Here is a 71614-nt window from a genome sequence, read left to right on the forward strand (position 1 = left end):
CCGGCTGCCGCGACAGCACTGATGCCACGCTCGTATGAACGCAGGCCTGCAGCAGCCCCCCCCCCCCCCCCGACGGGGCGTGCCCAGACTGTTGCCGGAGGGTTCTCCCTCTCCTCGGGACGTCCCCGGACTGTCTCCGCCCGCCGCCCCTCCGACGAGGCGTCCCCAGACTGTTGCCGGAGGGTTCTCCCTCTCCTCGGGACGTCCCCGGACTGTCTCCGCCCGCCGCCCCTCCGACGAGGCGTCCCCAGACTGTTGCCGGAGGGTTCTCCCTCTCCTCGGGACGTCCCCGGACTGTCTCCGCCCGCCGCCCCTCCGACGAGGCGTCCCCAGACTGTTGCCCGGCGTGCGGCTGTGATCGCAGCCGTCTGCGTTCCCAGGCTGGTGAACGAGGGCACGACGCTGCAGTTCGTGCACCGGACCGAGGTGGAAGACGTGCCAACGGCCATCTGCCCGTATCAGGGCCGTGCGCTCATCAGCGTCGGCAAACTGCTGCGCATCTACGACCTGGGCAAGAAAAAGATGCTCAGAAAGTGCGAAAACAAGGTAACGGCTTCGACGGCGCCGCGGCAGTGAAAAGCTGTCCGTTGTGGTATGATGTTCGCACCGTGTTTCACCTGAGGTACCCACCGCTGATTAAGATCTCGCGCTGACTCGGTCGTGACCGCCCCGTCCACAGCACCCCAGAGACCCAGCTGACGGCCCCCCTGCTCCGCCGCAGAGCATCCCGAACCACATCGTCAGCATCCAGGCGCTGGGTCAGCGCGTGTACGTGGCGGACGTGCAGGAGTCCGTGTTTTTCGTGCGCTACAAGCGCCAGGAAAACCAGCTGATCCTGTTCGCCGACGACACGAACCACCGCTGGGTGACGGCCACCTGTCTGCTCGACTACGACACGGTGGCGGCGGCGGACAAGTTCGGGAACGTGGCCGTGGTGAGGGAGCGCGCCCCGTCTCGTGCAGCGCGCCGCGCGGCGGCCATTACAGGGTCGTGGGGCAGCTTAGCGCGTTCACGGTCCAGCTGGGTCCAGGGGGATTTGGACGCCCGAGTAAATTGCAGCTGGCGGTGTTGAGTTTTGTCTGTTGTCCTGTATGACTTCATTGGTATGCGTGGCCCACCTGACGCCCCGATACCGCCCGCCAGCTGCGTCTGCCCACCGGCACCAACGACGACGTGGACGAGGACCCGACAGGCAACAAGGCGCTGTGGGACCGCGGTCTGCTGGGCGGTGCCTCGCAAAAGGCCGACGTCCTCTGCCAGTTCCACATCGGCGAGACGGTGCTCTCGCTGCAGGTGAGTGCCCGCCGCTGCCGGCGCCGCCGCCGCCGCCGCCGCCGCTGTGTCGGCTGCCGCGCGTCATGTCCGCCACCTTCGTGTTCCGTCTGCCTCGTCCGGCCGGCTGACTCGCGCTCTGTCGACGCCGGCAGAGGGCGACGCTGATCCCGGGCGGCAGCGAGTCTCTCGTGTACACCACCATCTCAGGCACGATCGGCGTACTGGTGCCGTTCACTTCGCACGAGGACATGGACTTCTTCCAGCACCTGGAGATGCACATGCGCTCGGAGAACGCGCCGCTGTGCGGCCGCGACCACCTCTCATTCCGCAGCTACTACTTCCCCGTCAAGGTGAGCCGCGGCCGGGGCACGCCGTGGGGGAATGGGAGGGGAGAGGGTAGTTAAATGCGAGAGGCTAGTTAAATGCAGTATAATTGGTAAGGGTTCCCAGTAATTCTTGCTGTCACTTGTTGTGCATCCGGCTCAAGGATATTTACACTGACGGTCAGATGTACGCCGCAATTTAGTTGTGTGCATGAGGCAACTGCAAATAAGATGGTGACACTTTAAGTTCAAAAAAGGTTTTTGATAGACCGAATGAATCCCTAAAATACTCCTTTCATTAGCATGCTCAGTTCATCCGCGTCCAGCATGCTACGGCGGCGCGCATGATGGCTCTTCGTAAGGGTGACATTTGTTGAAGTGCGTCCATAGTTCTGGTGTGTAGGAGATACTAATTTCATATGCCACTGGTAAGTCATAATCCAATTATTCAACAACATGTTGGACCTTAACTGCCATCTCTGCTTCCAGAACGTGCTGGACGGCGACATGTGCGAACAGTACAACACAATCGACATGGCCAAGCAGAAGTCGATCGCCGAAGACCTGGACCGCACCTCGAGCGAAGTGTCCAAGAAGCTTGAGGACATCCGGACCCGCTACGCTTTCTAAGTGGCGGCGTCTGTCCCGTCGATGGTGTCCGGGGTGTTTGTGGCGGCAGATATCCCAGCTTGCGGTGGTCGAGGATGTGCTGGCTTTTCGTGCGGAGCGCGCGTACATGTCTGGCTGCTGGCGTTGCTGCCGTCCAGTGAGGACGCGTTGCAACGCTGCACTTCGCCGTCGCGCTGCCAGCAAGCGGTGATCCGACCGAGCAAACGTGTCACAGTCTTATAGAGGCCGCGCGTGTCTCTGTCATGTATCATATTTCACGAAACGCGTAATAATGATGTCATGTACCATTGCCTGGATTTGTTGTCGACCCGAAGGGACAGACCTCACCGGCGGCGCTGCGAAGGGTTGGCCAATCCAGAAATCATCTCGTCAGGTATGTCATTGTTTTCTTCTTATTCCTCCATTCACTTTCCCAGGATTTCCATGTGAAAGCAACGTAGTGCGGATTTGTCCTCACCTCCGCTTGAATGCCACTTCCTTTTTCGGAAACGAGAGATCCAGTTATGTTCAGCTATTCTTTACTCTAGTATCTGGGGGTATCGCCCAGCAGAGCCCGTGGAAGGCGACGCTGCAGTTTGTGCACCAGATGAAGCTGATCGAGCAGTATCCTGGCGGTCATTCGCCCATGCCACGGCCGATCCCCTCCTGCCAGACCGCTGCGCGACCACTCGCAGAAGATGCCCACGAAATGCAAGAGCTTTGTCTCCATATCGGTCTAAACAGGTGATTACGACTGATGGTACGACGTGCTTGTCATTCGGTCTTTGGGTGTAGCTGTACTGTGATTTATAATGGCATGTAATTATGGCACCATATGAGCTAGTTACTGTCGTGTGGTGCGGTATGATGTTCGCACCGTGTTTCACCTGAGGTACCCACCACTGATTAAGGCCTCGCGCTGACCTGTAACTGCCTGCCCCCGTCTGCGGTGTTCTTGTAACCCCAACTGAAGGGGCCGACCTTTACTCTGCCGCAGTGTTGTGATGTACACCATCAGCATCCAGGACGCGCACGTGAGCATCCTGAACGTCAAGCGAAAACTCACGAAATGCAAGAGCTTTGTCTTCATATTGATCTAAACAGGTAATTACGACTGATGGTACGACGTGCTTGTCATTTGGTCTTTGGGTGCAGCTGTACCGTGATTATGGCACCATATGGGCTAGTTATTGTGTGCAGTACGGTATGATGTTCGCACCGTGTTTCACCTGAGGTACCCACCACTGATTAAGACCTCGCGCTGACATGTAACTGCCTGCCCCTGTCTGCGGTGTCCTTGTAACCCCAACTGAAGGGCCGACCTTTACTCTGCCGCAGTGTTGTGATGTACACCATCAGCATCCAGGACGAGCACGTGGTCATCCCGAACGTCAAGCGAGAGCAAGAAGAATCCGCGGAATAACGTGAAATGCTGGACAATGAAACAAAGTGCATTCTCAAGGAACTGGAGAATCCCAGAGCCTGAAATTCGCAACATGCTTCATATAGGTAAGTCTGACCCCCCAAATGTCCGCGTGGTCACTCACTCCCAGTACGAGTCGACCTGGTCACCTTTCTGAGCACGTCATTTGAGGCTGCTCACCAGAGTTGTGCAGTACGGTATGATGTTCGCACCGTGTTTCACCTGAGGTACCCACCACTGATTAAGATCTCGCGCTGACCTGTAACTGGCCGCCCCCGTCTGCAATGCCCTTGTAACCCCAACTGAAGGAGCCGATCCTTACTCTGCTGCAGTGCTGTGATGTACATCATCAGCATCCAGGACGCGCACGTGATCTTCCTGAACGTCAAGCGAAATCAACAATCCGTGGAATAATGGAAAACGCGGCACGGTGGTGTGCTATATCAAGAAGCTGGAGAACACCAGAGCCTGAAATTCGCGGCGCGCCGTCTGTAGGTAGGTCCGACTCCCCAAATGTCTGGCGATCAATTACTCACGCCATTCGGGACTGCTTCTCTCGGATTGTGACGTATGACATGATGTTCGCACCGTGTTTCACCTGAGGTACCCACCACTGATTAATGCTTCGCGCTGACCCGCCAGTAACTGCCCCATTGGCACCTCCTCTGGAACTCAACTGACCGCATCCACCCCTGCCCTGCCGCAGGGCATGCAACTGCAGAACCATGTCGCCGCCATCCAGGACGGTCATGGACTACCGAAGTTTCCAACATCGAGCGACACCTTCCAGACACCTGGAAATATGCATGCTCGCTTCACACCTTACGTGGAGCTCCTCTATCCTTAATACGGTCTGATGCTTGGTACTTGATACTGATTCCTATCTGTGCGAGTGCGGTGTTGGTTGGCCCGCGGCGCGTGCATCGTGGCATGGCGCTATTACCTCACCTTAAGCCCCGAGAGTGTTGAGACGATGTAATGGCGCCGAGCGTCGTGTACTGAGTGCGGCTGGGGCGATTGCTGTAAATGCATATTAAAGATTGCAGCCATGCGGTGCAAGTATATTTCAAAAATACAATAAATGTCTGCTGTAGTTCGGCATTCTCTGCCATGAATAACGGCTGATGAGACCAATAGACCATGGCCGACCATCAACGCGAGAGAACGGTCGCGCTGACCAGCAGCCCCGGCGCGCGCTACGTCGCGCAACGTGTGGCGATCCGGTTGACGACGGCCTCCCCGAGCGTGCCGACGGTCAGCTCGTGATCGGTGACATTTGCGTTGATTGGCAGCCCCGGTGCGCCCTACGTCGCACAGCGTGTGGCGATCCGGTTGACGACGGCCTCCTCGAGCGTGCCGACGGCCAGCTCGTGGTCGGTGACGCCGTACAGCTGGGCGACGGCGGCCGGGTCGGCCAGCGCCCCCAGCTGGTCGGGATGGACAGCTGTGCCATCCAGAGCCTCGTGCAAGGGCGCCAGCCTGGCCGCGTCCTCCACGGCCACAGCGGCCACCGTCGCGTCGTCGGCCGCCGCGCCCACGACCGAAACGCCTCAGATATCTGGTGGCAATGGTGCGATGTGATAATGGGGACTCGCTGCAGCTACGGCAGTGGGCTGGCGAATGAGCCGTTTAAGTTTGAATGAAAAATACAATTTTAGCATTTGCACACGGGTCCGCTCAGGGTGGCCGGTTCAGTGCAAGTTTTCAGGGTGGGGATTGATTGCTGAAATCAAAATTGATCACTAGGATGCATTAGCGTACTGCAGGCAGAGAAAATGCAAAAACCAACCTGTTTTCCTGGGGACAGAGAGAATATTATCTCTGAGTTGACATTCCTTGTTTTCAGTGAGCCATCTGCCTGGTTGTGCAGGGCTATGTTGGCTGCCACCAGAAGTTGAAATGAAGAAACTATCTGTAAATTTACATTTTTATGAAACATCTCTTTGATCGGCACATTGTACGGCATGTCCCGCACACCACCAGGGATGCAGGCAACTGCAGTTGTAACAACAGGGTTACAGGCTACTGGTGATGCAGTTCTATTTCACATTTCCATTGTCCTTAATGGCCTCATTAATATGCGCACAGGTGGCCGGTTGGATGCACCACTTGAGCGGGGTCAATTTGACCCCTCTGAGATTTCAAAGACCATATTGATAAGGACACCAAATTCACAGGGTGGGTTCGCCTGTCCGTGAACTCATTAGTGTCAAGGTTTGACATTCCTAGATTACTACCTTGAGGTTGAATGGGGTCAACCAATGTCAAACTTCAAATTGGTGTCTGAAGTGCCCCTTGACTTCATGCGAGTGCTGTGAAGCCAGATACATGTTCTAGGCAAAAGGTCAATGGTGTTCAATGAAGGTCAGTGACCTTGTTTGACCTTAATAACATCAAGGTGCCTCAACACCTTCTACATTGCTCCTATTTTGTCGCCTGAATAAGCAATGTGAACTATGCTAAGCAGCATGTTGCCAGAGACAAAATGTTGACCCACATCATTTAAGGTCAGTGACCTATTTTGACCTTAAAAAGTTCATGGAACATGTCTATTGCAGTCCTTGCCATTCACAAATTTGAAATGAGCACTGTAACTACCCCATAAATAAAGCTCTCAAGTAAAAAAGAACAGCAGTTTTGACCTTCATTCAGCCTTTGTACTTGACACCAAGTAAATGGAATTGGTTGTAATCCTAAATTTAATTGGTTTATTGCCTAAGAACCTTTCTCACATATGCCTGGCTTTGTCTGACACTGTTGTCACATCACATTGAGTGATTCCCTAGAAATGCCCTATGCTGCTAGCCATGGCCTGCCCTTGGTTTGCCATAGGTCATTAACCTCACAAGGTGCATCTCCTTTTTACATCGAAAGATGTCTTTCAGTCAGCAGCTACGTTAAGTTTGGTGCTGTTATCCTGCACTGTTCAGAAATCATTCTGAAAACACCCTCAGAGGGAGAAAGGAATTTGATTCCCCACCCAGCCCATTAATATAAACTATATACTTCTGAGTTATTATGAGGGTCATCAGCTACCCATGCTGCCTTAGTTCAGAGGACAGGAAGTTTTAATGGGCCACTTCTGAATTAGACATCACTGTAGCATGCCAGTGATACAGAATGCACAACCACTGACAATGTGAAGTAAAAATATAGCTATGTAGCTAGATACAAAAACACAAAGGTAGCAGCAAGTATAGTTAATCTACAAAGCTTGGGCCTAAACATAAGCACAGCTAAACCTAAATAAAGAAATGTGATTAAACCTACAGATGGATAAAGGTTCAGCTACACATACATCTAGCTACAGGTCATCAATGAACAAGATGGGGTGATATCTATGAGGACTGACAATCTTGGAACAACTAGCTAAAAATCCTCCTTTATGTAGCTAATGACAGATTTTCATACTAAGCAAGGCTCAACTGCTGATAGCACACTTACTTTCTTTTGAATGGATTAACAACTTAACCATTTCAAATTCCTACAGATTTATGATAAGAAAAAGCAGTCAATGTTACCCTTATTGTTATATATTAAACCATGTGAAAAAGGGTAAATTGGTGCAACACCAGACAATTATCTTGCATGCATGGCGAGCAAGTGCAAACGACTGAGTCGACTTTGTTCCCAGGAAAAATTAGACACATGCCCACACGTTTAAACTCTCATCAGAGCATACGTGTTTAGCAAAAACTACCACGTACTGACGTAACTTTACTCAAACGTGTTGTGCTGCCTTGGAGAAATCGCGGCCCCGAACCACGGATACGTACCTTTTTTGCCGAAACCAACGCCACGTTTAAGCTCCCATTCATAAGCAAAGGCCGAAGTTCTTTGACATTCCTCACATCTTTATAAACAACAATGTAAACGGAAAATGACTTGTCCCCCACACCCAGTACGTGATGCTCCATGGGGGCCGCCATTATATCCGTCAAGAAGTGCATTTGCAGGAAAACAACAAACAATTTGTACCATTTGATGACGTCATATACAATACTAAGGCCATATTTACATATAACTGACGTCAATGACTATGCTTGTTTGCCCTCAAGAAGATAAAAATACTTTTTGTATCAACTTTATGAGTGATTAGCAAAGATTTGGCTAATCATGTTTATAACGCCATGATTTTCTGGCTTTTCTGGTGCACACAACACACCGGTGACTTGCTTCGTTTCCACGACAACACCGAGTCGATTGCTCGGACTGCGGAGAGTGGGAAGGGGCGTTGGGGGCCTTCGGTTGGGGTGCGGACGGCTTGGTACCGTGCGGTTGGATGCAATTAGTAGCGGCGCATTTGTTGTGATCCAATTAGGTGTTGTGAGCACTGTAACGCGCCGCACCAGGAGCTTTCACTAGCCCAAGCCCTCGTTCGTGATGGCCGAAAAGGAGCAGACGAAGGCTACTGAACAGAACTCATCAAACTCCGTTCCGAACCTAAAAATGTACAGGAACTTGCGACTTATGTAAGCAAGACGTGCTTCTCACGTTTTTCTATCAGATGTTGTGATGCATATAAGAAACGCCATTCAGTTTCCAGAAAGGCCTGTGTCTAGAAATTCTGCCGAACTTGGCCGAGGGCTGATTTTAGTGTAAGAGTGCTCTGGACTCACCTCACTGATGGCATGTGTCATGTGCTGGGGAAGGATTCTTGCAGACTGGCATGTCCATACGTTGGAACCTATTTTGCATGCTAAGGGCATAATTTGCAAAGTCATTGCAATGTTCAGGGATTGCTCCTTAAATAAGGAGAAATTGAGACTGCATGATTAGTGGTGCAACTCCTTATATCCATGCACCAAGTTGTACATTTGGCTGGTTGCCTTGATACACACATTTTGAAATTGATATCTTCTCACCAGGCAGTTATATCAGGAAGAGTGATGGGATGCCACCACCAAATCTTGGCATTGGAAAAAGTGGTTTCAAAAAGTCAAAAAGGATTAAATTCTGTCCTGATGGCTCAATTGGTTGGAGTGCCTGCCTTCCAATCCACCCACCCCTGGCAGGGTGGGTTTGAGTCGCCTTAGGCGCTTGCCATTTGGCCTTGACAAGCATGGCCTGTGGCATGGAAGGGGTTGTGCTAAAGGTCAGTTGATGTCCCGCAGGACAGACCATGCCAAGCATTGCGGCACATAAAACTTTTGCCACTAAATTCTGCCGTTGCCTGGACTTGTGGAATCAAATGGTAGTGGTGAGGCTCACACAACAAGCACTGATTGGCCTTAGCTCTGATCCCAGAAATCCATCCATTCAAAAGGGTTCAGGTCAAATCTTAAGAAAAAGTAAAGAAAAAAGTCAAATGGTAAAAATTCTAAAGGGCAGCAAGCCAAGTGACAAAAAGTGAAATGTTATGCCAGAATGCTGAAAAGTCAAAAGATTAAAGTCAAGCATAAAGGTCTGTTAAATATAAAACATCATAGGGACAAAAATCAGGAGGGGCTTTGCCAAAAGACTTTCCCAATAATAGGCTTCAAGTCAGAATGAACCAGGTGCCAGGAGCCCTGAAGCAAATAAGGTTAAAAACCTGTTGATTATTTGGGATATTTTCCACCCTAATCCAGGGAACCCCATAATCTGTTGACAGCCAGGAGGCTCATGCATCTCATTCATGTTTGGGCTTGGCCTCCTCTACATGTCAGCATGGCCCTTTGTATGCTTGCAGGGACCCTTTTGTTGTAGGCATAGTCAGTGATTACGCAGGAGCGAGGGAGCAAGGGGCAGTAACCCACCCACATAACTGAGCTGGTAGACCTAAATTGTCATTTCTGGCCCTTTCTGCACCAAGAGGCTTTTTTGTCTGAAGGGCCTGAAACCACCTGTAAAGTTTTTCTGTAGCTAAAAATCCATGGCACCACTGGTATGAGGAATGTTCTGTTATGGCCATGGTTTTCTATAGTTTAAGGGATTTAAGTGGATAAGCTAAAATATATACCATCGCGAAAAGTCATCATGAGCTAAGACACCTATCCAGGGATGTGGTTTCCTATTCAGTTGGGGGAGCTGAGCCGCCCCCCCCCCCCCCTCCCCGCTCCCACCTTGGGCTTCAGTCCCCTAGACTTTAGGAAGAAAGTGGCCAAATCTGGGGTGAAACCTGTTGGCAGATTTAAAGGCAGGTTTGGTCATTTTTCAATGTTCAGCCCTCCCCTTCCAACCATTTCGAGAAACACATCCCTGCACTTCCATCACGCAACCGGACCTTTTTTTGCCGCAAAGCTGGGACTCGGCCTATGCACCTTTTGCGGAGTCACGAGCCGATAAATGTCGTATTTATTCCAACTGGCTGAGCGGGCGGACTCTTCATACCCCCCCCCCCCCCCCCCTCTTAGTCCCTCCCGTGAATGCCTGACCAGAGGCTCTCGCTGTGTTTTAAAGCCCTGTTTAATCAAGGGAAGTGATTTTTGTAGCCGTTCATGCTGTTGTCCATTTCGCGTTTATCCCTTTTGACTTTTTGTTATCCGACTTTCTGCTTTAGACTGTTATCGTTTTTGACTCCTATCCCTTTAAATGTTTGTTCGATTGGATTTTTGCCTTTGACTTTTACTGCGTTGGAAGTTTTGGCTGTTTAGCTTTCTTACATTTGACTTTCAACCTTTTGACTTCTATTTGGCTTCTTGTTCGTTTGACTTTTTTGGTTTGACTTTTTTGGTTTGGTTGGTTTTTTTGACGTTTGACTCTTTTGCGGTTGACTTTTATCCTGTTTGACTTCTTGCCTGTTAAATTTTTGTTTCTGACTTTTTGTTTATGATGTTGTGTCCTGTAACCAAAGCTATTTTGCTATGATTTCACCAAAACGTTGTACTACGGCTTTGACCCCTCCCATTTGGCATTCAGCCACAACAGCTCTTTTCGAGGTGCACTCTGGCTTTGGAAAAGGGAGTATCACATGTTCGATGTGACGCACTGATTTAAACTTTAGCCCGTGCGCTTCTCGGTAACAGGCCGTTGTCCGCTGGACTAATCACAGGCGGTCGTTTATCCGCGCCAGTCGAGATATGCACGCCGGCTGCCATGACGAGGGTGGCGCAACTGCAGGGAAGGAGCATAGTGCTGGTACAAAGCGTCGGCACATAATTTGGACTCAGAGATAATTAGAATTGATATCCTTGTTTATAGTAACGGTGTGCAGTAGCTCAACCCAGTGCTGGTATTAGACATGGCCAGTCCTGAGGTTTCATGGGAGAATGTTTTTAAATATGCCGTTCAGGTGGGACACTTTCTTTAGTGGGAAGTGAAGAAAATAACACCAAGTTGACAAGGGATAACTTAAGAGCAAAAATGACTTGTGGATGTCAGGTCATCACCAAATGTTACCTACGTCACACTCAGTTAAGCGCCGAGTACTAGATGTTAAGTAAAAGTGTTTGGGACTGATCTTTATACTTTCATAAAGTTATGAGGAACAGACAACTAGTTTTTTCGGGGAGAAGCAACTAAGACACAAAACAATGGTTGAAGGAAGTAGTAACTTGATAAACCTCATAATTGTGCGACCTTAGGTTGGATCGTGGGCTGAATATGACCATGGGACCATAGGACCATAGGATCATAGGATCATAGGTTAAGCACTTGTACTTTGGCATGCCTGATAGTCGGCCTTGGTTAGTGTGAAATTTGGTTGCTGCTGTTTCTGCAATCCTTTGGCTGTAATTTTCATGAATTCATAGGCAAAATACCCAAAATGATCAGCATACACAGCTGCTTTGTTTATTTGCATTTTACCTGAGGTCAGGACGTACATAGTACTTTCACGCCACCTCATTTCACCTGCCATCAACAGGCATTTCAAAAAGGTAGTGGGACTCTACTCCGTTCCCATGAGAGCAAGACACAATGTAACGAAAGAAACACAGATGACTCAATCATGCTTTGTATTGTCATGAGTCTTGACCCTAGGGAAAATACTTGTGAGTAAAAGCATCAAGATGGAAACCATGAACACGCCCATGATCCACAAGATCTATGTTGCGCTATTCCTGCCCAGAAGTGCAGGTATAGTTCTTAGGTGTTAGCTGTAACAAACGTTGTTGCCATTGAAGTGGCATTTGGTGTAGCAATATCCCACATTCTAGTGGCGCATTATGTTCATTAAATTCCATGAGTGAAGGCAATGCAAGTATTCGAAGGGTCCTTCAAAAATTTTAAACGTATTAACCTTATACGTATAAAACTATTGACGTGTTTGTGTCCACCTCCTTGGCAGGTGCAAAGCCTGCTGGAGAACATGCAGCAGCGCTTCCAGACTATGTCAGACAACATCATCAGCCGAATAGACGAGATGGGCGACCGGATTGACGAGCTGGAGAAGAGCGTGGCAGACGTGATGACTCAAGCCCAGACGGTGGACGACGGAGACAAGTAGTCCCACCCGGCGGCCCCCCAGTGGGTCTACGGCCGATCTCTGGCGCCCGACGGCGTGCGCGGGGCGCGGACACATGTCGGTGTTCAAAGCTTTCAGCCTTGGCTGGCCTGAGTTTGTGTTTGGTTGCTGTGCCGGTCGGCGCGCGCGGGAAGGCGAAGCGAGCGTCAGTCGATCGGCACCGCTGTCGTGAGCGCCGCCCGCTCCTGCGGCGGCCGGCCGCACGCCAGGCCCGTTTGGTGGGCCCCCGCGGGAGTGGTCGATACGCGATACTCGATAGTCGCGGCTCGCTGCTCTGCTAAGGCACATTGAAGAACGGGATGGGCTGCACCATTGATCACTGCCCGTCGACTCCCAGTCATCGTTTGATTGCATCCATCCCGCGCCCAGCACCGTTTTGGAAGGTCACGATGCTTGCAGCTGCCGCGGCAGCATAGTTGAGTTAGTTGGAGAAGAACAGCTACGACCAGCGCGTGGTTTTCATGGATCTGTCGCCACGCAGGTAGTTGGACAATTTGCTTTATGTTGCATTTTAGCTGTTACAATACACACGTGCGCATGCTACGTTTGCCTCTGGAGGTGCAGAGACCAGGTCAGGCGAGCAGGGTTTGATATAGAACTTGCATTTTTTTTTGGCACAATAATTCTCCCCTGTCATCTTACCTTTAGGTCGGCATGTTTTATGGCGTCAGATAGGATGGCAAAGCTGATGTGCTAGTCGATATGATAAATTAAAGATTTTATTTATATTTTAACAATCACATGTGTATCGACTTCGCGGGGTTACTCTTTTCATGGTTATAGGTGTAAGCATATGTTCGTTTCCGCGGACTGATTTAGATGTAGATATAACTGTTCGATGCTCAAGTCGCAGCTCACTGCTCGCTGCTGCTCAGTTCAGACGCTGCTCACTGCTAGAGCGCGCTGAAAAATGAGGTGTGCGGCCCCACGGATCACTGCCTGTCGCCTTCCTCGCCTTCGTTTTGGAAGGTCGCGATGCGTGCAGCTGCAGCGAAAGCATAGTTGAGTTGGCTAGAGACAAAGAGACACGATCATTGTGGAGGTGAGGCCCGCTGCGCTATGGGCCTGTCTGCTACAATCGACACAAGCGATATTACCGCGTAATGATTTAGGTGTGCACATGGTCATCACGGCTGCTACGTACGGTTAAATGTATTTCCACTTCATAGTAACTTTGTTATTCGCTGCTGTGGCCAACCGCCAGCGTTGTGCGAGCCTCTGCCTGAGTTCGACGGAATAAAAGTGATAACCTAATCTGACAAGTGTGTTATTGCGCGAACGCATTAATCACCAAACGCAATCGCAAACACTAACATGTGACTAAAATTAGCAGGCGTCGTAGGCGTGCATGCGGTCTATCGTGGGTTCTTCCTAGCGGTGGACCCCTCGCGGTGTACTGGGACCAAGAGGTTGTCGCCCACTGTCGCACAGGCCGGCGGTAGCACGAAGGCTCCGGCCGCGTGCAAGTGAAAGCCCGACGATGGCACGCCGGATCCTTCCCCGTTTAAGAGCGCGAAATTCTCCGTCTGGGGTAAGGAATACACCCAGCGACCTGGGCCGGCTCTCCGGAGATGCGTGTGAAGCGGGCCAATCCCCCGAGTGCACGATCTCTGCAAGTCGTTCTCGTCGCCAAGAACGAATTGGTAGGCGCACCGGAACGACCTTATTGCATATCGCCAGTGCTACTGTCTTCCGGCACTCTCATCTCCTTGGTCAGCTCCATATGTAGTTTCCTATCGGACGGTACAGCAAGAAATCTCGAAATCGATCAGAGCTCCCGTGGAGCGACTCGCAAGCCAGGAATGAAGGGAAAGAACGTGATGTAACCGATAATGTAGGTAGACAGGAAGAACCGATCAAAGTTGGCTTGATGGAAGTGGACGCTATACGCGCATCTTTCATCTGTCTGCTAATGGGAGCACAAAAGTGGTCAGTACTGGACAGAGTTCCCAAGGGCTTGCCGGGCCCGGAATGCCAGGATTCACTGATGGGAGGGCGTAATGCACGAGGGAGAGCTCTCGCCAGGTCTCACGACGGGATGATCTTTACCGACAAGCGGTCGTCCCGCACCGCGACCATCCCCCGAACGAGTTTACCTGTCTCGTGACGGAATGTGCGGACGGCGGCGCACTGATTGCACTGATTGATTGCACTCACGGCACGAACTCGATGTGCATTTCGCGACGGACGCCAAACGGAGTGTTTCACATTCGCATGGGGTTTTAAACTGAAATGACCATCTCGAAGATCATTCGGCGCAGTTCACTCACAGTCCTGCCCTTAAGACCTAAGCCCCTCTAGTTGTTGAGCCACATGCCCGCGACTATGTGCGGGCATCTATGACGTCATAATAAAGCCATTCAAATTATGTTATTCCATTGGCCAGGCGGCGATCAAGCCAACAAAAATATAACCGTCGAGTCGTTCATATCTGGCGTTCATGAGCACGATTTCCAGATATAACGGCCGTCAGACTGCTCCAAAGCAATGTTGTGCAAGTGACGATGACGTAATCAAAGACGATACATTGAGTAAAGTATATTTACTAAACCTTAACTGCGTTGTCTAGGGGAAGAATTTTCACTTAAAAATATAGTCACATTATTGCCTCAATGTCTTCAACTTTGAAACATTCCCTTTAAATCTTGTTACCCGGTAACTTACTTCGATCCGCGCTGGTAGTTCGATGGCTGCATTGGTTTGGTGACAAGCGACGACACACACACACACACACACAAGCGATACTTGACAACAAGCGATGTTCTTATGGTCAGCCCTCTGTGTTCTCACCAGCTTCCCTGGCAAAGAGGCTTGCAGTTCGTGTGTATGCTGTAGCTCCACGGCTTCAGCCTGGAGATGTTCTAAACCCACAGTTATTTTTCTCCTTTCGTCGCCTTGCCGTACAAGAAATTCAGCCCCTTGCCGACGAAGGGCAGGGTGCTCCTGGCCGGGCGCGCTTGGATAAGCTCCCACGACACGTGCCTTACCTTTGCCTGTGAGGCCACCGATTCTCGGTCCATCCACGTCTTCTCCTGCTCTAAGTACTGCTCACGTGACGACGAATTGCTCCAGCCGTTTGTGTCCGTCGCGCTGTTTCTGTCTTCTCCCGTTCATGCTGTTTTGCTAAGACTGGTCCTCAACACATCCGCTATATGTTTTATGTTGTCTTTGATCCGCATCCGTTCCGGCTGTATTTGGCTGGCCTGGGTCCTGAGGACTGGGATCTTTTGCGAGATGGCGAACAGCAGGTGCCCTCTCGGCTCGAAGAACAGTCCAGCCGGCTGTGGCTTCAACATCTGGACTCCGTTGTCGCCGACGGATTCTGAGCAGCACTTCGCTGCGCACAGCGCAAGCACCATGACGTGTATCAGCCTGGCTCAGAGCGGTGGGCCTGTCGGGTACCATCGCAATGGATGGGTCGGGCGGACCGAATGCAGTGTTCTCGCGGCGGAACAGTTCACGTACAATGCGGGGAACAGGTGAGGTACCCTTCCGCTCGAGCCTTACGTTCGTCGTCCTTATTCTGGATTCCTCCCCGCTCTGACCACTCCCGTCTGGATCTGTTACGGGCCGACCTCCGCAGCGGTCTCCCTCGGTTGTCACGTCCCCTCTCCGCGCTCGCACTTGTGGCTCGTTTCTCGGAGAGCCACCGGTCCGCGCACCCGCGCCTGTACTGGCGGCGTTTGGGATCGAGGGTGCGACGGCCGACGGGGCTCTGTTCTACGGTGATCCAGAGCAGCGTCCTGCCCGTTGCCTGGGTCCTGTGGCTTCTCTTTGTCCCGCAGCCACCTATGGTCCCGGCTATCCCACCCGAGGGACATCTAACCGGCTCGCTCCGCATGCAGCAGGGTTTCCAGGCACGTAAAAGGTTCCGTGCTGCGCTCGGGCCGATAGCCCTCGCGGGACACATTGGCTCTTGTTCAGGCCAAACAAGCGCGGGTCGCGTCTCCTTCAGGTGGTCGACGTGCACCCGGAGCGGCGTAACTCGGCGCTCAGAGCGTTCCATCACGTAGTTTCGTGGTCCTTTCGCGCTGTGACTCGGTAACCGGGTTTCATGGGCAGTGCAGCTTTTTTACTCACCCTCTCTATCCCGCTCATCGAGAGGTGTGCACCTGGTCGCCCACTTCAAATCGCTGGTCAAAGGCCTTCCATTGTTCCACACCTTCTGGTTCCGATGAGGTGCTGCCAACCGCAGCTGTATAACCTGGGACGGCGCGCTGCAGTGGACGCCTTGCCTCGGCTTTCCGTTGTTTTCCTTTCTTTTCATCGCCGTGTCGCCGTGCCTCTCGAGAGGACCTTGCAGCATGACATTGAGAACGGCCTTGCGAGGCATCCTGCTCATCCAGAGCAGCGGGGGCTTCCCCTGATGGTTTCTGGACGACCACTCGATAGGTATGGGACACAGGCTAAATACGCGTCCCAATCCTGCTGGTGGTTCGCCACAAGCTACAAACGTCTAGATACAATTTCTTCAGCCAAACGGTGGAGGAGAAACACCATGGTTAAGAACGTCCAACCGTGCGCGGAGGACAGTCGGACGTGGTGTCGACCGGTCCGGCCGGTTCTGTCAGACTGGTCCGGTGGTCGCACCAGCTGTTCACGAGCGGAGACGGTCGCCCCTGGCGATCCCGGTGTCTGCAGTGTCTCGGCCGTCGTACCTGTCCTACACGGGAGGTGGCATTATCGCACGGCTTACGAGCTGTCACGGCTACATCGCCCGCTCGCACCCCGCGGGTCGCGACATGGCTGGAGATGATGGCCTTAGCCTGGAGGACGGCGCGGCTCCATAGCATGGTCGGGCTCGGACCGGGGGCCGGTTCGCGATCGCTTGGTTGGGTTCAGCCAATATCCGCAGGCATGGTCGGGCCATTTTCCAGGCGCGTTGGCCTCAGGGGCCCTGAGACAGGGTTGTAGGTCTGTGCCGAGGACGGCGCGCGTCTCTGTGACAGAGGGCGGCGGTAGGGATGTAGTTTCCCACAGGGCTTCAGCCCTTCGCCTCTCTCCAACTAAGGTTCCGGGTCCAGCCCCTCAACTTTGAGAGGAAAGTGGGCCAAAGTCGGAGGGAAACCCGTCTGTCCTGTTGTGTTTTGGGGATATGTTGAGTCAATTTTGTCACTTTGTTCAGCCTCTCCTCACCCCCATCCCCAACGCATCTTGCGAAACTACGCACTTGGTCGGCGGGGCCGGTCCACGGCCGAGCCCGGCTCGGCATTTGCCCGGTAGTGTTTGGCCGATTGACAATCTCCGGGGCGAATTGTTCTCACACGGGCGCTCATAGCCATTCCCACTCCCTTATACGACCTCAGTGCGGCCTATCCTTTGGGGAATAACCTGACGAGGTCGATTGAACCGCCGGCCTTCACGAAAGGCACAGCTGACGTGTTGTATATGCCGTCATTTACGTCTCGCTAATGTGGTTAGCGCTAGCTAAAATACAACGTTTTCATTCGTAGGTGCTGACGATCACGTACATTGATTGGTTTCTGCTCCTTCTGGTACTGCATACAGTTGGGTACATTGGGTAGTTAATTTCTGCGCCGAATCGTTTATAATGCGTCGTAAGCATCTTGTGGTAAACAACTGTGCATGAGAAGAGGGAAGAAGGCGCAGAAGGAGGTGAGTAAGAAAGCAAAGAGACTATTTTAGGTACGCTATTGTTCATTCGTCATGCCAAACGAAAGGGGGTCACTGGATTTAGATCTGTAGGAGAGCCCTACGTCGGTGTACATTTTGTCATCGCACAAGCTCGAAGGCCGATTTCAAAATGACGAGAACCGGGTTTCTCATATGGTAAACCATACTGCAACGCCTTATGGGTTAGCACTACCGTTGCCTTTCTCCTTGTATTGTTGTGTTTCATGTTAATGTCTGTGTTCATGAAATTGCACTTTGCTGCATGTAATGCCAAAATTGCAAAATAATTGAAGGTAGGTGTAATCCAGTCTTCGGAACACAACAGGTCTTGGAAGATCCGGTTAGGGTATTGTCCGGTCAATGAATGCAGTTTGGGTATTGTTCACATGATTGAAATGTTAAATGTTGGGCATAATTTGCAGGGATGATTGCATACAATGTTTTGCATGACATGTGTATTGCCCTGCACAGTGCATAACACCTTGTTTTCTGAACTTATTTTGTTTTAATTACAACAGAATGATGTTTGCACATACCACACATTCATTAACCAGGCTTGGTCACAGCAATGCCATGCACAAAACAGGAGGATATGGATGCAAGTTTAAAAAGAGCACCTCCACTGAGGAGAAATTCCAATACAAAACAATGTTGCTAGCATCAGGTCAGGAATTTCCTGGACTTTGCCTAAATTTATTGCAACCAATGGTAAGATGACACAGTTTTGTTGTTTTGTATTACTATTGGTATGTGGGCTAGAGACTCTGTAATATCATATATTCTGAAAGGCAGTGTACATTTTATTTGGTGCCCAGCTTTCAGAGCTGGGGCAGTAATTCCTGAAATAGCAAGATATTTAGCTATTTGTTTTTGATACTGCATACAATTATATAACTTCATGACCCTCTGTTCCTGAATATGATGTAAAAACATTGGGGGAGGGATGCAGAGCTCTAAAAGCTTACTGATATTCCACCCTTCCACCTAGGAGAAAATACTTACCAGATCCCCAACCCCCTCCCCTCTACACATGTACACACACACACACCTAAAATGATTGGCTGTGCTTATTGAGAGGGAATGCAATCAGCTTGTGGATCAAATCAAAAAGCATCATCAAAAGTTGAAGTGTGGTTTGCATCAGGGATGACTTCAGAAGCGAGCACACCCAACTGCATTACCAGCAGCATATTTTTTTGTCAAGATGCCCATTGGTCTGCTGTTGCCCTTTTGGCTACACATCCATGTTCTCATGTTGTCCTGTTTTCCCTTGCCAAGAATGGTGTGATCACAGAAGTCATTCATTTGGCTATGATCAATGATGCTGAATAGTGCATCATCTCATTTTAACAGGATGAGGAGTATGAATATTGTCATTACCACATATTGCTGGTTTTAGGTTATCAGGATGTTAGTGCATACTTAATGAACTAACAAACCACAGCCATTATAATTTGCATAAAATATAACCTGCCATACATTACATGGTTGGATTCATTACTGGGTGTGTACTTCAGGTACCTATGTATTTTAGATGAATTGCTCCTAAGTAACAATAATTCATTGTGAGTGAAGCATGTGCATGCAGTGTTACCATTTTAATGACATATTCAGGTAGTTATCTGCTTTCACACCATGTGTTTGGCTGGTAATACCAAGGAATGAGCCATGTGCAAACCTGAAAGGTAGTGGTGACCTGAAATAAGAATTCTATGAAAGGAAGGATATGTGACTTTGCAAATACTGACAGAAAAAAGTTTATGCAGCTAATATTTGTTTCAAAATCTGAAAATACATAATCAAAATGTTTTACATAAATGCTGCAGGCATAATCATTGAAACCATGAGGGCCATGCATTCCTGTCTCCCCATCAAGCGGACCCCTACTATCTGCATCAGTGTCTCAAAACTTGTGCTGGACTCTTTCAGCTGGGTCTGACTGCATCACTCCCCACTGACGGACGTTCCACCACGTGCCGAGGAGACTCCAGCGATGTGGGCCACCTCGCTGCTGCGAACGCTGGCCTTGCTGCTGGCGCTGGCGCTGGCCGGGGCTCTGGAGGAGGCGCCGCAACCCAGCGACTGGCGCCAAGGCCAGCCAGGATGCCGAGGTCGACTTCCTGAGCGTCAAGCTGGTGACGCACCCGCTGTGTGTGCAGGACATTCACCGGCTGTGCGCCGGCGATAATAGCATCGCGCTCAACGACAACACGCCCAACCTGGACATCATGAGCTGCCTGCTCGACCAGCAGGTGCGTGGCGCTGTGGTCCGCGCCGCTGCTGGGGGCACGCGGCGCGTCAGGACTGCGGACTTAAGCCCCGGAGCCGGGCGGGGCAGTAATTGAGCAGAGCGGGGAACTCCAAAAGGGGTTGTCACCTTTGCGGCGCCGTGAGCGGGGGCGTTGCCGAACCATGCAGGCGGCGGGCGGCGTGACTCATCGCAACACCGACGTGAAACGATATGACAATTGCACTGATGCACCTAGCTCTTGCAAAGCTGATTAGGGCATTCAGAGTTGTGCAAGCACTGGTCCTTCACATTTTCTGTCAGCTGCTAAAATGATGTGCGAGCGGACAACCGCTGCTACGGGCACTCACTGACTCTGATGTCCGAGGAATGTGTGTGGTGCGATGTTTGGTGTATTGAGGCTGAAAGAGGACAAAGGTCGGAGCCATATCAGTCTATGTCAGAGGCTGTGACAAATGCTGATAAGCTAATGTTCGCTGATAATCGTTTCCTCTTGTCCCAGGAGGAGGAAGAAGATGCTGGGGTATCTCCACAGTGCCACCACGTAAGCATGCGCTAGACGCGCCCCTGCTTTGGCAATGTCGGGAACGATAACTGTATACTTAATGCAGCATGCTAGTTTGCTTAAGTGTGAAATGTGAGCTTTATTCAATGGTATGACAGTGTCCCATCCATTATGGCAAGGGCGTTTGACATTAAGCATCAGAGAAGTGAATTAATAGCACTGCACTGTAAATCCAAGCCAATTATTTCGCCGGTAGCACATTTTCTTAATCATAATGACATGAAAGACCTGTATAGCAGAATTGGCTTAGCAACTTTCCTTTGAACGCTTTGAATCTCCATATCCACCCTGTTTGTCCCAAGGGTGTGGAGCTATTTGGTCTCCACTGGTAATATCCCGAGATTCCTGCACCGAAGCTGTAACGTCTTTAAATTGTTTGAAAATGACATTGTTTTGTTACAATTACCATGAGTGTCCCACAAAGCAGGGTGCCGTTTCGATTCGGTCACCCGCTCGCCAATTCCAGTGACCATGTGTTTGCGTGGTACTGCCTATTAGTATGCGGCGTCTTCAACACAAGTGTGGTCTGATCACATTCTCCATCGACTCTGTGGCCGCCTGGTTTGGGTTCTGATTGTCTCGGCGACCGCTTACAAGACAACACCGGGAAGTTAATTTGACATTGTCATCATTTTTGTGTGCAACGCTCGATTCGTCTTCGTGAGCGCGGCGTCCAGTCGGCGCAGGGTGCATACCACGCTGCCGTGACGGCCTCGCAGTTCAGTCACCGACCCGCCGCCCCCTCCCCCCCCCTGCGTAATTCGCCACCGGACAGTCTCGCGGGCCGGCCGGTAGGTACTCTGGCAGCTGCGCCACAACCTGACCCGCAGCGCCAGCATCGTGCGCGCGCTCAACACACTCTGTCCGGGTCAGAAGTTTGCGGGCTGCGAGGGAGACGGACCAGCGGCCGGGCCACTTCATCTCCTGTGTGGTGGAGCAGATGGATAACGTCGAGGATGATGGTGAGAGCTGGCCGCCGGCCGACGATGGTCGGTGTTGCCGGGTCCCTTCCAGCGTACAACGGTGGCCTGTCGTCTGAGAACGCGCCCACGGACACTCGGAAAGTTTTTTCGTTGGCGTTTTTCTCGCCCTGCATGGTTTTACCCCGTGCTCCGGCGTCTCCAGTTGACCCAGGTTTCACAAGCTTCCAACCGTCCCTTGCAGACCCACTGTTCAGATTATGATCACTGGCCGGGTGGGCGGCGAGTAGGCATAATCTGAACAGTGGGTCCACACGGACCGTGATCCGACGGCAGTGGCTGATTTGAACGGAGCTCGTTCAAAGGCGTTTGCTGACAAATTGTTGGGAGACATCTACACGCCTGCGGCTGCGCTCTCTGTGCTCTCTGCCTAATTTGCCCTTTCGCGGCCTGTTTCGCAGCAGTCAGTGACGCGATGAGAACAACGTGACACAAGATTCAATCTCGTGAAGGTACTCATTGACTTGCAGGACATCATAATTCTCTAGACGAATGGTCCAACGTGCAGGCAGTGGGCCATCATTTCGGGACCTCCCGCCGTGGTCCTTTGTGGAAACGTTGTCATTGGAGGATTCAAATTTGGCTTGTATGCAGCAGGCAGCCATGGCGGCGCCTACGGCCCGAGGTCACCTCGGTGAGTGTCGTGTCCCTCTCGCACTGACAGGCTGCGCCGACTTCTTGGAGAACCTGGCCGTCATGATCTTTACCGACTACCGGATGATCTACAAGTTCGCCGAAGACTGCGGGCCCGACATTGACCGTTTTCAATGCGGCCGATTGGAGGACAGTGATGAGGTAACGGCGGGTCGGACCGCGGAGCCGGCGGGCGGCGTCCGTCCGTCGGAGGACCGTGCGCTCCGAGTGCTCCAGCTGAGCGGCGGATTGACCTAAGTGTTGTCGTCTTTTCATGGACGCGCGTTGTCCGTCAGCGCGTCGGGCATGCGATTCACTCAAGCAGCCCCCCAGCTGAACGTGCGGAACATGACTGTGGGAACGTGGTTCGGGGACGCCGCGGCTTGCTGGTGTGTCAGCCGGTCGTGCCGGCTCGGGTGACGGCTGCCCGCGCAGGGAGTCCACGCCGGCAGCTGTGCAAAACTCGGCTAGTCGGGCAGCATGAATATAACGTCATGCTGCCAGACTTGGGGCTGCTCGGGGCACTTGCTCCTGCGCGTGTCGGTGACTGCCGATCCGGTTCGCTCCGACCCCGACGGTGACATGTGACCTGCCGGTCCAACCCCGGGCCCGAAGCTGACCATCGGATCCTGAGTGAGGGAAGGGGCAACAGGTAGGGAACACAGACGGGGCGCGACAGCATGACCAATGTAAGCACCCCTACCACCCTGGTGACCGAGGATTGCCATACAGCTCACTGATCGCCGTCCTTTGTCCTCAGAAGGCGCACAGCCAAGGCAAGACGATCGAGTGCGTCTCCAGCCACATGGAGAAGCTGTCGGACTCCTGCAAGCTGCAGGTTCGGTTCGCTCGGCGCTGGTGGCGTTTTCTCTCGTCAGTCGTTGGAAGTCGAGTCGTGTGGCTCCCGTGCCTCTCGCTGCCTGGTTTGGGTCAGCGCCGATCTCCAGACGCAAGTCACTGTCACGTTATCAGACGTGGCTGGCCATTGCCTTATCTTGCGCTGCCAGATGTGCTGCCTACGTACTCACAGCTGTTTGCCAGGTCACTGTCACGTTATCAGACGTGGCTGGCCATTGCCTTATCTTGCGCTGCCAGATGTGCTGCGTACGTACTCACAGCTGTTTACCAGACGTCTTCTGCGTCAGCATTTCGTTGTCTCCGATTTTGGGAAATGATAAACTGGTTTGCAGCTAATGTTCTCAGCAGACGCCGCCCGTACTGGGACAGGGCTTAGCAAGAGCGGGCCGTTCACGGACACGCGGGTGCCAAACACGTGCCCGTTTGGTGCCGTGCCGCCGGGATCTCGCGCGTCAGCGTGTGCTTGTGCCGGGCAGGTGTTGCGCGTGGCCGAACTGCAGGCCGAGGACTACCACATGGACCGACCGCTCTACTTCGCCTGCCGCGAGGACCGCGAGCGCTTCTGCGCCAGCACCCTGTCCGGCAATGGCAAGGTCTACCAGTGCCTGCCTGCACCACAAGATGGAGAAGGAGATGAGCAAGAAGGTGAGTCGAGCGGCCGGAGCTGCGGGGCTGATCGGTACGCGCGCGCGCGCGCGCTGTGGGGCCGTGTACGGGAAGCCGCGGAGGTGTGAGCTCTTCAGCCCGTTGACCCCACACCCTCTCCGCCGCCAGTGCCGCAAGCAGCTGACGCGTCGCCAGAAGATGACGTCGGTCGACTACAAAGTGGTCGAAGCGGCTGCGTAAAGCGTGCAAGACCGAGCTGGCGGACAGCGGGTGTCGGCAGGCGGGCGGACTGCCCGGCGACTCGGAGGCGGCCCACTCCGTCAAGCTCGGCTTCGTCCTGCTCTGCCTCGACAACTACCAGAAGCAGGGTGGGTGGCGCGACGCCGTCCGCCTGCCTGCGATGGTTCGGTCCGGAGCAGGGCGCACGCCAGGTGACCCATGCTGCATGCACGGCCCGGAGGTCCGAAAGGCCATACGCTTGTCTATCCTGTGTACATGCTGAGGCGGTGGCAGATGTGGCGCGGAGGGGAGCGTGGACGGTGACGCCATGTTGGCGCCACCCCTCCCCTTCCGCGCCCCGTCGTCTCTGGCCTGGTAGAGCGTGCCTGGCGCAGCCGGCGGCCGGTGACGCTGACCGTCCGACCGTCTGCGCTGACCGCCAGGCAAGCAGGTGAGCGGCGAGTGCGTCCAGGAGATGGTGGATCACCGCCGCGCGCTGATGGAGGACTACACCCTGTCACCGGAGCTGATCAGTGAGTGAGCGGCGCCCGGTGCGCGTAGCGGCGGGCGGGGTCCGACAACACACAGATACTCTCTCCCATCAGGCCGACAATGCATGCATGCAATGAGGTGAATCGCTAGATACAGGATGATGGGGTCCCCATCCGTGCGTGTTTTGTCAGATGTTTTCACCTTTTGTTGTTCGTCAATGCCCTAAAGAGAGGTGACTTTCTGCCATTTGCCAGGAAAGTAACCTCATGCATGTTGATAGGGGACTCATGAAGTAACTCATGGCGTACTGCCCAGTCTGTTTGAAAGAGGCAGCGTTTCCGGACGGCGTGCCCGCGGAGGTTCAGAACGACATGCCAGCACAGTTCAGGACGACCTAGTGGCTCGGTCCAGGGCAGCGCTCGCTCTGAGTAGGGCCGCCTCGCTCCCCGCGTGCTGTGTTACGTTAGCTTCGGTACGGGCCGACACTTGCCATCAGCGTTATGCCGTGCTCAGTAGGAGAAGTGTACGGCAGCGCCCACGATGGCGCTGCCACACTCAGCACCGGCTCGGCACGCGTCGCGCGGTTGCGGCGCGGGCTCTGACGCTCGCCGGCCGCGCCTGTCGTGACCGCAGTGTCCTGCGCCGAGGACATTGACCGGCTGTGCGCCACGGAGGCGCAGCTGCGCGGCGGCCAGGTCATCCACTGTCTGATGATGCGCGCTAACCCGGCCAAGGTGGCCGAGGAGGAGCGCATCTCGAACCAGTGCTTGCGTCAGGTGCGTGCCGCAGCCGGGTTGGCGCCGGAGACAGACGCGTGTCCGCCTCTCGAGACAGACGTGTGTCCGCCTCCCGAGACAGACTTGTGTCCGCTTCTCGAGACAGATGTGTGTCTTCCTTCCGAGACAGACGTGTGTCCGCCTCTCGAGACAGATGTGTTGTCTTCCTTCCGAGACAGACGTGTGTCCGCCTCCCGAGACAGACTTGTGTCCTCCTTCCGAGACAGGCGTGTTCCTCCTCCCGAGACAGACGTGCTCCTTCCTCCTGAGACAGATGTGTGTCCGCCTCTTGAGACAGACGTGCTCCTTCCTCCCGAGACAGATGTGTGTCCGCCTCTTGAGACAGACGTGTTCCTCCTCCCCGAGACAGATGTGTGTCCGCCTCTTGAGACAGACGTGTTCCTCCCCCGAGACAGATGTGTGTCCGCCTCTTGAGACAGACGTGTTCCTTCCTCCCGAGACAGATGTGTGTCCGCCTCTTGAGACAGACGTGTTCCTCCCCCGAGACAGATGGATGTCCTCCCGAGGCAAACGTGTGTCCTCTCTTCCGTCGTACGTGGTCGTCAGCAACCGGGCTTGGTATGGGAGCAGTAGTTGTTAAGGAGCCTCGCTGTTGTCGGTGTTCTCGCTTTGCTGACCTGCTGGGCGTCCGTGCTGCGCCGCCCGCCGTCACAGCCCGGGCGCCGCTCTGCCCCAGGTGGAGGACCTGCTCCGCATGGCTGACGTGGGTCAGGATTGGAAGGTGGACCCGGTGCTGCAGCAGGCCTGCGCTCCTGTCGTCAGGGAGGCCTGCTCGGACGCCCGCGGTGGCGACGGCGCGTCAGTGCACCGGCCGCTGAGGCTATGACGCGCGTCAGGGGCGTAGTTTCGCCAAATTGGTTTGGGTGATCAGTGAAAAAATGACGCAAAACGCCTCCCACAATACGCCAATAGGCGGGTTTTCTTCTCGGCCTTGACCCATTTTTTTCCTTGGGGTTTGTGGAGCCATCCAACTGGTGGGGAACTACGCCCCTAACGCGCGCGTCACGCGGGATCTTGCGTTCGACTGACCGTTGTGAATGTTCAGGACGGCACGTAGGCAAGCGCTGATTTGGAGCCGCCTGACGAGAACTGGTCTATGTGCTGCACCTGGTATGAGGTGCAGAACTTCGTACGATACGCATCACCGAAGAACATGCAGTTTGCTGCGAGCCGCCTGGGCTGTGTGTGGCCGTTGACCGGGCTCGGCTGGCGAGCGACGCTGAGCGTGGTCCGGCGCCGCAGGGTGCTGAGCTGCCTGGCCGAGACGCTCGACTCGGACGGCCATGACCGACGAGTGCGAGCACGTGCTGCTGCAGATCCAATACTTCGTCTCCCGAGACTTCAAGCTCGACCCGCAGCTGTACAAGGTGCGTGCGTGTTGGGGGCGTGGCGGCCCTGGGGCGGTGATGAAAGCCGGACCGTGGGTATGCTCTTCAAAGTGGTCGCGTTTGTTCGTCTCGTCTGTTCCGCGTCAGCCCATTCTTCCCCCTCTCTCCCTCATGGCTGTCATACCGGTGGTGCCAGACAGCCGCCCGGCTTGGTCGATGTCGAACAGTCAGCCAGCCTTGCCCCCCCCCCTCCCCCCTCCGCCTACACCTCCGTGCGGTCAGCCACGACACACCGCCCCGTCCCACCGCCCCGTCCCCACCGCTCACCCCAACCCCAACCCCTCCCTCTCTCGCTCCCGCTTTCCTCCTCCAACGAATGTTTTATCTCGGTCTCGGTGCCCGCTTTGGACAGATGTGCCTGAAGGGACGCCAGCGCCTCTGCCACGCCTCCGACCAGTGGTGGGAGCATGGCGAGACGGGCGTCAGTAATGACCCCATGGTGCTGCCGTGTCTCTTACCGCAACGCCTACCACAACTACAATGAGACGGCTGCGGACAAGGTGGGTGGGCGGGGTTGTTCTGGTTCGCCAGTCACGGTTCTGAAAAAGCGTGTGATAGCCATAGTGTCCCATGGTAACAGCACAGCACAACCCTAAGGATTTTCACGTGACATTCGAGGTCCGATTAAATTACCGGATGGCTCTCATGAGACATTCATTTCCGTTGCACGACGATCGAAGGCGATGTCATGAGCTGGAGGCCAGGACCGAGTTTCGGTATCCCACGCTGTAATCTGCATGAGACGGCGCGCTGCCAAATAATAAAACGCGGAGTGCGCCGCACAGCCCAGCCACGAGTGCAGTGTTACTTCCCTGCGACTGTTGTGCCTGCCGAGCGGTCTGTCGCCCGGTGGTGACTGGCCATCCTGATGACTGGCCATCCGCCCCCGCCTGATGACTGGCCATCCCCGGCGCCAGATGTCGGACGGCTGTCGCTCGGCCGTGCGCCGGGTGATGAAGGTTGCGCGCCGACGAGGTGGACCTGCGGCCGGAGATCGAGGAGGTCTGCATGCAGGACCTGGCCAAGCTGTGCTCGGAGCGCACGCAGCGCGGCCACGAGATCGTCTGTCTGCAGGACAACTACCGAGAGTGAGGGCGGGACGTCACGGCCGGCCCGGAGCGCCGCCCGCGCGGCAGACGGCCGAGCAGTGGGATGTGGCCTGGCCTAATTCATGCTGTCTGGTGGTCGTGGGTGGGAGGAAGTTACGGGCTGCCGGTCTAAGCCTAATAAGTCTCCTCTGTTCCATTTAGGGCGGTAGTATTACTGTGTATACTATACCTTTATTATATATATATTATATATATTATATGTGCGTGTGCGTGTGCGTGTGCGCGTGCGCGTGCGCGTGTGCGTGTGTGTGGAATTGGCGTCCCATCCATCCTTCTCTCCTGTCACAGCTGTGGCCAGATGCCGCTGGCGAGATACGCGACCCACGCCGTCGTCGCCCAACGCCGTGACAGCCGCGCCGCCCTGACGTGACGTCACCTCCGCCGGCAAGGCTGAAGCCCAAGTGCCAGGCGGTGATCCAGTCGCTGACGCAGGACGAGGCGCGCTACGTTGAACTCAACCCGGTGGTGGCCAGGGTCTGCAAGAACAGCAATCAAGCAGAACTGTATGGTGAGACTGGGCGCCGGGCTGGCCGCCGACGGGCGGGCTGCGGCGAGTAGGGGTGTCGGCGGGCCGCTGCGCCGCGACGGGCGCCGGGCTGGCCGCGGACGGGCGGGCTGCGGCGAGCAGGGGTGTTGGCCGGGCTCGCTGCGCCACGACGGGCGCCGGCGGTGGCGCTGTGTGACGTAGTACCGTACCCGCAGCACCTGATGGGGAGGGGAGGCGGTATGAGACGGAGTACCGTACCCCCGCAGCATCGTGATGGGGGGGGGGAAGGGGGAGGGGGGGGGGGGTGGGCGGCGGTGTGGTGGACGGGAGTGCGGTACCCCGCAGCACCTGATGGAGAGGTGGGAGGCGGTGTGAGACGGAGTGCGGTACCCCTCAGCAGCAACCCTGATGGGAGAGGTGGAGAGAGACGGTGTGAGACGGAGTGCGGTACCCCGCAGCACCTGATGGAGAGGGGAGGCGGTGTTGAGACGGAGTGCGGTACCCGCAGGCCGAGCACCTGATGGAGAGGGGAGGCGGTGTGAGACGGAGTGCGGTACCCCGCAGCAACCTGATGGAGAGGGGAGGCGGGTTGTGACGGAGTGCGGTACCCCCCGCAGCACCTGATGGAGAGGGGAGGCGGTGTGAGACGGAGTGCGGTACCCCGCAGCACCTGATGGAGAGGGAGGCGGTGTGTGACGGAGTGCGGTACCCCGCAGCACCTGATTGGAGAGGGGAGGCGGTGTGTGACGGAGTGCGGCACCCCACAGCACCTGATGGAGAGGGGAGGCGGTGTGTGACGGAGTGCGGTACCCCGCAGCACCTGATGGAGAGGGGAGGCAGGTGTGAGACGGAGTGCGGTACCCCACAGCACTGGGAGGAGGGGAGGCGGTGTGTGACGGAGTGCGGTACCCCGCAGCACCTGATGGAGAGGGGAGGCGGTGTGAGACGGAGTGCGGTACCCCGCAGCACCTGATGGAGAGGGAGGCGTGTGTGGGAGGAGTGCGGTACCCCACAGCACCTGATGGGAGGGGAGGCGTGGTGACGGAGTGCGGTGGTACCCCACAGCACCTGATGGAGAGGGGAGGCGGTGTGTGACGGAGTGCGGTACCCCGCAGCACTGATGGAGAGGGGGAGGGGGGCGTGTGAGACGGAGTGCGGTACCCCGCAGCACCTGATGGAGAGGGAGGCGGTGTTGAGACGGAGTGCGGTACCCGCAGCACCTGATGGAGAGGGGAGGCGGTGTGTGACGGAGTGCGGTACCCCGCAGCACCTGATGGAGAGGGGAGGCGGTGTGTGACGGAGTGCGGTACCCCACAGCACCTGATGGAGAGGGGAGGCGGTGTGTGACGGGTGCGGTACCCCGCAGCACCTGATGGAGAGGGGAGGCGGTGTGAGACGGAGTGCGGTACCCCACAGCACCTGATGGAGAGGGGAGGCGGTGTGTGACGGAGTGCGGTACCCCGCAGCACCTGATGGAGAGGGGAGGCGGTGTGATGAAACGGAGTGCGGTACCCGCGCACTGATGGAGAGGGGAGGCGGTGTGAGACGGAGTGCGGTACCCCACAGCACCTGATGGGAGGGGAGGCGGTGTTGTGACGGAGTGCGGTACCCCACAGCACCTGATGGAGAGGGGAGGCGGTGTGTGACGGAGTGCGGTACCCGCAGCACCTGATGGAGAGGGGAGGGCGTGTGTGTGACGGAGTGCGGTACCCCACAGCACCTGATGGAGAGGGGAGGCGTTGTGAGACGGAGTGCCGTACCCACAGCACCTGATGGAGAGGGGAGGCGGTGTGTGACGGAGTGCGGTACCCCACAGCACCTGATGGGAGGGGAGGCGGTGTGTGACGGAGTGCCGTACCCACAGCACCTGATGGAGAGGGGAGGCGGTTGTGTGACGGAGTGCGGTACCCCGCAGCATCTGATGGAGAGGGGAGGCGGTGTGTGACGGAGTGCCGTACCCACAGCACCTGATGGAGAAAGGCGGCGTGATGGAGTGTCTGATCGAGCACAAGGATGACCCGGATCTGAAACACGCCGCCAAGTGTCGCGCCGCCATCAGCCACTTCAGATCATCAGCCTGGCCGACTACACATTCAGCTACAAGTTTAAGCAAGGGTGTCAGAGCGACATCCTGCAGCTCTGCAAGAACATGGAGAGGAAGTGAGCCACTTGCGGTCGCTCTGCATCTATCGGAATGGCGATTACTCATATGAGTACTCACCGTATCACCGTTCTGCAGCATATAAATAACGCCCTGCGCACGTGTGGCAAACCAATGCACCTCCTTCAATGCACGCTGAAGAGGCTGGTCACGGCATGGGCGTGAGGAGCAGCGACTGCTGTGCGGTGACGTGGAGCGTTGCTTCGCCGGCAGGGCGACGTTGATGGCCTGCCTGAGCGCCGCCATGCTGAACGACACACTGGACGGCCCAGGCAGCGCGTCTCCAAGCCCTGCCGCCTGCAGGTCGGTCCGCTGCTCAGTCAGCTGCCGCGACTGCCGGTCTGGGGCGCCGTGACGCGGTCTCTGTGTGTGGTGTAAACCGGACCTGGCAACCCAGGGGGCGATAACCGAGTGGTCACGTGACCTGGCGATCCAGGGGACATAGCCGAATGGTCACGTGACCTGGCGATCCAGGGGGACGATAGCCGAAATGGTCACGTGACCTGACGAGCCGGGAACGATAGCCCGAATGGTCCACGTGACCTGACGGTCCAGAGGGCGATAACCGAATGGTCACGTGACCTGGTGATCCAGAGGGCGACAGCCAGATATGGTCACGCTGACTGGTTGATTCCAGAGGGCGATAGCCGAATGGTCACGTGACCTGGTGATCCAGAAGGGCGATAGCCGAATGGTCACGTGACCTGGCGATCCAGAGGGGCGATAGCCGAATGGTCAACGTGACCTGGCGATCCATAGGGCGATAGCCGAATGGTCACGTGACCTGGCGATCCATAGGGCGATAGCCGAATGGTCACGTGACCTGGCGATCCAGAGGGCGATAGCCGAATGGTCACGTGACCTGGCGATCCATAGGGCGATAGCCGAATGGTCACGTGACCTGGCGATCCATAGGGCGATAGCCGAATGGTCAGTGCCGTCGCCTGTCACGCGGGGAGCCCGGCGATCGGGTGCCGGTGATGTGTGGCGGCCGCTGGGTGACGGCACGGTCGCCGGGTGGGGCGGTCTTCTCGCCCGGATGTGAGCGGCGAGCGCGCGGCTCCGCGGCGCGCGTGCTTCACTGACGCGCCCTCCCGACAGGTGGGAGTCGCAGCTGCTGCAGCGGGAGGAGAACGAGGCGCTCGACCCGCGCCTCAATAAGGATTGCGGCAAGGACATCCACACTCACTGTCGCCACGAGTCGGAGAACAAGGGCTCGGGACGGGTCAGTGTCGGCGACGGGGGCCCGGCTGGCGCCGCTCGATGCGCTGTGTTACGCTTACCACAGTTGGTTCTGTTGTGTCGACAGCGTCAAAAGCTGCTACTGCGTGCACGCTTGGGCATGGGGGCTGTCACAATTAGACCTTATCTTTAAGTAAATGCTCAAAACTTACATGTTGTAAGTGGACTGGTTCAGGACTATAGGATAGTTGGCGGCATGGTGAGCACTGAGTAGAACATGGCCATTAACCTGCCCCGCACTTTTTCTGCTTTCCGAAAATTGATTGATTCAGGACGTGAACTTGAGAATAATCGAGAATCTGAAAAGACTTGTTCTTTCAGATTGGGCCAATTTTACGGAAATTAAATCATTGTGGTATGTTAATGGTATGTTGTCTGCTTATCAAACCATTGTGTCAGTGCCCGGGCCGGTTTCGTAGTGTCTGTACGCTGTGTGCCAGGCGCGCGTCGTTGCCGCGGCGCCATGGGTGGCGGCACGACCGTAACGCCACCGCTTCCGCAGGTGCTGGAGTGTCTGCGCGAGCACGTGGACGAGCTGCCTGCCCCGCCTGCAGCCACCTGCTGTTCCGCCGCCAGCAGCAGAGCCTCATCCTGCCCAGGCCGACTACTTCCTCTTCAACGCCTGCAAGGGCATGATCCTCAAGTACTCTGCCCGCGCCCCTGAGAGCTCGGGGGCCGAACTGCTCGGCTGTTTGAAGGTAGGCGGTCGGCGCGGCCAGCCTCGGCCAGGTCTCATCCTGACAGGCTCCAGCGCGACGCCAGACGGACGCGTTTCTTGTCAGAAATGGTGGGGTTGTGGACATCAGCGACTTGCTCGTGTTTCTGGTGTGAGCTGTCTTGTTGCCAGGATTAGGTCGTTTTTCGGCATTGGGATCGTGAAAGCATTTCTGGCCTCGCTGCCGGTACAGCCGATCCGTGCCGTTTTTTGGTGTGGCCGAGGAAGGAGGGCAGCTGTTGAGCGACCCGCTTGATAAGCTGATTCGTCTGTCGGGAACTCGACGCGCGTGCTCTGACCGCGGTCGTAGCAGTTGGTGCGGTCCGGTCTGGTTCTCTGGTCCGGTGCCTGGGCGGCGGCGCCTTACGGCTGCCGTCCCGCCCGCAGGCCCAGCTGGACGAGCCGTCGTTCGACCCGACCTGCGAGAAGGTCGTGTCTCGCCGGCTGGCCGAGCAGAAGAAGCGGGACTACCGGCTGCACCCGGCACTGCGGCGCGCTGCCAGGCCGAGGCGCGCGCCCACTGCGCGCCGTTTCTGGAGCGCCAGACGCCGGACAGCTCGCTGCAGGGCCAGGTCACCGCCTGCCTGGCCGGCGCGCTGCGGCGCGGCATGCTGGGTGACGCCTGCAGCCGTCAGGTGGACCTGGTGCTGCGCGAGGCAGCGCGCGACGTGCGCCAGGACCCGCTGCTGCTGCGCGACTGCGCCGCCGAGATCGCGCAGCAGTGCACCGGCCTGCCGCCAGAGCGCGTCGGCGAGTGCCTGCGGGAGAAGCTGGCGGCTGGCTCGGCGCTCAGCGACGCCTGCGCCAGGCGCGTGGCGCGCATCGTCGAGGACGTGAACGTGGACGTGCACACGGACCCGCAGCTGAGCGTGGCGTGCGGGCTCGACCTGCAGCGGCACTGCGCGCATGTACCGCCCGGCCACGGCGCGCAGCTGACGTGCTTAACGGAGGTGCACAACCCGACACAGCGCTGCGCGGACGTGCTCAACATGCGGCTGAAGATGGTGGCCGCTGCTTTGAAGGTGAGCCGTCCTCGCGATTGCTGGACGGGGGGTAGTGGCGGGGGTGGCGGGGGACGGGAGTGGCGGGATGAGGGTGAAGCGGGTGAGTTGGTTTGAATCGCGGATGTCTATGTGTGTGTGTGTGGGCGCGTGTGGGCGCCGTAGGACCAGGGCGTTGACGCGCCCTAAAGTCCAGATCATCATCATCGCAGACGTGATGGGCTGATCAGCTGCCGTCATCGACGCCAGTAACTGCCGTGGTCAGCTAACTGTCCCTAGTCCATGTGTTCTCGCGGGCGTCTGAGGGCTGCCTCCCTCGTCTGACTCCGTGGGTGCCTCCCACCACTTCCACAGGGCTGCTCGCCTTTTGGTACCGTTTAGCTGTGGTTCTGCCCTGATATTTGCCATAATCCCTCGTGTTTCTCTGTGCGCCCTTGGGACGTCGGAGTCGTTGAGGCTCGGTCACTCGACGGACTACTGGTGGACCGGTCCTGACTGTGTGGCGCACCCTGTCCACCAGGTGCGGCCGGTGGAGACGGTGCCCGAGCTGATCGCGTCCGTGCGCGACTCGCCCAGCCGCGACTTCTTTGTGCTGCTCGTGTTCGGCATCCTGGTCGTCATGTTTCTTCGGCGGCCTATGCTGCGGCCGCGTCACCAAGAGGGCCAAATACATCCACAAGATCAAGTAGGAGCGCGGCCACTCGGCGCTGCACAGAAACATCGACCATCAGCCGGGCGGACGGCGAGAGGCTGTGCTCGGCACGCGGATTCGCATATCCAACGACGCATCACTTGGGACGGGCTGGCAGCGACGGGCCAAATCGCGCGGTGTGGGCTGTCAAGCACGTGCTGGCATCAGCGTGTGGGCACGCTGCGAGGCTCATCAGAGCGACGGCGCCGACAAGATGGCGCCGTCACGCTGGCGATGGCCGCCGCCGGTGTGGCCCGGGCGGCGGGACAGCGACGGTCATCGTGACGGTGTGCGTGTGTGTGCGTGACGGACTGCTGCGCCTCGGCTGTGGACTGCTGCGCCTCGGCTGTGGACTGCTGCGCCTCAGCTGTGGACTGCTGCGCCTCAGCTGTGGGACTGTTGCGCCTCAGCTGTGGACTGCTGCGCCTCAGCTGTGGAATGGTGCGCCTCACCTGTGGAATGCTGCGCCTCAGCTGTGGAATGCTGGGACGTTCTGCGCCCAGCGGCGCGCTGGCGCTGCCGCTCGTGCCCGCGCTCGTGCCCGCACTGGGAGTTGTCCGGGCCAGCGGTGGGGGGCGGGTGGCGAGCTGTTCTGACGCGCAAAAGTCTGCCTCGCGCCACCGGCGCCGGTGTGGGGTGGCGAGGCACCGCCGGCTGTGCAGCATTCCTTCTCGTGCCTCGCTTCTGTTCGCAGCGGACCGTTACCCGCGTGTTTTGTGGCTTTCCTTTGGGTGATCTGGTGGTGCTCCGTTGCGCTGTCCACGAATGCTGTTCAACCTTGGGGCATGTGGGCGCGGCCACATCAAATCCGCAGTATGGATGCATATAAAGAAATGGTGGGGTCTGAGGTATGCAACCGGTTGTTCTGGAGATATGATGACGTTGCGCCGTGCTTGCTCTGATTGGCTGGCGACCCGCCATACCGAGGTGTGATGATGCGAACGGAGCGCAGCTGATGTGTCTGGAGCACGGACTGCCGGCGGCGGCTCCTGATGCAGCTGATGTGTCGGAGCATGGACTGCCGGCGGCGGCTCCTGTTGCAGCTGATGTGTCTGGAGCATGGACCGCCGGCGGCGGCTCCTGATGCAGCTGATGTGTTGTGGAGCATGGACTGCCGGCGGCGGCTCCTATGCAGCTGATGTGTCTGGAGCATGGACTGCCGGCGGCGGCTCCTGTTGCAGCTGATGTGTCTGGAGCATGGACCGCCGGCGGCGGGCTCCTGATGCAGCTGATGTGTGTGGAGCATGGACTGCCGGCGGCGGCTCCTGATGCAGCTGATGTGTCTGGAGCATGGAACGCCGGTGGCGGCTCCTGATGCAGCTGATGTGTCTGGAGCAATGGACCGCCGGCGGCTGCTCCTGATGCAGACTGATGTGTCTGGAGCATGGACTGGCCGGCAGCGGTCCTGACTGCTGACCATCGCCCCACTGAGGTGGGCGTGCAGCAGGCCCGGATAGCCGCCACAACACAACAGGCCTTGAGGCAGCGTGACGCCGCGTTCGGTCGGTAACTACATTTGCTTCCTGTGAGGGTGTCCAACAGGACCTGCGACTGGCCTGGCAACCATTGAAGCCAGACGACTGATTATTTGAACGGCAGGCGTTTGGGGCGCCCACGTTTGACGGAGGTGTGTAATCGTATTACAGCCGTCGACGTGGCCTCGTCGATCAGCGGGTGAAGTTTGAAGCCTGAATGGCGCGGGCAGTTTATGACCCGTGAGGTCAAACTTAGAGCAATGTGTCCATTGACCGACCGGCGTGGGTGTCCGCCTCTTCATGCTTAGTCACATCATGGCAATGTTACGTCCTCCGAGCTGCACACAAACAAGTTATCGGATAAGTCTGCTGAAGACAATTGGAAATGACGGCCATCCCATTCTAACGAACGTGGACCTTGGTGTCGTCTATCTTTTTGGCGATGCACCAGCGCTGGCAATGGACGAAGTCCGCTTCACATGGCGAATGTGGTCATTCTGGATGGGGTTCTCCCTCCATTTTAGGTGGGATGTTGAGTTAGAACGCCAAAACAGTTTTTGTTTTCAACCGCCATTGTTTTTGTCTTAGTGGAGGGAAAAGTTCTTCCTGGGAGTAGCTTTTTGGGACTAAAAACTCAGAGCAGCAGAAGTAGCGCCGCCTTTCGCTTCACCGTAGTGTGCCGGAACGTTGCGGCACGAAGCATCGCAACACTGCTGGTATGGCATAGGCGTGCCAGCAGTGCGCAGGAAGCGTGTAACTGGCAATGGTCGCAGGAATCTAGCAGCGCACAGGAGAGCGAACGGCGGGGAGCACAGGCGACGTATCAGTTAGCGGGTGACTGGTGGCAGTCAGGAGATGACAGAATGATGGGTACCGTATTAGTTAGGAGACGGCGGGGTGACGGGCGCCGGATCAGTCAGGAGACGGCGGCGGTGACGGGTACGGTATCAAGAGACGGTGGAGATGGCTACCGTATCGGGAGACGGCGAGGATGACGGACAACGAATCAGTCAGGAGGCGGCGGCGGTGACGGGTACGGTATCAAGAGACGGCGGCGATGACTACCGTATCGGGAGACGGCGAGGATGACGGACCACCGAATCAGTCAGTAGACGACGGCGGTGACGGGTGCCGTATCAAGAGACGGCGGCGGTGACGGGTGCCGTATCAAGAGACGGCGGCGGTGACAGGTGCCGTATCGGGAGACGGCGGCGGTGACGGGTACGGTATCGGGAGACGGCGGGGTGACGGGTGCCGTGTCGGGAGACGGCGGCGGTGACGGGTACGGTATCGAGAGACGGCGGGGGTGACGGGCACCGTATCAGGAGACGGCGGCGGTGACGTACCGTATCAGGAGACGGCGGGGATGACGGGTCCGCATCTGGAGACGTTGGGGGATGACGGGTGGCGTATCAGGAGACGGCGGGGGTGACGGGACCCGTATCAGGAGACGGCGGCGGTGACGGGTCCGTATCAGGAGACGGCGGGCGGTGACGGGTACCGTATCAGTCAGGAGACGACAGTGGTGGCGGGTACCGTACCAGTCAGGGAGACGACAGGGGGTGGCGGGTACCGTATCAGTCAGGAGACGACAGTGCTGGCGGGTACCGTATCAGTCAGAGAAAGACAGGGGTGGCGGGTACCGTATCAGTCAGGAGACGACAGGGGTGGCGGGTACCGTATCAGTCAAGAAACAGCGGGGATGACGTACACTAAATCAGTCAGGAGACGGCACAACTTGTCACAAAGATAACCCAAAGACCAATGTCTAGAACGCTGACGAGCCCCGCAGCTGCGGAGCCGCGCCGTCCCGACAGCCCAGCGCCGACAGCCCGTGGCCGGCCCCCCAGACACGGTCCGCAGGGCCGCGGCAGCAGCGTCGATGCCTGTGAGCTGGCACAGGTGCCAGTCGTAAGCTACATATGGGACTGTGCGCTCTTGCATTGTTGCACGGCGTTTCGATTTCAGTGTTGACGTATCTGCAATGTGGTATGACTTCCAGTGGCCAATGCAAATTTGTCACGCGCAGTTTATTACTGTAAGTGATGTGTGCGCGGCACCCGGACAAATGATGCCCCTCCCCCCCCCCCCCCCTGTTGCGTCGGTATCGTGGTGACCAGGGCCTTAACAGCGCAGGCCAGGGGCGCAGTGGGAACACGGAGGGAGTCTATTGGGCACGGGTCACAAGCTCAGAGGTGGAAAACCTTCGCTGCAGCGGTCTGCTATCCGGATCAGGTGAAGGTACCCAATGAAGAATTAGTTGGACCGGGGCCTGCTCTCGCTGAATTTTCTTCCTGCTTCATCTGTTCGTCTCAGGCGTTGTTCAAACCCGAAGAAGATACGGAAGTGTCAGTCAGAAGCCTGGGAGAGATAAGCCTGTGCTGCGCCATTTCTCACTAAAGACGGCTTGTGCTGTGAATTGTCGGCCCGGTGGAGGTGCGCATTGAGCCCTCTGCCCTGTCGGTCCGTGGCTGATGTCGGCCTCGCAGAAGCGTCGGGTGGGCCCGGCGGCCGGCTCCGTCCCGGACCGGTGTTGGCAGACAGCGGCGGCGGCGGCGCTGGGCCCGCGCTGCCTACCGCCCGGCCAGCTCAGCACTAGCGGCGTCTCGATCGTGCTGAGCCCGCTGACCTGCTGGCCGCGCCGCTTGCTCTGGCTGCTGGTGCTGGTGGCGCTGCTGGCTGCGCTGGCCGCGCAGCTCTGCAGCCCGCTGGGGCGGCTGGCGCGCGGCGGCACCAGCTGGCAGTTTTCTCACCAGATCTTGGACGAGGTCAAGGTGCCCGCCCTCACCGTTTGTCACGGCAACAAATTCAAGAAGGAGGCGGTGGAGAAGATGAGCCTTCCTGGAGTGAGCCTGCTAGACTGGCTGGACGACGACACGCCTGCATTCTCACTGCTGCACTGGGACGAGTACAATCTGGACGAGTTCTTTGCCGCCGCCAACTACAAGTGGGAGGACATGGTGACCAAGTGCACCATTGGTAACGTCAACTGCTCAGACTTGGGAACCATCCGGGCGGCGCATACGCCGCTGCTGGGCGCTTGCGCCACGCTGCGCACCAACACCACTGTCGGCAGAAACATGCTATCCGGCCAGCTGAACCTGGTGCTCAGGTGAGACAGGCAGCTTCGCGGATAACGAGTACGACGGCTGGGGTCTGTTTGTACACGAGCACAGCGTCCAGTTGGATGACTTCGCGCTATTCGCCGGCGTCGTGACGTACATCAAGCTGCACGCCAACAGCTCTATCACCGTGAAGCTGACGACAAACGCCTTCAGCCGGCTCCCCGAAGGAAACACATGCAGCGAGCAGCCGATCCACGTGGCGCAGTCCTGCCTGGAGCGGTGTGTGTTCAGCAAGGCCAGCATCGACCGCCCGTCCTGCCACGTGCCATGGATATCAGCGTCTGCCAAGCAGCCCCCCTGCACCACCTACCAGCAGTTCAAGAGCGCCTCTGGTCTGGACGAGCTCAGCTCATTCAACGAGTCCCTGATGGCAGTGATCACCGCCTCCTGCGGCTGCCGCCTCCCGTGCCGGTGGGAGGAGTACGTCAGCAGCACGCCGCACAGCGTCAACATCGACAAGGCGCGAGCGCCGGGGGGCGCGCCGCGCCGGCGGCCTGCCGGCCGGGTCGTCACCGAACTGGCGCTGTGGCTCCACACCACCGTGATGAAGGCCGAGGAGGGGGTGGCGTACCCGCTGAACCAGTTCCTCTCGGACGTGGGCGGCAGCCTGGGCCTCATGATCGGCGGCTCGCTGCTCACGATCGTCGAGCTCGTCGACTGTCTCGTCTGTGCCTGCTGCGGAGCGTGCAGCAGGCGATAGGCGGTCCATACGCCCGCAGCAGACGGTAGACAGTCCATACGCTCGCAGCAGCCGGTAGGCGGTCCATACGTTCGCAGCAGACGGTAGACAGTCCATACGGTCACAGCAGACGGTAGGCGGTCCATACGTTCGCAGCAGACGGTAGACAGTCCATACGGTCACAGCAGACGGTAGACAGTCCATACGGTCACAGCAGACGGTAGACAGTCCATACGGTCACAGCAGACGGTAGGCAGTCCATACGGTCACAGCAGACGGTATACAGTCCATACGGTCGTCAGCTCGTCAGCTCGCACGTGTATCGTGCAGAGCGTGGGCAAGTGATTTGGAAAGCTAGTTTGTAATCCTGTTCAGGGGCGAATCGAAGGAGAAGGGGGGGGGGGCATAATCACGTGCCCCCCCTAAGGCCCCGAATTGTCCCATAGGCCCGAAGGGACCCATAACCAGTCGAACAGGCGCTGTTTTTGTTTTACACAAAATGCAACCAAATTGGACGCCCTTCGGCTTCCAGGCGGCCAATAACAATCGCAAACGAAGTGAAGTGCCCACGAGTAGGCAAAAATTGTTCTTCGCTGCTTGAGAAGGTGATGATTGGAACATTTTAGGGTCTTTTACGCTATCCAGGGGCCCTACGCTGTTTCCGGGGCCTTATATGGCCACTTGCAGATTTGACTCGATCTTTGGGGAGGCTTCTATGTTGCCCATGATTTCTTTGCATTTGCTCGGAGGGCCTTGTGTTGTTGATGAGCCCTTTCTACTAGTGTACCGGGGTACCTTTGGCAAGCAGGGAACTTCCATGGATTGTTTCCATTCACCCGAAACGCTCTCTACGTGAGGGCCCTAAATGCTAACCTGTGGGTGTGTTCTCGGTTGCTCAGGGGCCCTTCAAGTTCGTAATGGCTAGCCCACCGACACACTCACGATATGCTCATGGGCCCCCTACGTTGGTCTAGGGTCATTCCAATTTTTTGACACTTGCTTTGGGCCTTACACTCTTGTCGGGGCCCATTTGTTATCCTGCCTGAGCACACTCGGCCGTTCTGGGCCCTTCCAAATGGGGTCTTGGTTACTTTTTGTGTGATTGGAGGGTCCCACACCCTGTCGAGGTCCCTATACGTTAACCTGTTCGGATGCACTCGATCGTTTGGGATCCTCCGCTTGGTGTCGTAGGTATGTTATTTGAATTGAGGGCCACACGCTCTTGTCGAGGGGGGGGGGGGTTCATCAGTTGACCTGCTTAGGCATACTCGATCATTCCTACCCCCCCCCCCCTCATACTGAGTCTTGGTGTGGCCTTGGTACATGTCCACTTGCCAGATCAATCCGATCGTTAAAAAGCCTTTACATTGCCCTTGATCTCTTCGCATTTTCTCGTAGGGCCTACGATGCTGCTGAGATACTTTCTGCTAACATGCCTGAGCACTCTTTATCGGTCAGGGGCCCTCCACGAATTCTTTCCATTTGCCCACAAAGCTCTATACGCTTTTGCCGGGGCCTCATATACCGGGGGGAGGGGGAGGCACCCAATTGCTCAGGAGCCCTTCATGTTGGTCTTGGGTTCTTTCCAGTTGCTCGGAAAGCCTTGTGCTGTTGCTGGGGCCCATACAAGGTAAGGAATGTAGTCACATGATGCTCAGGCGCCTTCTGCATTGGTAAAGTGCTCTTTCGCTTGATTTCGTTTGCAAGGGACCCTTCACTCCCATCGGGGCTCTTTCCGTTAACCAGCCCGAGCAGTCTTGACCGCACAGGGGCATTAATTTATGTCCACTGGTCTTGGATAAATCTCCTTTGTTCAGAGGGCCCTGTGTCCTGGCCAGGACCCTTTATGTCAACCTACCGAGGCACTTCCGATCGTTCAGGGGCCCATCACGTTGGCCTTGGGCCCTCTTCGCTTGTTCTGAGGACCCCATACTTGGGATGTGTCGGCACTCGCCAAGTAATGTGATGTGACACCAAATAAGTATGGCGACCCCATGCTTAACGCGCCTGCGTTAACCTCAGCGCGTCTGGGAAACCAGAGGTACGGAGTTCGAATCCCCGCGGTGCCCGCCATTCCTGCCAAGGTTAGAGGCAGGCGACGCCCCAGCAGCTGAATGCGTCGTAAAGTCCCAATGACAACGTCCCAAATCCCAATGACGGAAGCCTCTTTGTGGTCTGACGCGGCACCCATGATCGCCCTGATTTCATCCTTATGCCTTCATCCTTGGTGGCTTGGCCTTAGAGCATCAGGCGGATATGCGCCGATGAATTTTTTGCGCGCAACTGTTGAACATAACTCGCCGTGTCGCCGACGTCCCATCTGAAATTTCCTTTGGTTAGTGAATTTGGGAAACTAATTATACTTGTGTACTACATTCTTATACATCTTATTAAACACATTTTAAATGATATGGTATTTTATACTCATTCATAACAAAGCAAAACTCTGGATTAATTTCTGGCATCAGCTGATCACATCGACCAGCCGGCTGGCTGTAAATATGCTAGTAATCAGGTTTGTGCTTGGTATTAATGATATCTTAGCAGCCAACTGTATTCATTTGCCATGTTTTTTCCAGAAAAAACTTAGTCTCAGAAGGCTGTGATTCACCGTGATCTGGAGAAAATTAATAATGCTTGAGGCATCTGTATGCGTAGCACGCTTGTTTTCTAAGGCTACGCACAGTAACATAGGTTTTCGTGTGAAAAGCATGCTAAGAATCTTAAAATATAATGGCCGGAATTCCAGGATTTTGGGGGGGGGGCGAGGGAATCTTAAATTTTAGGGAGCCCACAATCTTGGATGCCTCACCCGTCTTAATGAAATCCTGGACCATCACCAGATTGTGGTGCACAATATCCCACTTCTTCGGCATACAAATTTGAGGCAATTGTCTACGCGCATTGCGTTGCTTGCGTGTCGTCGCGTCTTCGTTGGATTGTTCTAGCGGGATACTTGGACCATCGAAGTTGACCTGGACGGCACAGCAACTAATGACATGTTTCTGGCAGCATGCATTAACATGTTGCGTAACGCACTCCTGTGATTGGTCGCAACGTGAGCTTAGCCTAGCTTGTGCTTCAATGCGTGAGCATCGCAAAATTTACGTGATAGCAAGGAAGGCATCATTGTTTTTGGATATGTAGACCCAAGTAGAAACTCACATACCACGCCTAGACTGGACGAAGGGCCTCGAGGTGCAAGGAGTGGCATTCGCGACCACACATAGCATCTGCATCAGCACTGTACACCAAATCAACAAGCTTCTTGTAGTCGAAATAGCATCGAGTTATCACCAACAATAGATGTAAAGAAAAGGAACATGCTGGTTGTTCGCTAGAAAAGTGACAAGCACATGCCGAACCCGGCACCACCTAACATAAATATTGGACGTGCCCACAAAACTGCACGGGGTATTTCTTGTTCCAATTATTTCATTTGGTACAAGAAATACCCCATGAAGCTTTTAAAGTCACTCACATTTTAAAAGTTGTACGTTCGTACTCCGTTTACTTCAGCATCTCTGTCCTTCCTGCATGCTACATGTTTTTCATTGGAGGATTAGAATGTTTCGCCGATTCTGTCTTTAGTTTTGTGCTATTATCTAAGGATTCTGGCATTATTCAGCGATGTTTCAGGTTCTGCAGATTGTAGCAAGCTGCATTATTTTGCCACGGTGTCTTACTGGAAATGGGGAATAAACCAGTAGAGTATTAGCATCAAAAAATGTTACCAACTCATTAGCCGTCTACGTCCGAAAAAACCCTTGATATACGCCCGCCCTCACTTCGATGTGAATATTTTTTGGAACAGTTACACTTACAAAAGCATGATAATGGACACCAGACGGCTGCATCGGTAGCGGCAATCGTCCGACAGCGACACCAAAACCACACCAGCCGTGTCGAACATGCCAACATGAGTACTGCGTCGATAGCGGCAATCGTCCGACAGTGACACCAAAACCACACCAGCCGTGTCGAACATGCCAACATGAGTACTGCGTCGCAACCTGCATACCGCCTTGCAGCCACGAGCCGGATATTTATATGGCAGTCTTTAGCAGTCGCGCACATCAACTTACACTTCCTTCTTCCGAAGCCATACACGACCAACCGTCTGATGCAACATAACATCAACCCTACATCAATCACCGACACATGGTTTCGACGATAGATGCCAAACAAAATGACTACGATACCTAGTGACGGTACCTTCCACCGAGTCAAAGTGAATGAACATATTAGAGCAAGAAGCAAGCTGTCTTAAGTGTGTTTAGTGCCAGTTTTCCCAGGTCAGCCCCTCGCCGAACTACCAATCCTATTTTGCCGAAACACTCCTCTGTGATGGAGGTTGTAACGACCGTGACGGAGGTGTAACGACCGTGACGCGCGACGAACCCGCCGCTAGATAACTCTAGCGCCAGGTCTGGGGTTGAAGTCCGATTTACCAGCAGATACATGGCCAGAGTCCGCGATTTTACATCGGTCGGGGCCCCTGAGTCAATGAGGCCAGGTCGTTCAGGGCACCACACTGCCTAACAAGGGTCCCGTATTTGCAAGGAGTCCAGATCCTGCTTGGGCACTGTATGAGGGCTCCGCAGAGGAGTCCGAAGGGCGCCTGGGGACCGACGATGAAATGCTGATTGGGAGGCGCAGAGAGCTATCTGTAGGTCACATTAGAGGGGAGAGTCCCACGTTTGTATGATGTTTTGAACTGAAATGACAATCTCCAAGATCACGCGGTGCAGTTTACAACCCTGCCCTTCTTAAGACCTAAGCCCTTTTACGTTCTCAGCCACACGCCCGCGAAAATTGGAAAGGTTTATCGGGGAGAGTATTTCAAAGTCAGCTTGACATTCATGACGTCATGATTACGTCATTGAAATGCTGGCATTCCATTACCCATGCGTCGATCAAGGCCAATAAAAAATGATCGTCGAGTCGTTCAAATCAGGCGTTCGTGAGCGCGATTTCCAGATATAACGGCCGTCACTTGGCTCTCAATCCTTATTTTGCAAGGTACGATGACGTAATCAAACAATGATGTGTCGACGAGCATCTTAACTCATCAAATTATTTTCTGTCCAGAGCAATCCTTTCGGCTCCAAAATATACCAATAGCTATAAGTGAGCTCCTTTCATCATATCTAATTCTTGCTCCCATATCTTCAAATGTAAAACACTCTCTTTAAGGGCCCTGGCCTGCAGGGACAGGCCCTCAAATGTCAACAAAAGGGCCTTTTGCACTGATTGAGAACCCCTGGGAAACTGAGGGCCTCATTTCGGGGTAAAGACCATCACACAGAACCTCGGCTCCGTGTTGGTCCAAGCCCTGGGAGTCCAATTCCAAAGCGGGGACAAGGCCGGGACACACGATTAGCATTGGTCGGGAATTTAGAACCCCTGAAACAATGAGGGTCCATCTGTCGGCCAGGGGACCACAGTACCTAACAGAGGGTTCTGTGCTGGCAAGGAGCCCTGAGTCGGCCAGGGGAACGTTTGTTGAACAGGGACAGAGATGGGACCCTGAGTACCAGAGGGCCTCTTGCGTTGGTCGGGGCCTTTTCATAATGAAGGAATGTATTATAACCTCTGATTAGGGTACCCAATGACGCAACAGAAAAGCCCTGGTCAGTCAGGGCCTCAGCACCAAGCGGCAACATCCACGCCATCTCAGCCAAGGGCCGTCGAACTGGAGTCTCTGTGGAAAGGAACCCAAGCGATCATGGATGCCGCGGGAGGCCAACAAAAGGCTTCCGTCAACAACCATAAGGTCCTCAGAGGAAGATAGAAGAACCCAAGACTAACATGGTGGACCATTGAACGATCGGTAGTGGCCTGGCATCCTGAAATAATGGGACTCAGACCGGAGCACGGGGCCCTCTGAGCAAGGGAAAATTACTTAAGACCAATGCAATGAATAAATGCTCCTGTTTATCAAGAATGCCGGGGCAGGTTAAAAGAAGGGCCTCGATAGGAGTGAACGGTCCTGACCAATGCAGCGAATAAATGCTCCTGTTTATCAAGAGTGCCGGGCAGGTTAAAGAAAGGGCCCCGATAGGAGTGAACGATCCTGACCAATGCAGTGAATAAATGCTCCTGTTTATCAAGAGTGCCGGGCAGGTTAAAGAAAGGGCCCCGATAGGAGTGAACGGCCCTCCGTAAATGGAATCAATGGAAATGAGCCCTAGATAAAAGTGGAGAGCCCCTGAGCATTGTGTTCGTCGATGCCTTACCTTGTGCCCGGCAAAAGCACAAGGTCCTCAGAGCAAGTGGAAGGAACCCGACACCAGTGTGAAGGTCCTTTAAGTAACTGAATGTACCCAGCCATATGGACCCGTAAAAGGCGTATAGAGCCTTTCGGGCGAATGGGAAATCCGTGGAGCAAAACCTGATCTGATCACGGGTGCCAAGGCATGTAGCAGGCAGTGTCCCAACATAACCGTGGGGCCCTACGAGAAAATGGCAAAGAGCAAGGGCAACGTGGAAGGCTCCTTAGCGATCAGATTGATCCGGCTACTAAACACATAGGGTCTGTGGTAAAGGCGTAAGGCCTCTGGACAGCGCAATGAGCCCCAAACTTTGCCCCACTCAACGCCTTCTCAATCAGTGAAGAATTGCCTTTTTCTGCTCACAGGCCCTTCCCTTCCGCTTGCAACTGTTCTCAGTCGTTTGTAGGCCCAAACACGTCCAATTCTGTTCTGCTTGTGTTACAGAACTGCGTCCGTTCGGCCGGTTTATAGCCCCTTCGGAGCCTATGGGTGCCCCGGGGCACAAGGGGGGGGGGAGGGGGGGGGGCATGGTCCCAAGCCTCCCGCGCTCTGTATTCACCGCCTGCCCGAGCAACAGAGTTGAACAAACTACCAATTTACAGGATATGATCGGTGGCAAAAATGAAGCCTTTTGCGAGCTATTTGGTGACAAGTTTGCGAAAAGAGCGACAAATTACAGTGGCCACCTCAGGTAGACGACACTCACAGCTTACGATTGGTCTGTACTTGCCAACGCTTGCAGTGTGAGCTTGTGTAGAGCACATAGGGATGTGTTGACGTTTCGCTGTATGAGCAAGTTGAGCCACACAGTGATGCCAAACAGCCGCTATCATCAGTATACCTTTCAGGACTTAGGTCTAGAGTTTTAGGAGCTTCCCACAAATATACTACAAACTATGCTATACCAGGGGTGACGTCCCAATAAGTGGTGATGCAGCGCTCTTCCAATGGCCCTCAGCTCAGCGTTTTTCACAAATTTTTCAGTCAACATTCACGCCACATATTAAGCAGTATAACATGTCAAAATAGCTAGGCTTACTACTAGTCGTAAGCATCGTGACTGGCCTCAACACCTTGCCACGAACGCGATCAGTCTGCTACGCAGCGTGCATCACTGTTAACGTGATTTTAATTTTGTACTAAGTGGTATTCTGTAGGTGCCTCATGTTGTTAGCATTGATTAGTATGAAGTGCGTCGGATACATGGGCCATTTTGCCATGTTTTTGTCATGTCAACCCCATTATATACTTGGAGGATCGTGGATCGGGGCAACAATGTACACCAGCTTTTAAAACATTGGCTGGTCAAGATAAAAGTTAACTAGTGCTGTCCTCAGCAGTGTAAAGTTCGCACAATCATGAATGTGGTAGCATTCGACTGCTGTCGACATACGAGTTATATTGTCCGGCATCGACGGTCATAAATGGGTGCCAGCCACGTCGAGCGCGAAACCCGAGAACACCGTCGGCTTGACCCGCCAGAGGGGCCGGGTGGCCAACATGGCAGAGGTGAAGCCAGACGTTACACTGACGCTGCCAGGCGTCAACAACAACTGCAGATTCAGTGGAAAAATACGTACAGTAACGGTGGTAGTCATAAGATATTCCACATCCTTCAAACTGTGGCAACAAAAGATGTCCCACGCGGCCCATTGGCGGTCCAAGGTGCACAACATCCGACCCCTCTGCAGGTGGTCGATTGTCCAGCCACTCTTGTCGACGGTGATACCTCCCACCTCACATCTAAGGGCGGCCTGCAGCCTTTGATGGTGAGCTGGCTTGTCCATGTGGACGCGTTTCTTGTGCTTGGGGACGACAGCAAAGTTCAGGAGCGACAGGCCGGGCGAGTGGAAAGCCATTGATCGGCAGTCTTAAGCTGATGTGCATGCCAGGGAAAAGGCCATCAACTAACCCAGAAAACACGACCGGGCGACACCGTACGCATCGCGGGCGCGGTGTCACGCCATCATGCTGGAGCCACTCCCCGTCCTGACCGGCCACGTGAAATCGCCCCGGGGCAGCTCAGAAGCATATCAGAGTGGAAGTGGTGTGGCGCTCTGAGGAGGTGTCTCGTTTTCGTCCTCAAAGAAGCATCTTCTGTAGGAGTCACAATTTGACGAATGTGATATCTCTGATGACTGCCATTGCTTGTTACCCTGTTTTGCCATTGCGTGGTTATTGGAATGCCACTGCAGCCTTGAGCATGCGAAAAATACAAACATGACTGTTGAGTAGAACATGGCTAACTTTTATCGTGGGAGAACTCAAGATGCACACTGAACACAAAAAAAAGAAAAAAGAGGTAGCTCCACACAGCCTGTTTGTTTCACCTTCTTGTCGTTCCTTTGCGTATCTGATATTATCGTATTGTTGAACCGAGAACTTACAACTCAATGGGGAGACCTCACCCAGTGTTTCTAGCACGTGTTCTAACAGGGAGAAGAGATAGGCTGGAAGGCTACGTTCACGTGACTGGAGATCAAACCACAAGTATACCGTCCTTCACAATTGGGATATAACGACTGCTTTCTTAGTTGTCATGGCGTGTACCGACAGTAATGTGCAATGATGGGGCGGCCATGACTTTTATGTTGGATTTGTTTGAGCATTTCGACTGCATGCATTTCTAGGATAGGCGCCAGCGCTAAGTGTGGGCATTGACTCCACCATCTGATCGTCAAATTCCGGGACGACGGCAAAACTTGGCAACGGATTGTAAATGCTAGAGATCTTAACTTTGGACATTATGGAAAACTACGAAATATTATTTCTGACACTGCACTTATAGACGTAGGCCATAGTTGCGATATGAAACGATCCGGGGATTCTGAACTTGAGGTAGCGCAGTTGGCAACATCAGAGTGCTCAACTGATAGTAAAGCGGTGGAGAGCGATTTGTATGGGTGGATTACACCCTGTAAGAGCTCTTTCTCCAACACTGGTGTTGCCCTAGTATGTTGCGAGATTGTGCATGCGGTTTATTATGTGCCAGCTATTGTTGTGATGTAGCCGCTGACCAAGCAATTGTCGCCTTTCTCAGCATATGCGACGCCTTAGGTTTGAACCGAACCGATGTGCTCACCAGCTTTAAGCCCACCACGCAAGCCAGTCATGCACTAAAACCTATGCCCTTTCCATCGGGGTTTTGGAATGACCAGCAAATGATACTCAAGTGCAAATAAACCTTCCGAAATGAAATTATTGATGATGTTTATGGCTCATTGCACTTAATTTATCTTTATTTCGTGTGGTTTATCACATTTATGGTTACATAGTGGTGGTTTCTGCTAGGTTTGGCTCTAGGTGACAATTCAGGCTTTTACAGATTTCGTCAATGACAGAAAAGACACTTTTCTCACCCCTGCCGATCAGCTTAATAGATGGGTCCAGCCAAGAACATAGAGCCATCCATTCAAATAAGAACCATCCAAGACACAACATGGAGGGCCCCGGAATGATCGAGCATGTCCAATCAGGTTAAGAGATGGCTGCCCTCGACCAGAGCGTAGGGCCTTCATTCAAATAAGGAGTACCCAAGACACAGTGTGAAGGGCCCCGAAGCTTAGAGTGTATCCGAACAGGTTATCAGATGACCCCCGACAGGAGCGTCGGGCCCTACATTCAGACGCCCAATGTGCGGGGCCCCAAACGATCCAGTGTGGCCGAGGAGGCGAACAGAGTGGGCTCCCGACAAGTGTGTAGGACCCTCCATTCAAATAGAAAGCACCAAAGACACAATGTGGAGGGCCCCAGATGATCGGGCATGCCCGAGCAGGTCATCAGATGGCCTCTGACAGGAGTGTATGGCCCTACATGCAAATGTCCAATGTGCAGAGCCCCCAAGCAATCCAGTGTGCCCGGGTAGGTTAACAGATGGGGCTCCGACAAGTGTGTAAGGCTCCATTAGAAAAGAAAGCAACGAAGACGTGGAGGGGCCTGAACGGCCGAGAGTGCCCAAGCAGCTTAACAGATGGGCCCCGAAAAACGTAGGGCCCTGAGTAAGTGACAGGGAATGGGAAGGGGCGTAGACTAATGAAGAGGGCCCATGAATACGTCGCAAGTGTGTCGGTAGGTTAATCGAGACCAACGTGGAGGGCCCCTGAGCGAACGAGAGTACCTCGGCAGGTTAGCATATGGGGTCCCCGGCTATAGCGTATAAGGCCTTGCAGGCGAATGGGAAAAATCCGTGGAAAGCCCCTGATTGACCGGAGCACCCTGGCACGCTCACAGGAGGGGCTCAGTAACATTCAGGGTCCTCCGGGTAAATGCAAAGAAATCAAGTGCAGCGTGGAAGGGTCCCTAACGATCGGATTGACCCTGCAAGTGGGCAAATAGGTCCCGGAAACAGCACAGGAGCTCTGGACAGCGTAATGGGCCTTAAGGTCTCCCAATCACGACACTCTCAATCAGGGAATCATTATTTTCGTCTACTCTTCGGCCCTTTACTTTTGTTCACGACTGCTCTTGGTCACCAGGAAGCCCAGACCCATCAAATTTCGGTGCGTTTCGTGTTTCGTGTTTCGTGTTTTTCGTGTTTAGAAACTGCATTTGTTCGGCCGGATCTGGGCCTCTTCGGAGCCTATGGAACCCTTCGGGCCCAAGGGGGCCATGACCCGTGCCCCTTCTGAATCTACACCTGTTTGCATATGATGGATAGTCAGAATATGAGTGACCAAAGCCGCGACCTCTTTCGTATCTGTCCCCTTATGGCGACGACCCCCACACCTCTGGATCCCCTTAATCATTTTGAAAAATCGACACCGATGATGATTGTTGTAGCACTCATTACATTACTACGGCTCATTCTAACAATACTTGGAAGCCCTCCTTTTCTTGGTGCTACTATATTCGTACGTAAAACCCGAAAATGAAAGTCTGAACTGAGCACGCAATGTTAACACGGAAAATCGCGAGTCGTGGTCACCCTTTGCGCTTCAAGCAGTCATAAATGGACACTTAAAAGTATTTCAACTTCTCACTCTTTTGTGAACACGTACTCGGAGCATAACCTTCTGCTCACTTTCTGCGCTGCGTCGAGAGTGTCGCCACAGGTCCGCACGACTTGCTACCACGAGCGCCATCTCCCGAATACAATGTGCCACGAACATAGCCACCTATACTGTGCGCTATCTCCCATCTGTTGAGTCATCTTGCGCGGACTCCGCCAATGTCGCCGCCCAACAGCGGCCACCACTATTATTAAAGGGAATGTTTCTGTTTGAAGATGCTGAAGCAAACATTAGATATGATGAGACAAGCTCACTTATGGCTGTTGGTATACTTTTTAAGTGAAACATACTGCTCTAGACAACACAATTATCTATTTAGTAAATATACCACTCAATGCGTCATGATTTGATTGCGTCATCATATCTTGCCCAGCATTGAATTGAGAGCCAATTGACTGCCGTTTTATATGGAAATCGTGCTCACGAATACCAGATGTGAACGCCTCGACAATTATATTTTTCTTGGCCTTGATCGCCACATGGCTTATGGAATAACGGGACTTGAATGACGTTTTATGACGTCATGAATGCCAAAGCGACTTTGGATATTCTCTCCGAAATACTTTCCCCATTGTTGTGGGTGTGTAGCTCAGAAATTAGTGGGGCTTATGTCTTAAGAAGGGCAGTGTTGTGAACAGCGCCGAAAGGTCTCCAAGATGACTATTTCGGATCCAAGCCCCAAATACATGTAGAACACTCCCTTTAATAACCAATGAAGCGCTTTCGCCCAGCGCTTGGCTCGTATTTCGCGTTTCCAGCAACGCTTTACTTCGCAATAACACAAAGGTGTTGTTAAACTCCAGATCAATGGAACACTGATGAACACCTCTCTTGCACGGACGCCATTTTCTGCTCTACGTCTTGCATCTGCGATGGCTGAGGATCGAGCAGAGATAAGTATTCTGCTATAAAGTGCGCTATGTGACGGCATCCATATGGTCTCATCTCCAATTCTATGGCTGGCGCTTGCCTCTGCTTTCTGAGAATGCAGTATGGAGTGGTGTATAGTTGATTGTCTCCACAATAACCTTTGGAATGGCTGTCATACACCGACGCCGTGTTGAACTGGCCTTGCCGTGCGGGGGCTGAGAGATATTCAGTATCATTCATGTGTGAAGCAGCCTGAAGGATAGACAGATCACTTGCTATGCCAGGAGAAAGGGGGGGGGGGGGGGGTGCATGCAACTTATTTTAGTATTTTGGCATCAGGCAAACTGGTAATACACAGCAGGGCGGCGTGGCACAGGTCTGCTAAGGGACCTCTTTCGAACCTGGCTACCACCAGGGTCGCGTTTCTCATTGGCAAAGTACTTACCTGAGTTGCTACCTTCGAGCATCACATGTGCATACGTCATACACAAGCGACTATCTTCCAAGCCGTAGGAACTGCTGTGACGCACTTACCTTTGACGTCATGGGTTGCAACTTGTGGATAGTTGTTGGTAAAGGGGAACGCGGCCCTGATGGCAGGCGGCCAACCGCTCGGCGATGCGGTCACAAGGTACACCGAAGCAGGCACGGGATGTCGACGAAGAAAACGCTGCGTACTGCAAACGCACGCCATCAATGCCAAAGCCGAATAGGGATCGGAATGGAATGAGTGCTCCCGCAGCAGCCACTGCGAACGTCTTATCATTGCCTTCCAGTCTGAACTTATTATTCTTAACATGTCAGGAACAGCCACTGAGCCCTTGCACAAACGTTGTGGGCGGCTCGCGGTCGGCCGGTTGATAATTTTGTCCAGCAATAAACCTCCTGGCAAGTTAGGCGCAACACCGCCCGGGCTGGTACAAACGTCCCGCGTGTGCATGCATATCCAAATGCCAGAGTTGCACCGACCGTCTCATCGCTTTCCGGGCACATCTCACGCATCACGAGGTGCAACTTCGGCTGGATTGCGCAAGCCTCCCCTGCGGCCGAGATGAAAAACTGACCAAAACGGCACAAACATGGCATGTGTGCACGCATGTGGCCTATGGAGACATGTGCTGACCATTCTATCGCCTTGGCGTCTGGCCGTGTTGTAACCAGCGGTCTGGACGACTGTCAGCCTGCCGGTCGATGATTGTCCCCAGTCCAACAACGGATATCCCGGTAAGTCAGCACCCGGAGCACTGAACCTGGCGCGGTGCTGCGCTGATCGCAGGTCAGTCCAAAATGCACATAAATTTCAATCGTTTTGATTTGAAAATATTTTGAGAGAATCTTCGCCTGATGACTTTGGCAGCATTATACTGACCCAAAATTTCGACTCTGCACGCTGACATTGATGGCGACCGGCAGGTGTGGAAAATGCGCCCTTTCTGTCACCGGCGACATTCGGAACCGTCTAAGTTGTCACCTGGAGTTAAATCTTTTAAAAATCGTTGGAATATGACTACGAATGTGATAAACCACAAGAACAAAGACAACTGAAATGCAATGCGGCATAACCACGAAATATTTTCGTTTTGGAAGTTTATATGCACTAAAGTATCATTTGCTGGCCGTCGAACATTGAATGATGATTGGGGATTAACTAATACAATTAGCAGATAAAGGCATACTTGCCATAACCAGCCTAGAGGCGTGCAGCTTCTGATTCAGTTGAGGAGAATGATGGTGCCTGCTAACCAAAAATGTGTTTTCCTGCTGTTAGTTACCATTTTTATGCATTATTTCTATTTACCATAATTATTTAGGGCTCAGCCACCCCCCAAAAATCGATTTTGTGAAAATACGCCGCTGCTCTCAATATACGCTCGTACACTTCTGCCGAAAGAACGTAAAATCTGGGGAGAATACTGTTTAAGTGCATTTTGGAGACAGGCACAGCTAACTAGCTATTTTTTTCCGCAACTCCCCATGCCTCACCTCTACTTATTTCATAAAACTGCATCCCTACAGCTCTACGTTTATCGAAAACATGGTTCTACGAACACTCGAAAACAATATTACTCTTGCTTTTGTGACATCAACGTACAATCAACTGTAAACGTTACCGACTTCCACTATAATCGGATTCTCAGAGCCTGTGCAGAACTCGTACCTCCTAAATTAACCCGATTATTTTGAGCAAAACCCATGGAGTATTGGTATCAGTATATGCCAACGACGTCTTTGAATACATCTAGCACCTTCATTTAGCTTTATTTGCTATATCATGACGATTAAAAACGTTTTATGCTACGTCTGTCTATTGATCAATTTGAAAATCATTTGATGCAGCACAGAGCCCTGCCTTTTATGAGACGTAGACTGCTTTAATTTCTGAACTACATGTCCGCGCAAATGTGCTGACTTTTTCATGCAGACTATTTCCAGGTCACCCAGGCATCCATGACGCCATTATAACGCCATTCTAATCCTGTCAGTCGATTGATCAGGTGGCGATCATGGCCAAGTGAGATATAATTGTTGAGTCATTTGTATCTGGCGTTTGTGAGCACGATTTCCAGATATAACGACCAGCAATTGACTTTCAATCAATGTTGTACAAAGTACCATGACGAGGTCAAGCAATGACGTATTGAGGGCATATTTACTAGACTTGCTTGCTTAAAACTTGCTTTGCTTAGGACAGTTGCTTCCACTCAAAAATATAGCAATAGTTAAAAGTGAGCTTATTTTATCATATCTGATGCTTGGTTCCAATGCATACTTGAAATGTGGAACATCCCTTTTAAGAAATGAAAATAAGACAGGGGGTTGGCTCAAAGGTTTACAATGACACCGGGTGTTGGATAAAATAATTACGTACCGCTATCATCAGGCCACACGAATTTTGCCTCAACTTCAGGAACGTGCATAGCATAAACCGTGGTTTAAAACAAGGTCCGATGATGCAGTTAGTATGTTCAGTCTAAGGTGAATCCCGAGAATATGCAGCAGTTATATGGCCTTGATGTTCACGTTGTTTTTGGCTATGGTCAAGATTTATATTTTGATGTTGGTATTTGTTGCGCTATGTTTTACTGTTATGCGCGGATCTACATGTGTTCTCTTAACGGTGCGTACACTAACCGTAAACGAGTGTCTCCAAGGTGTTCATCAAGCCGATCCAGAATGCTACGCTTTTTTCTCTCCTACATACAATATCCCTGGGCAAATGTTACAATATACTTTGTTTTCTGCGCTCCTCCGCGCGCATTTACCTTTCACTCCATTCACACGTGCATGAAAGATCCAAGTCTCCTCTGGGCACGTGTAAGTCTCTAGCGCTGATCCTACTTGCATGGATTTTACCATGGAATGCTTTTATTGGGAAGTAATGACCACTAGCTCACACTTTCCTAAGGCCGTACATACCACTCGATCATATGGCGGGATTACCTTGCTTACACGGCTTGTTTCCTACTAAAAAATATTTCCATAGATGACATATAGATATAACTTGTTTGTTTTGCCTTCTTACAGCTTCTACACAAAGCAGTTGCAGCCATAAATCGAGGACCAGCAGTGCAAGCGGTTTCCCTCACTCTTTATTCTGAAAGTCCACTTTCACGTAAAAGGGGGGCATTTTATTCAGACTGCACTCACACGACTGTGGATCAGAAAGTACCCGCGCCGCTCTCCGCATCTGTGAAATAAGAACCGCTTTCTTAGGACCATGGGGTGCGCCGAATTGTTTACTGCTCCCTAGTGAAGTACAGGAAGAAAACCTGCTACAGAGCTTGTTATACATGTCATAACACACGCTTTTCACTCGATGCAAAATAATGCACCAAGGCGCAAAAATATCGTTTAAATTGTGATTTATGCTAAATAGTCACGCAAAAAACGACAGTCAGTGACAGCTGATATCAGGAGCTCATATATTTTATATCCGTTGTATATTTAATATGCACGGAGAACAGTTTAGAGCACGCCTACGCACCTTCCACATGTACCCCTGTGCCCTTCTGCACCAAACACAAACTCCGGGATATCAGTCGGATATTTTGTCCTGATCCCCCGCCAGGTGCAGTTATGCCTGTGTATGGGCGGAGGGGGGGGGGGGGGGGATGCAGCGCACAAGAAAAACGCGACTGTAAGCACCACATATCAGTGCCTTTCACAACAACTTTGTCAAACGAATCACATGCCATCAGCACGGCTAAAACGCAAAAAGATGGCTGTTTTATTGCGCTGCAGTTTCCATTGAGGCGTGAGGAGAACCCTTAACTCATCTGTTCCACGGTCAAATATCAATTTAAAGGGCTAATTTTCGCGTGCTTTTCCTTGGGCCTCCGAGCAACGGGAACCGCCTTGGTACCGCCCTGCGCGGCGGCACGGCTCCGGCCGACGGCCGGCACGCCAGGGCCGCGCTCTTGGCGACTGTTGCCCGAGCGCCGGGTCTGACCGGCGCTATGGCCAGACCTGGCGCTCGTGCCGGCTGTCGCACGAGCACCAGGTCCGACCAGCGCCATGGCCAGATGGAAAACCCGCCGTCAAGTGCTGCTGACACTGGCGTGCACCGCCACACCAAATGAAGTGGTGGTACGGACATTAACATGCCAAATGAATAATCGCGGAGTCGTGCAAGCCGTGGGTATGCAAGTGCGCACAAATGGAGCGACACGTGATCTTCAGCACAGTCACAGGGGCGTTCAAATTGGGAGGAATGTATGTGTATCGTGTGGCAGATAACGCTCTCGTTCCTGTCAGTTCGAAAACCCTGCACGGATAACGTCTAAGTTCGCATACGCTGCCTAAGCCTGTGTCTTTGGGCAGGGATTTTCCATGGCTTTGGGTTCTGATACGGAAATGCGTTAGTCGTTGTGGGGTTAGGTGGTTATACTGGTCAGCACGGGCAGAATTGTTAGCCAATGGGTTTGGTGCTTCATGGCAGCGCATAGCGACTGTGAGCTAAATTATGGCTGCCGTCTCAAATCGCATGTGTTCTAAAACAATCATGGTGTACCCCATTCATAGAGGGGCCATGAACGTAATGCTGACTCGGAATACGGAATGGCCAAAGGGCGGAAGCTTGGGTGTTGCATGACCTTGAAGTCGATGCCCCCTAATTGCTGACATAATCCCATGCATATACAGGGAAAATGCGTACATGACATAATCATCTGTTTGTCGCAACAGCAGAGCCATTTTCAAATGGGCTCAACACAGCTCCACGCTATGGCTTTTATTTCTTCCCTGTTATTCTAAGTACAGTGGCTTATTTCAGACGGTCGTTCGACTTTGGGAAACGGTACTTGCTTAAATGCTCAGTTCGTTGAAAGGCTACTTCTGATGTAGCTGCGTACCATTCACATATGACACACTCTAGTGACGCACATGTTCAAGTTTCCACAAAAATGCACTTTTCGCTGAATGGCTTACGTCGCTCGTTGTGTCAATCACAAACATACACGTGCACGCATATGTTTAAGGAAATGTTCCACATTTCAAGATATTAAGACAAGCATCTCATGCGATGGATGAAGCTCACTTCTAGTTACTGAAATGCTTCTAACTGCAAAACACTAATCTAAATTACACAATACCACTCAGTAGTACATATGATCCGGTGTGTTATTGTTTGATGACACTGTGAAATATTTTTACGCCGTCAGTGTCGTCACCAGAGTGGCCGCGTCACAGCTGCCTCTGTGGCGGGCAGCGTGACTCACTTGTGGTACTGCTACGCGCCGCAAGGTGACATTCTCGTAACGGATTAGACATACAAACGTTATGTGGGTGTGTTAGACTCTTTCCAGTGGTGTTCTTGTGTTGTTCGAGTGGTGTTCAGTGACTGCTGGCTGAATGCCTTCTATCATTGAGACACTTCGTGCTGCGTCACCGCAAATACGGATAGTTTTTTATTGACCTTGAGCACAACACAGCCGAAAGGTGCGTCCTAGGAAGTCAATCACGTATGAAGACTTTTCCACAGCCCGCACGGACAAGGCTGCGAAAGATCACGTACATCAACCTCAGAAACCAGAGGCCAGGACTGTTAAAAAGGACATGGCTGCGGACACGGCGAATGTCATGAAAATGGTTCCCAGTTCAAAACCCCATGCAAATATGAAACAGTCTCTTTCAGAGCGTAGCCATAGCTGCCCTGGGGCGAGACAAGTTTTCCGCCTGCGTTGTCTGCAGTCCAATGCGGTAACAGAAAACGAATGGCGTCAGATTTCCTCACTCGAGATCAGCATCCTGACTTCATACTCCAAATATTATGCTGAGCCGGATCTCACCCGCGAAGGCTACCCCGGCCAGTCCTTTAGTACGATTGGACGGGTGCATGCCAGCACCGCCTGGAGCAGTCAACAGCCATGCATCCACGCTAACAGGCTGGCGCGGCATGCGACCTTGGCTCTGTTTATTTCAGGGCCCTGTCACGTGAGTCAGCTGGTGGACCCTGACTTGAATTCGCGCAGTTCAGCAACGAGCTGAACATTGAACTGACCGGTCCAGGCAGACGTTTATTTAACGTGTTTGCAGCGACGCATGGTATGCCACAAAAGTGCCGCCACCTGCTGACGATCTGAGCGTTTAATCTTGACCTGCAGTGTCGAGTGTAGACCATGGTCGACGGTTGTTCTTCGCTCCAAAGCCGACGGGGCTCCAAGCCCGTCGGCCATGGTACCCCATGCCATCTTCTCGGACAACACTTCACCAAATATATCATAAAATGCTTCTTCACAACTGAATAATTTCCGCGCATTCTGTGCCGGCTGTCAATCGGAGTCACAGCCACAAGCAAAATGCAAAAAATGCGAATAAAGGCTTCAGAGACATAAGAAACTTGCAACTTTTTCATCCAAGTTCTGCTCGTATACAACGCCTGGAAACAGTGCAGTAGCCTGACTGTAGGGCCGCATCATCAATCTAGGTATTGCATTTTGTCAATCTTCTAGATCGACAACAATTTAGGATTTTTACCTGTGTAACTAAAACACGATAGGTTGTCTCCCTGTTTCGCACGGTTCCGCATTTTTTGTTTCTTGGAATCATCTCCCTCCCATTTTGCTGATCGACCGCTCTTAGACTAAAAACAGATAGGACAAATGTTCAGAAAAAATTGACATCTGCATTGCCCTCTCCCTCCATCTGAGGAAATTCCAGTGTCCTAGAATTGCCGGCTTTGGGTGTAAAGCAACACCCTATGAGGATAATTTTTTTGCTCCTTTTCCCCATATTTTATGTGAATTTTTCACTCCTGCCTGGCATTGTCTAATCGCACATGCCAAACCCCCATTTCCCTTTCTGAGTTTTCGGATGTCATCCAAACCGGGCTCACTTGAAACCACCAAGCGTAAACGAGGCTCCGCAGAACCTGGACACCTATGGCTATGTCCTGCCTCACCTACATCTGAATCATGTCTATGTATTCACAGAGGAAGGGCGCCAGGTACCTCTAAGCCCAGGAATCCCAGCGCCCCCAGCCGCTTGCACGCATTAAGTTTGGTTTGTTTACAAAATGCATCACAATCTGCATCCGTGCGCCAATGCAAGGTTTTCACGCATCCCGTATTTTTTTTGGTCTCACCACCACACCACAAAAGCAGAGCCTTGTGCAAGCACCAGCAAGGGCTGGTAGAGAAATTTACTCCACGCATTTCTTGTTTCCGGGGGAAACTTGACCACTAAGTTGCATTACTCCTGAAATGGAGGAGTGAAAAGTTCAAGAAATGTCTTCTAAATTGACTTTACAAGATGAATATCACCATTTGATCACTTATATTAACAGATTTTAAGTCAAGTCAGCTGATTACAAAATTTTGCGAGAAAAGTACCTGTCTTTATATTTATTTAGCTACTTTTGTTTTTCTTGGTATCATACAAGTGTGACACCACTTAAGTCTTTCTTCCTTTCCGATTGCCCTTAGAGGTACCATCTGCTGCCTAAGATTTTGACCAACTTCTCTGCAAGATGCTCCAACTGCAAACTTGTACGTATTTCATACATAAATTGGATTGATTCGCCAGCCGCCCAAACATGTTTGATATGTACCCAGGCATGAACAATTCACAGGGAATGAAGGAGACGATTTGAAGCACGGAACTTACTTTTGCCGCCATTTTTGCCCTCTTAAACCCTCGGTCCACCGTTTTCTTGGTTCATAGCGGTGCTCAATAATTATAAATCTAAGCCTTTCAAGTGTCTGACTCACCAGGCTACCTGGCAAGGGTATTCGAAAGCTGCCATGTAGAGCCTTGGGACAGACCTGACGCAACTAATAAAGAAGTGTTTGGTGGCGAAATTTTGCCCCCTGGAGATGTCTATCATGCACATCTCTTACTTGTTTCGCATTTTTATCTCGAAGATTGGTGGGCATGATTGATATTTATATTTGGGGGTGAGTCGGATGACTGTTTGCCAGCAGACCGTGCAAAGGTACTATGTTTTTGTTTTTGGGGGAGCGGGAAGAAGCCAGCAAGTCTCCTGTGGACCAAGTAATTGCTTACCTTACCTGCTTTCAACACATGATTGGTAACCAGAGTAAGCCATTTTCTGGTTTAATGTATCGAGTTTTGCCATAGGACAAATTATTATGCCACAAGACATGCAATGGGCTTATTTTGTTCCATATTCTTGGTTATTTGTCCCAAATTTCTTAAAGTGGGCCCTCATGGCTGCTTTGACCAGATGGTTTTTTATAGTTGTCATGGTTTGCTGACCGGCAAATGACTGTACTGCATATATGCACTATATTTTTAACACAGAGATACTCTAGGCTGCATAGCAATTATAATATGAGTTAAATATTGGTATGTAACAAACAGCCAGACCACCCCATTTAAAATGTGAAGCCAACATCTCAAACTTTGTCATTAAATATGAATAAACAAGCCCAAATGGATGCATTTGCTACAGCTGAAAAGGCCAGCAGCAATACTGGCATGGTCATCTAAAAGTTATGTTATTTTTGGAGAAGATTGTTTTGTGGAGCACGCCCATTATTACCCTCAACATATGGTAACCATGACAATCAAAATAAGTTGTTCAAAGTGATTTAAAATGTTTTGATTTGTGTGTTGTCAACTTTGTCTGATGTCAACAAGCATACACAAATGAACTGAATACAAATGCAAGTTGAAACCAGCCAAAAACTAGCTTTAAATATAATGTTTTTATCACAAGTGCTTCTGTCAACAGATAGGTGAGTTGAAATGATGTTCATCATATGGGCTACTCTAAGTTAGGTCAAGTTGGTCAAGTGCATGGCAAATGGCAATAGGAATTGTGCAAGAATCAGTCACTCACAACTGCTGCTGTGATACAAACAGGTTGTACAGGATGAGATGATGTAAGGCCTCTTTAGGTTAGGCATAGGCTACTTTCATGGACGTAAGCATTGGTATTTTGTAACAGTGACAAAGTGTTTGTTTTCCCTGACCCCATCTTAACAGAAGCCAGAAGTATTTCCATTTTGTTTGACTTGGTGATGGGCTGATGTACAGGAGTCCAAAATTTTTTGTTTGAATGTTTTATGCTTGTTGAATTTCCTGCTGTTATTTTGTTATTGAATGCCCTTGCTTTGCTTTTTTAAAGTGTTGTGGAAGGGAACTGAAAAGTGCAGCATCAAATTATTGGTGTTAATAATTTGTTATGCTCATAATACTGTCATGTACTATGCTTTAACACGCGCCCGGTTGGCCGGCTAGATACCCTTCGCTCGGGTGGGGGTGGAGGGTAGGAATCAATTTGACCCCCCTCTGAGATCTCGGGAACTAAGAAAGCTAGAAACACCAAATTTACAGGGTGTCTTGACCTATATGCGAACTCACTTAGGTTAAGGTTTCAGCTTCCTAGATCATGACCTTCAGGTTGAATAAGGTTAAACAAGGTCAAATTCCAAGTTGGTCTCCAAAGCGCCCCCAGAACCTAGGCAACTGCCTCTAAACAAAGGGTCACAATCCCATTTGAGGTCATTGACCTCGTTTGACCCTTTGAAGTTCATGGTGACCAAAATGGTGCGAACTGCTCTGCGTTTTGCATTTGAATAAGGAACAAAGATTACGCTAGGCAGTATGTTCCTGAAACAAAACGTTCGACCCGGGTCATCTCAGGTCAATGGTTTGTTCTGACCTCTAAGAAGTCAACTGAAGATGTATTATGCGGTTCTTGCCGTCAATAAATTCGAAATGAGGACCAGAAACTATCCCATACAGCAAGCCCTAGAGTAATAAATCAGGTTGGTTTTGTCCTTGGTTTGACCATCATACCTGACCTTAGGTCAACGTAATTCTCTCATTCCATATTTGTGGTGCCTAAGAAAGCATCTCAGAGACGTAGGTCTTCGTCAAACACTCCGTTGTTGTATCAGATTAAGCGATTCCCTAGAAATTGCCTTCGCTGAAACCATGAGCTGACTTTGATCTGTCATAGGGGAGCGACCTTACAAGGTACATCTCAAATTTGTATGTCAAACGATCCGCTATGCAATTTTCTACAGCTATGCAAAATTTGGCGCGGCTACCCGCCATTCAGAAACCATTCGGGAAAAGCCCTCGGGGGGGGGGGGGCAATTGCCCCTCCCGCACCCGAGCGCGTGTTAATGTATTCCGTTTCGCTTTAATGGCCTAAGATGTTAAAAAACGAAATAGTTTTGTCAGGTCCCTGATATTACGTCCATGCCAATTTGAAATAGATGTCTTTGTTTGCAGAAGCATCAGTCACGAGCTCATAAGTTCCATCTTTTGTAAATTGATTTTTTCACTCCCGCACGGTCTTTTTGCGATGAAATTTTTCACTCCCACCCCAGTTCAAAAGCGATTCTAGCTACCTGGTAAATTCTTGCTACGCGCCTGGTAGTGTGTTCTCTCATACCCGTACCAAAGAAATCTAATCCAGCTTGTGGCATCAATTTCTCTACGACATTGTGGTCGGATAGGGCTGCGGAAGGTTTTGTGTTTGGGTTTTGTGCTTTTCAGTACACCTCCTCCGACACGCCCTCACGGATCATTTGATCCGGTTTGACCCGTTGCCAGCAGATGAACAGTAAAGTTTCCTTTTCAGTTGAGGATGGGGGGGGGGGGCGGGGGGGGGGGGGGGGGGGGGGCTTCAGCGCAGTCCCTCCCAACTTGTGCTTCTCCTAAATCAACTGCGAGGAGAAAGCCTGACAAATCCGGGGAGAGCCCGTTTTTTGACGCATTTGGAAGCCGGATGTGTCATTATTCACTGAGCAGTCCTCCCCCAACCCATATCGTGAGACTACGCAACTGCAGCACATATTTCTCAAACATTCTGTCAGAACCGCAGTAAGGTCGCGGGGGCCGGGCCAGCTATGGGTGGTTGGTTGCCAGCAGAGCTTCTTACGATAGTGGAGCAAAGTATGACACTGGCCTGGAGCTTTGCTGTCGGAACTTCCGGAACGCAAACCCAGCCAATCACGTGCGCCAACTAATACTCGCAACCTGCCACTGTTCCTGTTCCAGATTCAAGTTACGTGCACAGACTTAACACGTCGAGGTGGTGTAGAGTCCTTCACAGTCCCAACCTGTGGAATTTCCATATCCAGCCAGCCTGACCCGACTTTTTGCTTTTACTTTCCAGTTGAGGCCTTCCCATTCCCCTTCCCCATCTCCTCCCGCATTTTTTTTGTTGCGTTGTTGTGACCGAGAATTAGCAGCAAAAGACGCAAAACCCGGGCTCAAGAACAGCAAACAGTAAATGCTAAATTTTCTTCGTTTTAGAACGGCTGTTTGTGTTGTTTGTTTATATGTTACCAAGTACCAAACACTGTGTGGCTATTAAAGCAATTATATTCTGCCTGTTGTGCAAGGTATTTACGCGCTTTCAGAACTTATCAAATTTCCTTGGATTTACATATAATGTGACAGAATGAGAACATTATATATACCTATATATATATATATATATATATATATATATATATATATAGCAAAAATCCACTATGCTGTGCGACACTAGTTCTGGAAACTTCGTAGTAGTTCCACGCTTTTCACCATAATTTCAGAATTTTGCACAAGGACGGCGAATGTTTTCGCTGAGCAAACATGGGTTTAAAGAAAATGACAGTCGGTCAATACAGTGTCAGCTGTTATCGTGCAAGCTGGGATCCCACTAGCTTAGTAACTGATAGAATTGACAAGAATAGCGTAGAACGGCTCAGAATAAAAGGCCACAGAATGAGAAGATTATTGCAACGTTTAAAGTCGATGCTAAGATATAGAACTGTTATTTTGCCATGTAACGCTGTTATGGGGTCGCAGAATGCGACCCATGCGACTGCCTAGATAGAATATACACCACTGCCTGGAAAGTTGCTTATTTCAGAGTTCGGCGAGCAAGGCGCATCGTTCGATTTGAAAATATTCCATCATGACCGAACTGATCTTGATGACTGGTAGTAGGCGTTCCATTCCAGGATTTCAAACCCGTGGCATCACGATTTGACATCAGTCAGATCGAGGAAGAATGGTGTCGGGTCACGACGCACAGCCTCCGCGACTTCCTGGAATCAGCTTTCAACTAGATGGCCTGGTCTGAGTCACTCCGCGCCCTTATAACGCACACAGAACAATCGTTTCAGCTCGCTCATTGCGCCTGCTACGCTCATTGCGTAAGCGCCCGTGAAGCGGCGTCACGGTTTTCGCTACATCAGCGAGTCATTCTCATGGGACCAGTTCTGAGAAACCCAACGTCGCTCCTGATCAGCTCGCAGCGCAGCGCCACGTTCGCCGCGTGGCGCTCGCGTCGCATCGCCGCAGCACGCGCAGTTTCACGGCGCGTCGGACGCCGGTCGGCCGACGGTGCGGGCCCGGTGCGGCAGCACTCGAGGTCACCAAGGTCAGCCGCGCCCTTCCAGCCGCGGACGAACACGCGCCAGTCCAGCCGCACGGAGAACCGGCTGCGTGGCGTGATGTGCGTGACGGCCGCGCCCTCGAAGTCGTCCAGTGAGGACAGAACAAGCCTAAACGGGCGGTGGGCGTCCTCGAATGGATGGTCTGAGGCGGTCATTGGTAGGAGCTGCCAAGATGCTGGAGGTCCTCAACGCTCTTAGGTGAGGTGTCAAGGTGCCGGCGATAGTCGATGGTGGGATGGCGGTGCGCAGCGAACGCGAAAAAAAACCTTGAGATCCGATGCGTCCGTTGCTGGCTGCGAGATCGTGCCGTAGCCTCCGCCACAGACCACACCTCCAGTCAACGGCACCATTTTCACAACAGGGTGCAGGGCTTTGGCAACAATGCCCAAAAATTGGGCTAATTACCACGCATGACGCATGAGTATAGCATGCAAAGCGGAAGGATTGCTGTTTAAGAGGTGATTGAAAGGCCAAGGCCTCAAAAACGTGATCCCTGCGGTTGCATGCGAGAGACTGATGTCAAAGCGCAGTCCCTCTCGCAAGCAAAAACTGAGTAATACACCGAATTTAGGCAGATTTCCCTCTCTTTTCAGCACAATGCCAACCGTCCGTAACCGCCTCCGGCAGGCCCGCCACTGACGTCACGAGCGCTCTGCCCTTTCTCAATGAGTCGACACATTCCGGGACGCGTGCGACCCTCCAACAGCAGCCACGCGGCTCCAGCAGTCCGGTTCTCGGCGCAGAAGGTCGCATCAGTTCGGCGCCGGGTGGCCACTGGCCGCAGACGACTCGGACCAGCCCGTGATGAAAACTCCGGGCGGACGAGGGCTTTCGTGAGGCTGAAGACGACAGTCAGTTTCAGGGGGCGGGGCAACGTTTTGGCAGAGCCCAGGGACCAGGTTGTCATTTTGTATATGTTAGGAGAGAGGGCTGAGCCTCCCCATGCCAACTTGACCCCCGACACTCTTTCCCCCCCCCCCTCAATGCGTATAAAGAAAGAAAGGAATATTGGACCGATAAAATGCCGCAAATCTCGGAACTGCTCTGACACCATATGTCATTCGTAAAGACAAAAACAATTTTGGAGTCGACGAAACTTTTCTTCTTTTCATTTTCATTCTCGTGTTAGGGACGCAAATCGCAGTGCTCGAAATCCGGCGGGAAATCAGGATTTGGAAGTACGTTAGGTGAACCTAACTGGTTCAGCACCCCTAACCGCTTTTAGAAGTGGCACCCGTGTCGGGGCCTTTGATGCTGGGCGTGCAGGGACGGCCACCGCGTAGGCTGCCACGCACTTCGTGGTGTAACGACCCTCCGGTCAAGCACGAACCGGTTTTGTTTAGATTCGCGTCATCGGCATTACAAATATGGCTGCGCAATGCCGTCAAACAGGCATCTTGTCTACGTCGGTGAGCGGAGAGGCAGACTTGTCCGGTTAAAACCAGATTTTGTCGCCAGAGCGCCTTATCTGCGGTTCCTTCCAGCGTTTCGTGTCTTACGGCAGCAAGAGACTGTTATGCGCCTTTTCCTTGTTTCAATTTCATGAAGTTGAGTGAGAATAGAGAAAGCGTACGTGTCCTGGTTTTCAACTTAGGGCAACTGAAACTCATTATGTTATTAAGCTCTCCCAAACTGTCAGAATGTCAGGGTTTTTGTTCAATGGTTCTGGATGGCTTCCCTCCAGGGGCATTTACAAACATTGACAATACGCAAGCGGGAAGGGGGGGGGGAATGGAGGGGTTCAAATAAAAATTTTGCTCTGCAAACCTAGGTAATCAAGCCGCAAGTGCGTAAACACCTTGCATGGCGTAAAACAGCATGGAATATTCCCGATTTGCTTGGTGCTTCCAGTCGATCTCAAACTTCAATCGGCAAGGTGCATTGATGCACACGTTAATGCATGTACCAAATTTCTTAAAATGGGATTGAGACACGTGCCCCTGAAGGCCACCGTGTGTTTACAGCCCTGCTTTTCTTAGATGCCCCTGTGGTTCAAAGGCCACGTTTTGCAATCTCTGGGTGCTTTATCTGGGTTCAGTGAAGCCCTCTGCATGTTTACAAATTCTTTTTCAACTGCCTGTGCATGTCTTTCCTCAAAGTAACTATGGTTCCATCTATATTAGCAAAGGCACCCAGGGACGAATGCAGAGGGGGGGGGGGGGGCAGGGCCATAAAATGGAGGGTCATACACCCTTGTCGAGGGGCCCGGCTATTAACCTACTCGGGCGCACTCGATTGTTCGGGGTCCTGCTTATAAGTTCTTAGGTACTTCCCATTTGAATATAGGGTCCTCCTATCTGCTGACGTGCCAGGGCACTCTTAAACGATCAAGGGGTCTCCAAGGAGTCTTCGCGTTCGCCCGGAAGTCAGTGTACGCTACTCGCGGGCCCATATACCGGGTACACTCAGCCGCTCAAGGGCCCTTCATATTGGTCCCGAGTTCTTTCCACTTGCTTGGCTGGCCCTGTGCTGTTGCTGGGACCCATATAATGCAAGGCACCGAGCCACTCGACGCTCAGGGGCCCTCTTCATTGATCTAGGGCTCTTTCCCTTCGGGCTCATTTGCATATGGTCCTTCACTCCTGCCAGGGCCCTTTCTGTTAACCTCCCCGGGTGTTCTTGATCGCGCAGGGGCAATAACTCATATATATTGGTTTTGGGCTATTCCTCCTTACTCCGAGGGTCCTGTGCTCTGGGGGGGGGGGAGGGGGGGGGGGCTCTATATGTCAGCCTGCGGGGGTACTCCCGATCGCTCAGGGTCCTTCCACGTTGGTATTGGGTTCCCCTCGCCTGCTCTGAGGCACTATTGACGGCAGCCTCCTAGTTGGCCTGTCGCGGCGCCCCCGATCGCTCGGGCGTCGTCCGTGTTGGTCTTGGGTTTCCCATATTATAGGAGGGCCTACGCCGTTGACGGGGGCCTGCATCTTAATGGAAATCACTGGGGCTTTGCATCTCGCCGTCTGCCAGGGACATGCAGGGACGGATGCCTTTATTCGGCAGCATGTGGGATGCGGTGATGGCGTGGCCGGGGCCCGAACCCCAGACCGACAGGTCCAGAGTCGAGTCCCCAACCGTTATACCACCACCTCCTCAGACCTACATCTGGATCGGCCGAGCACTCTTGATCGCTCCGGGGCGCTCCACATTGGTGGTGGGCTCTTCCCATGAAGTTAGAAGGATCTCTTTCCGTTGCTGAAAGCCCCACGTCTGCTCACGAGCGTCAGGGCGTTTTGCATGCTCGTGCGTACGGGCCTGACCAAACCGCTTCATGTACACAAGTCAGAGATCACAGGATGACGATTACCCCTAGCGTCTTAGCCTTAGAGTAGCAGCCGGATATGCGCTAATGAATTTTTACGCGTAGTTGTCGAGAATAGTTATCTGTGCCGCCTACGTCATGCATGCCATTTCCGTTGGTTATTTAATTTTTGACACGCTTTATGCTCGTGCACTACGTTCTTAATACGTTTTGAATACTAAGATATTGTGCATTTATTTATAACAGTCAAAGGAAAAACTGCATTAGTCATCAACCATCATCTGATAACATTGACTAGCTGGCCAAACGGAAATAAGCTAAGAATCAAGCTCGTGCTTGACTTTGATGGATTTTAGCAGTCCATTTCAGTGCATTTTGCCATGTTTTCTCCGAAATACTTAGCCTCAAAATGACAGGGCCTCTTGCTCAGATCGGGACAACCCTCGGACAATGCAAACCTCTATGTCGGTCAAAGACCACCAACACCGGGCAGTGGGACCCCATGTCCGTCTGGGCCCTCCAGGACCCATTTCCCAAGCAGGGACAAGGCTGAGTAAGGCCCGCGATGCACACTGGGCGTGGCCCCTGAAGCTCCGTGCGGTCCCTGTTGTCGGCCAAGGGTCCACAATGCCGAACTGCAAAGTCCGTCGTGTGTCGTGTTGAGCCCGTCGTGCGGAGACCTGGAGCGGTCACGTAGTCCGTGTTTTGCTAACACGTTTTGTCCTAGGGGATGAGCCATTTGGCCAGCAGGAGTGGTTAGACATTGTGCTGGTTGAGTTGGAGAACAACCATCTGAGATAAGCAGGCAGTAGAAGAGGTGGCGTTGAAGGTAACTCCACGGACAAGGTGTAGTCTCGTAGAAGTGTGTGCTGCTTCCGATGTGGTGCTTCCGATGTGAAGTGCATGCTGCTTCCGATGTGAAGTGAATGCTGCTTCCGATGTGAAATGTTGTTGCCTGGAATTGCCGCAAGTTGCCTGGAATTGCGCGATCGGATGGCGGGGGTCAGGGCTCACACAATAAGTACTGCTTAGCGTGAGCGCTGATCCCAGAAATCCATTCATTCAAAGGATTTGGACGAAATTTATAAAAAGTGCATGCTGCTTCCGATGTGCTGCTTCCGATGTGAAGTGCATGCTGCTCCCGATGTGAAGTGCATCCTGCTTCCGATGTGAAGCGCATGCTGCTTCCGATGTGCTGCCTCCGATGTGAAGTGCATGCTGCTTCCGATGTGTCCTGTTCTGTTCCGCTTGTACACGCTCAGGCAGCGTGACACGTCACACGTGTGTGCATGCATAGCCGCACGAGACCCATCTGACACGAGACCCATCTGACACGGCTTTTACGGCCCGTGGGACAAAGCCGTCAGCCAAAGCGCAGCGGCCTGATCCTGGTCAGACAGCAGCAGGGCAAACGTCAGGCGACGAAAAAATAATCAATCGAACCGTAAAACTCTATCCTGACTCATTGACTTTCATGCGTAAGAATGGGTCCAAGTTTGCGCTAATCCCCAACGTAAGCCACAACGTGATTAAACAAGTGGAAGGAGGTTTAGAGAGGGCAGGCTTTCGCTCTGCGCTAAAAAATCTGAATTTGAGCGGACGAACGCGCCGTCTAACACCCACACGGTCCCTGAACCCGAATCAAACAACACACACCACTCTGCACAAATATTCAACCTCCAGACAGATATGTGGATCTCTTGACACGCAGCCGGTTGCCCGTTCAGGTACGACGCGCTCGGGTGGGCAAGGACCAATTGAATACCCCTCTGAGATTTAAAAAAAAAACTTAGACAGCTACTAAATTTAGAAAGTAAACGATCAGGGCAGGTAGGAATGTATGTGAGCTCATTTGTGTCAAAATTTAGTTCCCTAGGTCGTGATCGCCGGGTCCAATAAGGTCACACAAGCTCAGTCATTAGACTGATGTCCAAAATACCACAAACTTCCTCGTGCAACTGCCCTGAACCTAGATACCTATTCCAAGAAAAAGGTCACTGGCATCGATTTCAGGTCAGAAGCCTTGTTTGACCTTAAGGTCATGGTGACCAATGGTCATGGTGATATACGCTACATCGTATGTCCTTAAAACAGTAGGTCGATGAGGGTCACTTAGGACAGCAGTCCCCTCTGAACTTCAATAAGTCCAAGGAAGATGTCTGTTGCCGTCCGTGTTATCAAGAAATTCGAAATGAGCATTAGAAGCCACCCTATAAAAATAAGAAACGGTGTCTAATTGGATGCCTTTTAATAACTAATGGATGAAACGTGCACGTTTTCAAGGGTAGTATGGTCATGAGAACGGTTTCGTGGTTAAAAACCTGTGCTTAGCTGGTAGGACGGGAACATTTACGACCCCTCAGACTACCCAGTGCACTGTGAAAGTCAAATGACGCAATGTCCCATACACTTTGAGCATCATTTCTTTAGGTACGTAGGCAGAATCTTCGGGGCAGGTTTATACCAAGTGAAGACTGATCACTCGGTCAGCCATGGCGTCCCAGCTATTGACGTCATACTTGAGCACCATCGGGGCTGTAGCTCAAGTGGGAGAGCGCTCGCTTAGCATGTGAGGGGATCGATTCCCCGCAGCTCCAATCGTAGCTCTTGGTTTTCACACCGCATGCACCCTACATTTTTTTCTCGTTTTTTCTCCTACATTTTTTTCGTTTTTCGGATTCGTAGGCACCCTACAAACCCAAATGGGGCATATAGCGCTGCTGGATGTACCCATTGGCAACCCGCCAAACGGAATACGCTTAAACGGATAAACATAGAAGTTTGGTGCTTAGATAAGCCAGTATGAATAGCATTATTCCCCGGAGACAAACCTGGAAAATGGAGATATGGATGCGTTGATCTTTCTGCAACGTGCCTTTATCGAAACGAATAGCAGAAAAAGATTACCTCTGCTTTATCAAATGCCATTATTGCCTTAATGCCCGTAGGTAATTCACACGCCTCTATCGAAATATCAACGCATCTACATCGCCCTTCTCGTGATTTTCCTCCGAAGCACAAAGCATAAAGCTATTATATATGTGAATAATGCTCCTCGCAAATGCAATGAAGGACTCACGTAGATCAAATGCTTGATAATGCACATCGTAAAATGCATCAGATGCACGCCAAAACAGAAGTAAAATCTAGGCGTCCAGTAAGCTGGCGCAAACACGTTAAAAACGACTCTTGGCCGACCACACGTAGGCTCACTCGGAATCAAATCCCGGATACTCGGCGCCCTCCCGGCACCCATAACGTCGTGTGGAGAGCGCCTTGTCCCATATCACATTATCTGTTTAGCTGCGGGCTGGAACTCATCTGCCCACCTCAGTATGGGAGAGCAGAGCCTTCCATGTATGGGTCACCTGCTCATCTCAGTATGGGAAAGCCTCTCTTCCAGGCATGGCTATCTCTTCCAAGTATGGCTTTCAGCCTCCCAATGCTTTCTACGTACTTCCATTCTGGGTAGTGGTGTTAGTTCGACGACCAAAGCGCGCAGGGAAAAAATACGTATGCTTAAAGCGCCTCCACAATTGCTTGTTGGAAAATGTATGTAAGACATAAAATTCGTACTATCGCAAAAGTGTGCGCGCAAAGTTTCGTAAGTAAAAATTTGTACGATCGCGTATAGAAATTATCATCCATTGATAAAAGTATGTCATGGTAAAATTTAACATAGCAAAAGTTTGTATGCATACGATACGTACCCAACTGCAAGCACTTTAACGCACGCAATTGTTCGCAAGCAGTTTAACGTATGCAATTGTACATCACGGGAAAAGTTGGGTTGATGAAAGTATGTACACTAGTGTTCATAAGCAACATACGCATAGGAACTGGTGTCCGTGAGTACAATCCCACTTTCCGAGAGGGCTGAACATTAGCCTCCTTCATCCCAGGTTATCTACGCTGCTTCGATTGGTTCGAGTTCATTTGTTGTGTGCCTCAGAGCGCTTAAGTTCATGTCATGAGAAAATGTCAAAAAATTGCGGAGGACGAACTACGCCGGCGAATATATTTGCCCGCTTAGCAAATGGCAAAAGGGCTGTTAGCCCCTCCCCCCCCCCCCCTTCCCCCGAGGAGCGCTGCCCTGGGCGCCTCCGTGGAGTTGGTACACGCAGCTCCCACGTAACCGGAAATACAAATGGTACAAGCGTTAACAGGGGAAGGAATTATTAAGACGGACTTTTCAGATTACATGACTGACGTGT

The 71614-nt window shown here is 52.8% G+C and overlaps 1 protein-coding gene, 3 long non-coding RNA genes and 1 pseudogene across 4 annotated transcripts; 4 read left to right on the plus strand and 1 right to left on the minus strand.

Moving 5' to 3' along the window:
* Positions 1-380: 380 nt before the first annotated feature.
* Positions 381-2319, plus strand: LOC119106855 (splicing factor 3B subunit 3-like; the record flags this gene model as incomplete). Its single annotated transcript, XM_037230197.1, has 5 exons — positions 381-546; positions 722-934; positions 1144-1293; positions 1428-1625; positions 2088-2319. Coding segments are annotated over 5 exons (868 nt in total), but the record flags the coding sequence as incomplete, so codon positions are not given.
* A 1277-nt stretch (positions 2320-3596) lies between these two features.
* LOC119106862 (uncharacterized) lies at positions 3597-4727 on the plus strand. Its single transcript, XR_005095165.1, has 3 exons — positions 3597-3716; positions 3963-4125; positions 4337-4727. It is a non-coding gene; the product is annotated as an uncharacterized LOC119106862 (long non-coding RNA).
* Positions 4728-5144: 417 nt separating this feature from the next.
* On the minus strand, positions 5145-7581 carry LOC119106861 (uncharacterized). Its single transcript, XR_005095164.1, has 3 exons — positions 7407-7581; positions 5420-5542; positions 5145-5188 (listed from the first exon to the last, which is right to left on the minus strand). It is a non-coding gene; the product is annotated as an uncharacterized LOC119106861 (long non-coding RNA).
* Positions 7582-19731: 12150 nt separating this feature from the next.
* LOC119106865 (uncharacterized) lies at positions 19732-21350 on the plus strand. The gene is made up of 3 exons (XR_005095168.1): positions 19732-19902; positions 20401-20442; positions 21259-21350. It is a non-coding gene; the product is annotated as an uncharacterized LOC119106865 (long non-coding RNA).
* A 10-nt stretch (positions 21351-21360) lies between these two features.
* Positions 21361-39142, plus strand: LOC119106856 (Golgi apparatus protein 1-like; annotated as a pseudogene).
* The last annotated feature ends 32472 nt before the right edge of the window (positions 39143-71614 follow it).

The sequence above is a fragment of the Pollicipes pollicipes genome, unplaced genomic scaffold (assembly GCF_011947565.3).
Source record: "Pollicipes pollicipes isolate AB1234 unplaced genomic scaffold, Ppol_2.1 Scaffold_6291;HRSCAF=7459_pilon_pilon_pilon, whole genome shotgun sequence".
Lineage (NCBI taxonomy): Eukaryota > Metazoa > Arthropoda > Thecostraca > Pollicipedomorpha > Pollicipedidae > Pollicipes > Pollicipes pollicipes.